The sequence below is a fragment of the Aythya fuligula genome, chromosome 26 (genome assembly GCF_009819795.1).
Source record: "Aythya fuligula isolate bAytFul2 chromosome 26, bAytFul2.pri, whole genome shotgun sequence".
Lineage (NCBI taxonomy): Eukaryota > Metazoa > Chordata > Aves > Anseriformes > Anatidae > Aythya > Aythya fuligula.
This window is the reverse complement of record NC_045584.1, coordinates 5,198,459-5,265,701: the sequence shown is the minus strand read 5'-3', so window position 1 is coordinate 5,265,701 and position 67,243 is coordinate 5,198,459. Positions and strand designations below refer to the sequence as shown.

Sequence of the window (67,243 nt, the reverse complement as noted above, 5' to 3'; positions counted from 1 at the left end):
TGGCTCCTTCCCTCCACAGCAGGAAATATTCCCTGCAGGGAGAGGAAAATCTGTGTCATCCCTTATGATCTCCATCAGGAAAAATGTCTCCAGATTTCACCCAAGGTGGTCTGAGCAGTGGGGAAACAGCTGGTTCATAATGTCACTGCTTCAGTGTCACAGCACTAGCAGTCTGTGGTCTGTGCAGCTCATGGCCCAGCTTTTAAGCTGTTGCATCTCCCTGTGGGCTTCCCCCTGATGGCTGTGGTCTGACCAAGGCTAGCAACCCCGACACAGCACTTAGCCCTTGCCCAGGCCAGGTCACGGTTGGTGTGGAGCAGAAGTTGAAGAGTGACAGGTAATGATAAAAACCCATGAAGAAGCAATAACAAAAGGGGTCATCAGCATGTGAGTCCCCCTTGTGTCTTCACAGAAGCAATGCTGAAGCTAAGGCAAAGGACTGCGAGAGGGTTCAAGTGGGACTAGGCTAGGAAGTATGGAGTGCTGCAGCTGGGCATCATTCTAATTGGGTGTTTTCCTCTTAGATTTCAATAAAACATCATTTGTTAAACTTTTACCAGGAATGTGTTGGGTTTTGTCCGTTCTACTCTGAATGCAAAGTCAAACATGCAAGTAAGGCTGAAATGTTCCATTTTTAAAAGACAAGAACATAGCATTTCCATTTTTCCTTTCAAAATAATTTTTGCTATGAAAATTATCACTTGATGTAATAAATTACAATAAGAATATAAAAGAAGCCTGTCAAGATGACAACAGAGTATTTCAAGTAACTTTTAAAAACTTTTTAAACATTCCATTTTGTTCTGAATTTCTAAATATGACATTTCACTTTACATTGGACTGAAAGCTGAGTTTCCAATCACAGAATTTCCTAGGAAACAGACATTTCAGTTTCCACGTAGGTGTAGTCTTAATGCACTAAGCATTTCAAACCCTAAACTTTGATTGGGTAGCATTCAAAAACAATTTCTGAAATCTATAAAACCTTTTGCATAGAGCATAAGATACACTTAGAGATGTTTTGTCAGTGTTGCTTTTAAAACTTTGAAAAGAGACGTGCAGTTTGGTGGCAGAAGCTCTTCAGGTCCCCAGCACAAGTCCCCGCTGACACTCCTCATCTGGGACTGCCATCCCTGTCTCTTGCTCCTTGTACAACTGGCAGTGAAATTCAGTTTTACAACTTTGGTTCAAAGTAATTAACCTCCAGTAAGGTTTAAATTCATCACCTCAGCTATTAAAGGTAGGTGCATTATTAAAGTGCATTGAAAAAAGGCAAAGGGAGTGGCTCTTCACTCTCTCTTTTCCAACAGCACCAGGAAATGGCACGATGGCGAGCTCAGCTGCAGGCTTAGTGGAGGGCTGCTGCAGATCACCGTGGACTAACTTGCCCTACATCAGGCCCCGAGCTCACTCCCAAGAATCAGCATCTAGACTTGAGGGTGAATTTCATTCTGAGACTGGCATGGAGGCCCCTTGCAGTAACGCAGAGATTTCTCCTGCAGGTCCTGGTGATCACCAGGCTGCCCACAAAGTGCTTTTGAGGGCTCCCAAGCACATGGTTCACTCTACCCTCAGCTGCAGGGTTGCATTGGGAGTTGGTGTGATAGATTTTTTTGAGGTTTTGAAACCAATAGTTGGAGGTTAGGGAATTACCTGAAATTGCTTGAAATAAGGATGTGCATGTGGAATGAATTTTACATGCCTTAATTGTTACGTCAGTAGCTAAATTGACATGTGGATAGCAGCAGCCTAGATTTACTGGGTTTGATATTACAGAAGCATTTCTCAATGTTTCCAAGAGAAAATGTCCTGGCAACTGAGAAAGTTCAAAGTCCCAGTTTTGGCAGTGTATTAGAAGTATGAGCTCTGTCCCAAGAAATAATCTTGGAGTCTCCCAGAGGACTGAGAATTTAACAAAAACTTTTTAATATCCAAACGTGATGACTGGCATTCTCTGTCTGCAAGTATATTTGAGAAGAGGAGGTAACTCATTTTTGAATCTCACTAAATACTTGGGCACAGATTACTATATTGAATTAATGAGTTTCCAGGTCAGAAATACTTCATCTGAGTTTTACTGGTGGTTGACATAAAAGGATTATTTTAATTTATATGAGTGCCTTCTTATTATTCTGTTAGCAGTACAACATGAAGTACTTTGGAAGATAATTTTTTATTTTCGAATGCCATTCATTAGTCAATGAAATTCAGCTTTTTCCATTACTAATTTCTTATCTAAAGTTGGAATAGTCCAAGCCGTCTCTTCTGTTATGGAAATCTTCCAAGTCTCCAGCATTTCTTCTTGCACACTTTGAACTTGATTTATATATTCCAAATGAGGGAAACAGAACTGGAATGAACACACTGTTTAAGGTGAGGAGGTATCATCACTTGTGTAATATATGGCACTATAATATTTTCATCATTGCATAAAATGTATATTTAAATATCATAATGTCCTAATGCTTTTCTGGTCAGAAGACTTTGCTGAGCAGATGCTTCTTAATGAACTCTTTATAGTGACACCAAGGCCTTTTAGTTGATTTACAACGCATGAAGACCAGGAATAGTTCAGACTGTTTCTTCTCAGATGTATTGCATTGCACTGACTTTAATCTCTCATCCTATTGCCCAGCTGATCATTTTTTCTGTCCTTCCAAAGTTCCTCAAAATTCTTCCATATCTAGACTTACTCAGAATTCTCTCACATCTAAATAATTTTCTGTAAGCCATAATTTTCTGACATCTACGGTGCACTCTTTTATAGATCATCACTAAATATATGCAGTAATCCTGGCTATAGCACAAATTGTTAGGATATAAAGCTGTTAAACTCTTTCCATGCTGAAAGTTTGCATCTTATTCCTACAGTTTGCTTTTTCTCTCTTGATAGACTTCTAATCAACTTTTTGCTGCTGAGTTTTCTAACCACACAACTTGGATAGCACCACTTCACTTTTATCAGAGCAGCTTTGAGCCTCCATCTCATGATCCGTGGCCCCTGGAATAAACCAGGGAGTCAGGATGGGCCTGTGCAGATAAAGTCTCTTTGTATCCCCATGCGAAGGACTCAGCTTGTTGCTGCCATGCTGTGTTCTGCAGGATTCCTCCAGCAGTTAGAAGTTTGTTTTGCAGGAGTGGGACGCAAAAGCCAGTGAGCAGACAGGAGCAGAGGCCATGCTGCATCCAGCTGGCTCTCGGGCTGAGGTTTGGCCCTTGTTGCTTCCAGCTGGGACTTGCCCAAGAACAAGAGCCGAGAGCCACACAAGCACTGTGTCCACAGCTCTGTTTGATCAAGGCTAAGCTCTCTGTACCTTTGGTGTGGCTTCAGGGGAGAGGCTAGAGGCTGAAAGGCTCGTCTGTATACCCTTCATCCACTTGTTCCAGCGGTTTTGTTCTCAGGGACAGCTGCACGGCAGCTTCAGAAGGACTGGTGGTGACACAAGGCTCAGCGTAGGAGCATTTTGTCTCTAGAAACCAAACATCTGATAAGAGTCGGGTTGTTAGCACAGCACCTGAACCACAAAGCAACAGGAGACTGACAGGAGACCGGACACGTGTGTAGGCCGGGGATCAGGAATGAGACCCAGCAGGGCTCCGCAGTCCTGGGTCTGCTCCCAGATTGGGGCAGGAGGTACAAGAGGCCATGCATGTACAGCACATTTCCCAGTGACCCCAGTGAAAGCCATGCAGAGCAGCAGCGGATGGGAGATTGCCATCATGCACAGATGGGAGCAGGATGCAGCAGGGACAGAGAAGCTTCAAGTGAGCAAGAACAGCAGGAAGAGGGAGTACAGAGGCTTCATCATTTGAGTAACATAGTCTTGCAATGACAAGATGTGGACAAAGCGGCCTCTGCCAAAATGCACCATGGCAGCTGGGCGGAGTGTCCAGGTCTGTGGGCAGCCCTGACAGTGACTCTCCCACCAGCAGGAGCCCCAGTCCACACCACGTCTGTTCCCACTCTGCACAACGCCCTCTGGTGTCCTGGGTACTATTTTTTTTTTTCTCCCTCATTAATATCAGAGAGATTTTCTTATCCTAAAAAGACCTACTGCTATATTGAAAAGTGAAAGCACGGCCTGAGTGAATCACCTCCTTGGACATGAGGATTGCCACCAGAGGACTGGCACAGCAGAAGGCTTCCAGTTTAGGTGGCATGAAAGATTTCAGCTTGCCCTAGTCTGAATAATTGAACTGACATGATTAGATCATCTTTTTGATGGTCTAATTGAATTATGTGTATTTCTAAAAGCTTTTCTCTGTGCTGCTGATGAATTTTGTCTTTGTGCTGAGACAAGCAGATGAGGGTGCTGATACAGGCAGTGCTGAAGCCTTTCTGTGTGCTTTCTGTAATGCGTCTAATCACAGCATAAGGTCAGTGAGGAGTCTTTACACCTGTTAGCACAGGTTCCTCTCAGTTTCTCCCTTACTGGGAACTTGCTCAGTACCTTTCCCTGGTAGGTTTCTGTGTATTTGTTGGCTGCTGTGGGATATTATTCATCAGGTCATTTCCTGAAGATACTGTACAACCAACAGGGAAGCCCCTTGGCTTTTCTGGACCTGAGCATGTTTCTGTCATCCCAAGGGGTTTGCACCTAAGCCTTTGTAAATTGTCAGCTGTACATTGACCCTCCAAGGATGGGTGCCTGACCTTTTCATCATCTCAAGTATGAACTGCAGAAGAGGTGAGAGCAGGGCCAGCTGGTGGAAGGTGTGTGCAAAACAAGCTTGTTGCATCACTGAGAGCACAGCCATCTGCAAAAGGAACCAGGGTGCCAGCTTCAGCTTCGTCCCAGGCAGAAACAAAAATGTCGCAACGATTGCGGCAGACAGGAAGTTTGTTTATCTGGGGGTGTCATAGCACAGAGAGGAAGGCTTGGGAAATCCTGCTGTAACCCATGTTTGTGCTTGGATGAACTTTGTGTCTTCAGTCACTCTCAAATTCAGATTTATAGCTGCAGGAAGCTGGCACATGAGAGAGCAGCTCCAAGGCTTCTTCTCCACTTGACTCACTGCCCATCCATCCCCACAGGCAGCAGTGCCTCTTGGCCACCCAGACCTCTGCTGAGAGCTGCTGCAAGCCACCTGCAGTGGGAGGGGTGGGAAAGGCGCAGCTGCCGCTGCTTTTCCACCTGCTCCTGCCTGGTCCTGTGCACACACCAGCTTTCATCTGCCCCGTTCTTGCTGTAGCTGTGCATTTGTTTGCCACACACCAAGCCAAACTGCTGCCAGGCCAAAATGCAAAAACTGCTCTTGTCGAAGCAAGTGTTGGGGAAACTTCACTGCTACCAACCCTTTCTCCTCTTGTACTTCCTGCAATCTGGCAGCTGGAGCCAGCCGAGGCAAGGACCTGGACAGCACCTGAACATCCTAGATGCAGGGTGCATCTGGGGCAGCAGTTCTGCACCCAGAGCTCTGCTACCTTTGAAGATGAAATTCCTCTGGTGTTTTTAAAATATCCCTCCCTCTCTCTTCTACTGACAAGGTAATCAAGGCAGGATGCATTTCCTAACATGTCCCTACAATGCAGAGCCAAGAAGTTTTCTTTCTAGGAACAAAGTTGGTATGTGGAACACTTAATTTAAGTGCAAAAAGTCCAGATGGATTTTGACAATGCCCTTGATAGCTCTTGCAGTTTGTCATGGTTGTAATCGCAAGACAAGAATTTGATACTAGATCAGCATGGAATTTAACAGCATAACAAATGACAAAACCCATCTTCAGAAAATGGCACCCGAGTGTACATGTAGTCATTTTCTTTCAGAAAAAAAAATAAAATAAAATAAAAAAGCCTGGGCAGAAAAGATGAACCCTATCAGCTTGTGTAACAGAAATCACAAAATTCTGATTAAATTTTCTTTTAAAACTGTACTGTGGTTTCACAATAGCAAAGACATGACGTCATTCCCAGGCACTCCATAATGATTAGCAACTTGATGTTAAGAAGCTAGTGTGATTCTAGAGACCTGAGGATCAACACCCTGAATAAATAAAAGCAGATAAATTTATGCTCTCTGAAAATAGTATGTTCCTTGTTTTACAATCACTTGCTTTCATGTGTGCAGAGGACACATTGTCTTTACAAGGCAGTTCAGGTTTTTGCAGACTAACTGGTACAGGCTAATCAAAAGGGCATCCCTGTGTACCCAGCAGGCTGGTCACGGTGTGACCTCCTGCTGTGGGCTTGGCCAGGAAAACATGCCAAACCCCTGCTCATGTCCAGGGATGGGTGTAATGCAGTGTGGCTGGTCTATCTTATCCTCTGGCAGTCCTTTGGCTGAACTCATGTCCCAGTGTGTCCAGGGTTTCACAAGCGTGGTCCCAGTATGCCGCTAAGCAGATGTTCACCTGACTCAGTTTTACCTAAAAATGGTCACTCACTGCATGAGTTCTTGTCTTTTCACATCCCTCAGGATCCCTCCAGACTGACTTTTATTCACTATTTCACTTATGTTAAGGATACCAACGCATTTTTCATGTCAAGCCTGTCCTGTGTTCGTCCTCCTGACACCAGTGCTCAGGCTTTAATGCCTGGTCTCCCTGCTCACATAACTCCCTCCTCTCATTCCTCTGCACATCTCTGCTTGCTGCCCCTGGGACTCCACAGCTCTATGGGGCTCCTGTGCTCTGCCTCCCACCACCTGCTTTTCCCTCTGGAGCTGTTCTCCTACCCACGTCCTTGGAACATTACAGAGAGCAGCCAGTTGCCCCCAGGCCACATCAGTGATTTGGGAGTTGCTACCATGTGGGACACCTTTCATCTCTCAAAGACTTTTGTCCTTGTAAAAAAGGCCGAGTGGAGGTGTTGGCACTAAGGCAGCAGAGTAGTCCTGTTTCATTTGCTGACTTGCCTCTCGCCCAGCATTCCCCTGGGCTCTGAGTTTTCTGTTAGGGATGCAGCATGACAAAGGTGACAATGCAGGCAGCTTGCAGGCACACTCCTCCTCCATCAGCACTTTTATCAGTGGAGGTCACCTCTGCTCAGGGCTCTTGAAATCAAACGTGGTCGGCTCCACTTCCTTGGAGAGCCCTGCAGTAAGGCTGGCAGCTATGCATACCTGGCCTTTTAGGCCACTGCTGGGCTGGGAGGAAAGTCTGCTGCAGAGCCTTGCGCTGCACCACGACTTGCCAGGACACAGGCATTGAAACCTCTTCACAGCACACAGGTCTGGAGCAGTTGCCCCAGTTGTTCCCATGCCAGATCCCACAGCTTTGGACACCTCTGCCCCATGGGGCAAGCTCGTTTCACCCTGCCATGACATTTACAAGAGTCTAATTATTATTCTCCTTGCACAGGGAGACTTAAATGTAAAGCATGGAATAGACTAATCTCCTGTGAGGCGTGCACTGTCAGGAGTGTCCAATGAATAATGTAAGGTGGCCTGGCCATACTACGCTCACACGGAACACCGAACTTTGCTCGCACCTTCTGAACTCCTCCTGTACACGAAGGATCGGTTGTTTTCCCGCAGGAGCTGACTGTTGGGAGCTGTGTGGCTCAGAGTGGAAGGAAGATGTCTTTTTTTTTCATAACTGTAGACAGCTCTTACAGCTCCTGGGAGGAGCAGATTCAGATGAAATAGGACAGAGCAGCATTCATTGACACAGTGACGTGCGCTCATCATACAGGGTCTGCGTCTCTGACAGCCCAAAGCCTGGTGTCCCTGCCCTGTTCTTTTGAGGAAGTGACTGAATATTAATTCACAAAGTACCGAGGACCAACAGACTCTCCTGGTTACTTTGCTGCTGCAGTGCTTGTTTTCTGGCCCCATCATGCAAACCTGAGGTGTGTGATGGGTGTATTAGGACTGTCTGTTCTGGCTCCCTGCATTCCCACAGGGAACCAACCAAGGAGCATCCAAAGCTACAAATAAATTTAGAGGCATGTTAAGAGAAAGCAAACTGGAAATAAACAATGTTATATCAAAACCAGTTCTTGCCTCTTGTAATGGGCAGCAGCAATGGTCTACAGGAGATGGAGCCTTGTGTTGCCTGTAGAAGAACCTTTTCTTTGGGGTGGTTCTTCCTAAACCAGACTAATTAGAAATCAATTTTGTCCAGATGGTGGAATTTCCCACCCCAGGGAAGTGTGCGGTTTCTCATGGTCATCTCCCCAGCACCAGAAATGGTGATGGAGCTGAATGCAAACCCACATTCATCTCATGTTGGGAGGTCAGGGAAAGCAGTGATGCTTCTGAGGACAGCACCAGCACTGGTCAGGACCAGGCCTGATGGCAAGCACTGGGCAGGATGGCTCCCTTCACTTGGGAGCAGCTCATGATCCACGGTGCATCTCTGAAAATGTGATGATATCTGCTAGGGAGTAACTGACAAGGAGACTGGGGATGTGCTGCTGCTCCTAGGCAGCACCCGTAGGAGAGGTGTTATGAGGCTGTTTCTTAAAAAAGCCCTGACCTTAACCTAAGCTAAATGAGGATGGGTTTTAACCAAGACAGAGAGGGGAAGAGCTGGCACCATCCCTGTGCTCCCGGAGCCCAAAGCAGTTCAGTGCTTGGTGGGGGCTTAGTCAGTGCTTGGTCAGGGGGAGGCATCACCCACACAGGGGCTCGGTGCCCAGCTGCTCCTCCGTGGCTGGGTGCCTGCTGTTATAAGGGCACCCTGACTCCAGGTTTGTGCTCAGAGTACATAGACATGAGGCAGATTTACATGTGCAAACAGGCTCCTGGCTGGGTGCAAGGATGAGAGCAGGACCCTGACATCACCAATCCTTTAGAAGCAGGGCTGCCAGTCCCCAGAGCAGCTGAGCTGGGTGGTTAAGCAGTTTGTATTTCTAGGGCTACCAATCCATCCTGAAAAGTTGCTGGCAGCATATCTGATGGGCAGCTCAGAAATCAGTGGTTCCGCCTGACTTCCCAGCACACTGAGGCATCAGCATCCCTGGGCTCCTGGGGACCATTACCTCTGGATTTATTCCCTAAATATTAATCATACTGCTCCCTGTTGGGCATGTTGCCTAAAATAATAGTGATAAAACTCCCAACATAATCTCAAAACTATCACTATTAAAAGGACTGGATTCCTGCACTGCCCATAGCGAGATGTGGTATTGAAGGGCCAGATCCTGCAAGATGCTGCATTCTCCGGCTGTGATCCAGCAGATAAATAAGCTGGTGTTTCATCTCAAGCCAATGAATCACCCCCATTAAAATCAATAGGACTAATCTCTTTAATTGGGTAGATATAGTGCCTACCTCTGCATTCTCATCACTGTCCTTCTGTGATTAAAAGATTGGTTGAACCTTTTTTAAAGTAATATCTCAGCCCCAACAGGATAAACAAAATTGAATAAAATCATCTTTTCTCCCACATATCTGACTTATTGGCAGGAGGCTGTGAGGCAGCCTCCAAGTTCCCACTGAAGAGGTGAGCAGGAGGAGCTCTCCTGGCAGCATGCAACCCTTGCAGCCCGTGACAAGTGCTGCCTCCAGCATGCCCTCGCCTGGTGCAAGGTTTGTAGACCCCACTGGGACTGAAGAAAATGGCCTCGCTGGAAAGGTTACCGCAGGGGAACAGAGCCGTAGGGTGATGGAGCAAGGGAAGGATGGCAGAGAGAGGAGGAGAAGAAAGGAAGTCTCCCTGACAGTTCTGTCCTTAAAAGAATTTGAAGATGTGGTGGTCAGAACAGAGCTAAGCTTTGGAAGGAGCAAAAAGTCATTTTTTTGCAAGGGATGGAAAAGCAGGGAAAGGCATCCCTTCCCATGGCCATGCCCTCAAAAGCCCCACAAGCAGCTGGAAACAAAAGCACAATGCAGGTTTTTCTTTCCAAAACAAACCAACGCTTTATTAACCTTCAGAGTCCTCCCATCAGCAGCCAGATCTCACCCAGCACACCCCAAGCCAGCTGCTGGGGGCATCAGAGAAGATGAACTCAAGCAGCTTTCTGTGCCCGCAGTGCCATGCTTCTGCCACCACGAGATCTGCACCTGGTCTTGCCATCAGCTGTTGACAGCAGCCATGATTGACACTTTTCATATTGGTCACATAAATCAGGCAATATACCTTCTCCTGCCTGGGCGCCTCCTTCTCAAGCCTTCAGACCCTCAGCGTTGCCGGCAGGAGTGCCTGTTACCTACGTTCCCACAGGCTCTGGCCAGGGGCTTCTACTCAGTATTTCATGTCTTTGCTGTTTCACAGGGAGGGCTGCGGGTCAGGTGCTGGGGGTTCACTGCCCAGCCCCAGTCCTGCACACTTGAGAGCTTTCCAAAAAGGGTTATTTTGCTAAGGCACAGAAAGCACACAACACTTCTCTCTTCTGCTTTATTCCCTAATGAAAATCATCTAGCTAAATTAAATTGGCCCTCACAATACACCCAGCCCTGAGGGCAATTAAAGAAACATAGTGAATCCTGCTTTGATTTTTTTTTTTTAAGCAATTATCTTGAAGCAAATACAAAGGTGAACTGTGCAGCTTTTAGGAATAACATGACTCAGGGCTTTTGATGGGGAAAGCAATATTGCTTTGTAAGCCTCTTAGAAGTACTTGCACATGCAATTGCCCACATGAAGAAGGGGTTGTGGCAAAAGATGAGAACTTGGGGTCTGGGGGAACATTATTCAGCTCTTCTGATGAAGAGATTTACAGTGGTCATATTTGCTGATCATTTGTATTTGCTGTACACATGCCAAGGGCATTGAAATGCTGCTGAGAGCTACGGTCAAAAGACAGTGGTTTGGCACACAAGTTTGTGCAGAGAGGAGGAGGAGGAGACTGCAGCTGTGGAGAGCATCAGCTGGGGGCCGTTGAAGCAGGAGGCAGCTGGAGGCTGGGTATAACTCACAGAGAGGCTCCAGGTCTGTAAACAAGGTGCTTGTGATTTTCCACCCTTTTTGTGGTGGGTGGTATGGAGATGGTGCTTTGTTCCTCATGATCCAGTGGTTACTGGAGGTCAGATGGTCTCTTATCTCAGGCTGGACACATGGGATGCTGATCCCAGTGAAGCTCAGGCTGTCTCTGCATTGGTACAGCACCAGGCACACAGAGGCAATAGCCTCCATGTAGCAATTGCATCTCTGCTGCTTGCATCCATGCTGAAGTCCCTGGACAATGAGCCTGGGAGGGTTTCCATGCTGTGCACAGAAAGGAAAACCCTTTACATGCAACCCCAAGCTTGGGAAAACCACCTTTGGCAAATGCCGCTTTTCCCTGGGGTGGGCACAGCAACAGGCTTTGGCTTGTGAATTAGAAGTGCCTACACAAAGTCATGGGAAGAGGAGCCAGGCGGAAATAAACCCCCCAAGTGAACAAAGCAGCTCTTCAGTGGGGTCAGATCCTAGGAGGTGCAAAAGCAGCATACAGAAAACTGTTTGGGTTTCCAGCTTTAACAGCTTGTTTTATCTCCATGGATAATTAGTGGAAACAAGACAAAAACACAGCTCCCCGGCTTTGCCCTGTGCCGAAATTGGAACTATCCCTGCAGATGCCTTCCGCATGTTTCCTCTAATTGAGCTGGCAGCCTCATTTGGGCTGGCTCCAGCCCATGGCAGAGGGAGCAGCTCCAGTGCAGCTTGGAGGATGCTGCCAAGGGGCTCTGTGCTGGCTGCTGCAGATGTGTGGGCACTGTCTGCCTCTGCCCCAGGCATCACTGCCACTCTCCCTGCAGCCCTCTGGCTTGGTCACCAGCCCCACTGTGCACTCCCCTGCCCCAGCACCTCCTACTGCCCAGTGCCTTGTCCCAGCTGCTGCCCACAGCTGGGCTCGGCCAGGAGCTCGCCTTGCTCTCACAGAACACGAGATGCTTCACCTTTGTGCTTTTCCATCAAGCCTGGCCACAGCAGCAGAGCAGAGATGTCCAGAGATAACAGCACATCCCTGAGGTACTGGCTGCTCCCACAACACCCTCCCAGCTGTGAACCCCATGTCCTGAGACAGGTGACTCCCAAACAGACATGAATCCCAACTCCATGAAGAGCAGCAGATGGTCACACTGTCTTTGAAAGACAACCCCTCACAGGTGAACAGAGCTAGTGCTTCTTATACTCAAGAGCAGATCGATCCCACCACATTTGGCTTTCTGAATAGAAAAGCATGGACAGGGGTGCCGCACACGTGGCAGCAAACAGACCCATTCATGAAATAAACAGGAGCAGCAGGTACACCCATGGCAGCCACTACCTGGTCACAAGCACCTGCCAGCCGCAGGGTGAGCCTGAGCCACGAGAAGCCATTCTCCTGGCACCCAGGTGCACTGGAGCCCATGGGAAGCAGAGCTATTTTGGGGTGCAGAGCAGCAGGGCCAGGCCCCTGGCAGGGAGGTACCCAGGTCCCTCTCACTCAGGAGACCAGGGGCAAACTGCATGCCCCACGCTGCAGAGGCTATGGAAGAGCCTCCCAGCCTCCCAGCTTCCAGGCAGGGGCTCCAGCTGCAGCGTACTGTCTCATAGCCAGAGCATGACCTTTCCAGCAGCAATTAGCTGGGAGAGGAGGATGCAGTTAATGAGTGTACAAAAGGGCTTATCGCACCCAGCATGCATAGATGCTGACTATAAAATTCTTGGCAAAGACTTGAGGCTCAGTATTGATCTCAGGAAGGCCAGGTGTTCACTTGCATAAAAATCACAGGGAGAAATTCTTGTTGCTCCCGCCGCTGATTGGGGCTGGGTCTATGAAGCTGAAATCTCCCCTTGCCCAGGGTGGCAAAGGGCTGCTTTCTCACTGGGTAACATTTGTTGCACCCGAGAGGAGTGGCACTGAGCAATTGGCATCCCCTTGGTGGCCTTGCAAAGCCGGTAAGACCGGTGCTTGTAGGAGATGGCAGTGGAGGGAGCTGGGCACCTCTGGAAAAGGAAAGGCTGCAGGCAATTGCCAGGGGCTGCAGTGCAAGACTGGGGAATGGGAGCAGTGCCTGGCTCTGGGCTGGTGCTAGGAGGGTCTGGGGGGGTCCCAGGCAGCAGCTGCTGCAGGGTCTGGGGGAGCTCCCCATGGGCTCAGCTGATTGCTTTTCTAATTCCACCCACTGACAGCCAGGCATAGTTGGTGCTGCTGGAGCCAGTGAATGTGGGATTGACAGCAGATAATGAGCCCTGAGCATTTCTGCTGCCTGTACCTGCAGGAGGCTAGGACAAAATTCTGAGTCAGACAAAAACAGCATTTAGCAAATGTATCTGGCCCAGGCAGAATAATCAGCCACTGCTAACAATTATTTATCTCACCGCCTTGGTGACGTCTCCCACTGTAATGTCCTCGCTGCCTGGGGCAGGCTGTGCAGAAAGGAGCATCGTGCACACCTGAGGCACAGTGGGCAACGTTCTCCTTGCTGGAGAGATGCCTTGAAGAGATGTTGCTGAAACATAGCAGAGGTGCAGCTCTGCCACTGAGCACCTTGGCTAGGCTGTGAGGCCAGAATTGGTGTTTCCCTCCCTGCTTGGCCCCAGTAGCATGCCTGCCACCTTGCAATCCCCACCATAATCATTTTAAACAAACCTTTAATTTGTGATTCTGTCCAGGCTGATAATCCCCATGCTGGCACACCCAGAGGAAATGAGTCTTGTACCATGGTAGGCTGTAATAATGTATTGTAATATTTCTTCCCTCGGGAAATCCTGCCAAGGGCATCGGAGATGTCTTGTGAAGAAGGATGGATGAGGCCCCGTGATCCACCTGTGAAGCACAGCAGATTTCTTCTGATTTTGTAGACAAGGTTAGAAGCACACAAATGTTCCTGAGAGCTCAGGAAGGTCACAGACCAGGGGATAAAACCCAGAAGTCCTGGTCCCAATCTCCAGTGTTTACTTAATACAGTGGACACACAGGTTCAGTGAACTGCTACTGAGGATTTGCCCCCATGCTTGGAGAATGACAAGATGGAAGATGACAGAGGCGGTTGGATAGAGCAACTACTGTGCAGTAGCTTAAGCACCAAAAGAAGAAGGAGAGAGGTTTACAGCAGCATGGCTTAGTTCACATTTGCTTGTCAGCTTGGAGTGTGCACATGTTCAGATATCAGAGCTCAGCTAACTGATAACTGCTCGTTTATTAATCTCTGGTAACTCTATCTGCCCTCTCAGCCCTGAGTACAGAGCAGAGGCGATGTCCTCAGGAGCTGGAGATCAATTTAAATTTTAAAGTCTTGGTCCCTGACTCACCCCATAGTGTCAGAGCTCCTTATAATAAATGTTCAGTGGATTTTCTATCATGTAACTGATCCCAGTTCACTCTCTAGCAGCCCTGGCTGTCACATATTCCTGTGCTGGAGAAAAAGCTTTTAATATCCATGCAGTAAGCATTGCAGAGGGCACGTACACACCTGGAGGAAACCGAGATTTGGACTCTGGAAAGCTCTGCACCCACTTAATGCCAATGCTGATGTCCTCTGGGTACCAGCACTCACAGAGAATTGCCCAGTGTTGTGGTTTAACCCGACCGGCAGCTAAACACCACACAGCTGTTCACTCACCCTCCCCCCTCCCTCTCTGGAATGGGGGAGAGAAATGGGAAAGTGAAGCCTGTGAGTTGAGACAAAGACAGTTTATTAAGACAGAAAAATAATAATAACAATAATAATAATAACAATAATGATGATAATAGTACTACTAATAATAATGTGTACGAAACAAGTGATGAGCAATGCAATTGCTCACCACTCACTGACCAATGCCCAGCCTAACCCCGAGCAGCCTGGCCCCCCCACCCCAGCTAGCCACCCCTATCTATTGTTTAGCATGACATCAGATGGTATGGAATACCCCTTTGGCCAGTTTGGGTCGGCTTTCCTAGGTCTGTCCCCTCCTAGCTCTTGTTGCACCCCCAGCCTGCCCACTGGCAGGACAGAGCGAGAAGCTGAAATGTCCTTGGCTTGGTGTAAGCACTGCTCTGCAACAATTAAAACATCAGAGTGTTATCTGCACTCTTCTCATTCTAATCCAAAACAGAGCACCCTACCAGCTACTAGGAGGAAAATTAACTCTGTCCTAACTGAAACCAGGATACCTGGAAAAGAACACAACCATGGGACCCCTGAATCTTGCTTTTGCTCATCTGTATTTGCACACTGTGCAGAGCTGCCTGGGGATCAGCATGTCCTGCGAAGGGCATATCATCTACCGGGGCTAAAGTGTTGGAGGAACAGAGTTGGAAGGTGGGAATCAAACCAAGATGATTAACTCCCTGCTTAATGGCCCCAACCCAAAACCTGACTACTGCCAGCTTGGTGAGGTTTCATTGCAGGGTCTCTGTTGATGCCTGGCCAGGACCAGACCACCCAGTGCCACCCTGGGGGGTCCCTGCTGGGAATTAAAAGCCCTGTGGAGGGACGGTGGCCACAGCCCAGCACTGCTGACCCAAGAGGCTGCTCTGCATTAACCCCAGAGCATTGCTGACCAGAGATGCTTTAGTTCTTGCGTTACAAGTTCTGCTTCTCAATAAAAGCAAAAAAAAATTTATGAGTGCACAGCCAGCAACGTGAAACTGTCTCAACTCTGGCTGGTTACAAGCGGTTGGTGACTGAACCCTTGGGAATGGTGGGGAGTCACTGCTCCGGAGGAGCTGCTGCCTGCTGAAAGCAGAGGGAGGGTCCTCACCTGGGGAGGGTCCCCAACACACACAAATGTCCCACCCCACAGCCATGGAGACGGACAGCGGCTGTGAAGCAGCTGCCATCATCACCCCTCTCCCTTGCCCTGCAACAGCTCGTACCACAGGGCACAGGCAGCCTCCTGCTTCAGCCCATCAAGAGTCTGCTGTGGCTGGGAGATAAATGCCAGGAGCTGCAGAGATGGGGGGGTGCACTGAGGGTGCTGGGGGGACGGGGGGTGTGTGGCTGGCACCAAAATGTCTTGTTGATACCAAACTGCTGGGACAGCTAAGGAAAAAACAGAGGCACACTCATTGCTTGAGATGTTTTCACCTTTATTAGGCCACCATGCAGTTACAGACCTGCCACCCACTCTGCTCCCCAGCCTGCCCTGACCCCCCCTGCCTTGTGGGGAGCACTTCTGGTGCCTGGCCAAGGGCAACGCCACCCAGATGCTTTTCCTCCAGGTAGAGTGACCCATCCGCTGCCCTTGGGTCTGGGTCTGGCTGCCTGACAGTCAACGTATTTGCAAAAAGTGCCTCTGTCTCAAGTCTTTAGGGATCCTCTGCTTCCTGAACAGCTTTGTAAAGTCAGTGGCAAGTAAAACGCAGAGGCCTGAGCTGCCGGGGAGCACAGGGCCTCTTGAGGAACCTCTGGAGCAAGTTCTTCCTGTGCTTCCCAGCAGAGAGCTCCAGGCTGGATCCCACCTTCAGGAAGTGAATCACCAGCCTCCTCACTGTTTTCTCAGCTTCTTTGCTCTCCAGCACACCCCACATGGCACGTCTCCAGGGTGGAGGGAGGGCCTGGCTGCCGGCTGCCTCCAACATCCCTGGGACCGGTGGCACTGGGACTCATCCGCTTGTGGTCCCTCAGGCCTCCACCTGTGTGAGAGCACCCATCTCCAGCAGCCCCAGGTACCCGGGGGTGTCTGCAGTGCCCTGGCTCCTGCTGGGACCTGGGGGGTATTTCAGCAGCAGGAGCTCAAGGGGGACCTGCATGGAAAAACAAGGCCTCTTCCCAGGTGACCTGAGGGCTCTGCCCCAGGGTGACAAAGCCGTACAGTGTGATGACCTTGGGGAGATGGGGTAGGGACAGAGCTGCCCAGGCAAGAAGGTTTGGGATAGCCTACGTGCTGGTGGCGAGCTCGGTGTTGGAGCAGGATGGGATGGAGCCAGGCACACCGCGTGTCCACCAGCACCAGCCCCGAGCTGCTGCCCTGTGCTGTCCTCAGCAGCGGCCCCACACACCAGTGTTTCTCCAGGATGTCCAGAGAGGGGATGGTAAACCGTGGGATGTAGGTTAGGGGTCACCACGTGCTGGAAGATGTGCCTGGAGCTCTTGTCCTGGAGTGAGCAAGGACAGAGCATCGCCTCCCAATGCAGCATGGTGGGGCTGGCAGCTGCTGGAGCACTGCCTCATATTTATGCTCTGCAGGCAGCCCTGATTGCTCTGCGTGCCGTGATGCTGGGTGACACCAGCTGACACATCCCTGCACCTGCTGTCATCAGAGTGGAGGCCATTTGTCAACCACTCAGGCACAGGAAGGCAACTGGAGGGGTCACGCAAGGAAAGGCTGGCCTTGCTCCCTTCCTTTCAGCTTTATTGACTCAAACAAACCCCAGACTCAGCTTCACTGCACTGCAGGAGTGATGGGAGGGTGCACACAGGGAGGAAGATGAGGGTCCCCCTCCCTTAGGCCCATCAGGGGGTTCAGAGGGTCTGAATTTTGGCATCTCAGCCCTCTGCCTTAGCTATTTGCACCAGCACAGAGAGATGGGAGACATCCCACCCCAGAGCCTTGGCTCTGCAAGCTACAACCCGCACTGGGAGATGAGCATCCCAAATTGTAGAGGAAACTGAGAGCTATCATCCCCCTTGAATGAGGTGCCAGGCTGAGTGCTGACACCAAGGAACCCCCAGAGAAGGGCACATGGGGCTGCCTCACTTGTGAGTGGGGCAAGCAGCTCGTCAGCACAATGGGGAGCAGCTGGGCCATGAACTACAAGTAGCTGGGGGCTGCAGGCTGGGCTAAGCCAGGCTTGGGCAGCATCAGGTGGCAGCAGTCCTAGTCATACAGCAGCTCAGTGCGTGCAGAGCTCCTCCAGGTACATGGGGTGGGTTCTTCTGGGGCCGGGGTGAACCTGGAGTGCAGGATGGCTGACCTTTCTCTCTCGGTGTAGGGGCAGATGGTTGTCCGCAACAAGCCCTACTCCCTGCCTAGCAGGATCCTGTGCCAGGTATTTCAGCTAGGCTTTATCAGGAACCTGGTAGGTGATGCTTCTCTGCCGGAGGGGCTTGAGGGCAAGGGGATGGGGTGGTAAAACCTTAGGATTGGCAGTGGCTTGGCTTCTCTGCTCTATCATCCTTTCTGCTCCTTAAGTCTGTCCCCCCTGCTCTGCAGTTAGTGTGTGCTCATCCTCTGCTTTTCTCCCATTCCCATTTTATTCTCTGTCTGATTTGGTCTTATCTTAGTCCTCTTCTGCTAATGGTTACTGCAGCGTTTGTGTTTCTCTTCTCTGTACCAGAAGAGATGGGAAGTTTCTGGGGACAAGGTACAACCTCACTGGTCCCTGTTTACCTGACTGAAGTTGGTCCTACTCATGCTGGGAGAGAGCAGAGTTCAAGGGTTAAGGGTTTCACTGAGAGCTTGAAGTAACTGGAAGGTCTCATGCTACCAAATGTAATTCTCTCTTGCTTGCAGCTGAAGATCCTTCAGAAAGTATCAGCCTGGGTTGGGCTTGTGGTCCCTGTAGAGAAAATTATCAGCAAAGTCTGCCCCACACAGTCTCCCACCAGACTTGGACGACTCGCCAAGAAGCGCTATGGGAGGCTGACGCGTCTCCTTCTCTCCGTCGTCCCCACCAGGATCCGGAACATCCTGGGCCAACTGCCAGTGGACTGGGGCCAGAGCAACATGCCCAAGGGTAAGAGCTGGGGACTTCTGGAGTACCCAAAGGGTTTGCAGCCCAGAAGCACAGAGCATGACATCCAAACACATTGGATCTGAAGCTCCTGTGCTGGGTAGAAAGCTGGGAAATGCACAGCTGTGTGTTTATTCTGTATGCACTCTGCCTCCTGTGGATCCCTGCAGAGATCCGAGAAGCTCTGATCAACCCTTCCAGTAAAGCAAACAAGAGGAAACGGGATGATGTTGCTCTGGAGGAGCAGGTGTCCTGGGTGGTGGTGCTGGAGGGGGACCTGCTAGAGGATGACCCTGAAGATGCCACATACGAGGTATGGTGTTCTGGTGCCTGAGCAGATCCTTTCCCCCAGGGAAAACGAGTCAGGATTGTTTGCCCTCTGTCCTCCCAGTGGAGCTTCACTGTGTAGGGCTGCAGAGGAGCCTGCACAGAGAGACACAAAGAGGTTTCCTTTGTCATATGCCCTTTGGGGGCTGCAGGCTGTCCAAGGAGAACTTGAGTATTGCATCTTCAGTGTCTGAAAGTGTGGGTGCCCTGCTTGCCCCATAACACCAGAATTCCCCTTCAGTTAGTGTCCCTGCAAAGCAGCACCATGGCCACCCATGGCTGCTTGGCTGCAGGGCTGATGCCTCCCTCAGGGGCTGCCTTTTCCCTCCCCAGCCCTCGGATTTGGAAACAGACAGTGAGGAGTACAAGTCTCAGAATGACACTGAAGCAGACCTGGAGTTTGAAGAGCAAGATGGGATTGTTGTGTTGAAGGAGTCATCAGCTCTCCAGGTGAGTGAGTAGGCCTGCTGCATACAGCTGCCAACTTCATCCTGGGTAGACTTTCAGATACTGAGCTGGAAGGACATGCTTCGGTCCTTCTTCCCTTGGCTATAGAAGGAGAGGTTTCTGGGGTGAGTTCACAAGATCATTCATGGGTTTTCTGTGCTGCTTGTCTATGGAGCTGCAGTCTGACCCAGTCCCTGTCTCTGCAGGTGGAAGATGCCCAGCCCACTGGGGATGGAGATATCCCAGAGCTGCTGGCTGCGAGCATGCAGCAGGGACTGAGGGACTTGTCTGTGTCCAGCAGTGGGGAAGATGCTTCTGACACTGACAGTGGTGATGGTGATGCCCAGAAGCTACCAGCTGGTGAGAGCAGTGGGGATGGTAGTGGCCAGGAGCAGGAGGCGGATCATGAGAGCAGCAGTTTGTTGCAGCATGAGGTGAGGACTCTTCTCGCATGAGTAATAGCCCCACCTGCCCTCCTTTATTAGGTGAGGTATCATAAACAGTCTGTACTCAGAGGGGTTTCAGCTTGGGAAGATGCCCTCAGGCTCTGAGCTTTTTGGGACAGCTCTCTCTTCCCTTCTCTGCCATGTGAACCAGGCAAGGATTGTAGGGCTGCGGCTGTCTTCCCCAGCAAGGACACATCAGTCCCAGACATGCTGCTGAGGTGATGCTGGCTGTACACAGAGCCCTGGGCATCTTCATCCCCTGGGTGTTAGGGCTACCAAAATCCAGTTGAGCACCTTGCCCTGGTACCTAGGGCGGCTCCCTCTGACCCAAAGCTTCATGACACCATGACCTAGAGAGCTTGCCCTGAAAACTGGGGAGGGTTTGTGGGAGAGTCTTCATCACCAGTAACTTTGCATGGGATCCTTCTGCTCTAGACCCATCTGTCCTCAAGGCACCAACCAATACCCTCCCACCTCCTATGAAGCTGATGCTCAGCTTGCAGAGGAATGGAGGGTGAGGAAGTGTGGGGTATGTTTTGTGCTCAGTTTCTCAACCCCCTGTGACTGGCTGCCGTGCTCAAGGACAAATCTCATCTTTTCTAGGGTAAGCAGGAACCCTGACCTGTGGGCCCAGACCTCTGCTGTGGCTGTGAAGTGTCTGTTTTTCTCTGGCTGCTGTGTTCTAGTGTAAGCTGTCTAGTTAATGACATTGATATTTTTGAACTTCATAATAAAATTACCCTATTTTTCATGTGAATTGGGATGCAGTTGGCTGTCAGTAGCTGGACCTGGCAGGCTCTCTGTGCCAGGTGGCATTAGCACACTGCTGCTGGGAGTACGGGGTTGCCATTGGGATCTGTGCCCCAATCCCACCTGTGGAAAGGCTCTCCGTGGCCTCAGGGGGTTATGGCTTTGGCAATGCTGTGATGGGAAGGGGTACAGGTAGTGGAGCAGTGTTCCAATACAGCAGTGCCTGAGTGTGGCCATGCTGACTGGTCCCCAGCTGTCCCTGTACTGGCTGTCCCCTGATGTGCAGGATGGGCACCTCCACATACACATCACCAGAAATACAAGAGGCAGCAAGCCTGTCTTTGGGATAAACCAAACAGCTTCACAGGGAATCCACATTGCTTGCTGAGTCATTGAGGGTCTTCAGTCTGCTGGGATATTTCTGCCTGGGGCCCTCCCTGAATGAATCCTACAGAAGACCTCGGTTCAGGGCAAGAGTTGAGCAAGAAGTGAGTCAGGATCTGGAAGGGGAGGCTGGGATCAGGATTATCATGAACACAACCTGGAGTGACTTTAGGTTGGCCAACACATCTGTTACATGGAACAAGTGATAGTAGCTGAAACTGAAAAGAGCAATAAATCTTCCAAATGTCAGTAAAATAAAAAGGACACAGCCCAAGGTGCTGAGCTTCTGCTCAGGGCCTGCCTGGAGGTTGTCTGATGGCACAACTGCCTCTAGCTGTGTTTGCATGTGCATCAGCTCAGACTAACAGTGTTCCAGCTGATAAAAATAACTGGCTGCCTGAAATGGGGTGTGCTGCTGAAGGAGCTGAGCCCTCCAGCAGGTCCAGCCTGGATGAACCCTGCCAGCTGTGCTTGATCCCTGCTATGGGCAAAGCTTCTGAGAAGTATCAATCCTTGCCAGGGAGGGAGGTGCTGAGACACCCCCAGGTTTTGATTCTTTGTGTCCTATTTCATATGCATTGCAAAAAAAAAAAAAAAAAAAAAAAAAAGTGGGAGTTCAAAATCCCACAGTTAAAGGCAGGATGGTGATGGGGATGGAGATATTCCTGCTCCCAGCCCTGCTGTGATCAGGGGTACTGATGTCTTCCTAATCACAGGTTGTTTCAGCTGTCAGAAGCAGCTCCGGTTTGTGCTGTGCTCTCTGCAGCTTTTCCCCTTGGGCTAAAGTTGTCATGCTCCGGCCAGCAGCAAATGCTTTAAAGGATGAAATGCTTCAGCTTGAAATTGGTTGGTACACCTGAGCTTGAGCTGCAGCCCGTGGAGCCCTCCCTGGGGCTCTGAAGCTGACCTTCCACACATGGCTCTGGCCTGAGACCTGCTGCAGCTCCATGTGGCTCTGCTTCAGTGGGGCATGGCTTGAGCTGGGCAGAGTGGATTTCCTCATGGGTTGGACCAGTTATTTGTGCACCCCCAGTGTGCAGAACAGTCCCGAGTATCAAAGCTCAGGTAGTGATGAGCTGTTCCTCATCTTTCTCTATGGTAGTGTCTCTTTAAGTGCAGGTATTCCTCTCACCTTGTGTTATCTGCAGCCACAGCAGCAGGGGTTTCATTACTGCTGAATAATATCAAGGTTTTACTTAAGGTTGATAAAAGAGCTGATATTGCAACTCACGGATATTATGTTGGGCTCTGCATTAAGTCAATTGCTCATTGTTTGTTTTTTAATAGCCCTATTCTCTGCAGCCAGAGTTTTCAAAGCAGAGAATGGTAAAACATCATTTAGTGGTACACAGCTAGGTAAGGGCATTTTCTGAAATCTGTGTGGGATTTTCCTGCTGGCTCCTGAGCTTCAGTAATGCTGGATGTGGAGATAAAGAGGGGGCTTTGTTCCTTGTCTGAGTGCCAGGCTGCAGAGCCACTATGCCTCAAAATGTAGTGAGGAAGGGACTATCACTAAACCTGGCTCTGAGCTCAGTTCTGGGCATACCTGTCTGCAATGAGGGATGTGCCCAAATCCTACATGAGTCCTGAGCCCTGATTTAGGGAGAAGAGCCTTCCTCAGATGAATGTGAAGGCAGCAAATGGCTCAGAGGAGTGAGAATGAGCTGCAGAGATGCTTTATCCCAAGTGTTCGCCTTGGATCCAACCCAGGTATGTGCTGCGATTCTGTGGTCACCTGGGGAGGGGCAGAACGGGGGCTACTGCTGCTGGAGGGGACGGAGGAGTTGGTTCACAGGACTGTGGATGAACTTCAATGAATACCTGCTTGTGCCTGGGGCTGGCTTGGCTGCAGCAGGGCAAGGCTCATACCTCACGCAAAGGTGGATTTGTGGCTAGAAGGATGCTGAGGGCGGCTCGGTGATGCCGCGGTGTCTCACCTGCAGGGTGTTACAGGACCTGATGACTCCTGGAGATTTGGCCCCTCACTGTGCTACAGCAGGGTGGAGATGTGGGGACAAAGAGTAGGACATGAGGATGGGGGCATCTCCCTCTATTGAAAGGCATAGCTCTTTGCTAAACACCTCCAAGTATCTTTCCCTTTCCTCTCCTTTGTACCTGTTCTTGATCTGTGGTCTGGGAGCATCCTTCTGAGCAGGAAAAGGGGGGACCCCTTGGGCTGTGCCCCTCCTGTCCTGCTCAGCCTCCAGCAGCTCAGAGGAGATACAAGCCCCCTGCCCCCCAGGTAGGTGCTCTCTCAGTGCTGTCATCTGCACGAGGCTCCTGCCCATGCCTCCCAGATGATAAATTCCATTTTATTGTGCAATATTGAGCTCCAGGTGGTGCCAAGGGGCTGCACCAAAGACCTGGTTGGTTCTGCTCCACAGCACAGGCAGCTGCTCTCCGAGTGCTGTGGCTGCAATGAACGCAGTGGTTTTACAGCCAGTGCTGCAGCTGCACCTCAGCGCAGTCAGAGACCCTTCCAGGGAGCTGCCAGCACCAGCTTTCCACATGGGCTGACTTCACATCCCTCTACAGCAAGGAGTTTATCTGGATGCAAGAGCCTGAGGTTGCTTTGAGCAACTAAAAGAGTGTTTCAGCCCTGAGCTGGACACATAGAGATGGGGATAGCCAATGGTATGAGTGGTCCAACCTCTTGCTGCAGCCAAAACTGAGCTCCTTTCATGGGTGCTCCGTGCTGCCCACCTGCCCCCGGGGCGCAGGTTGGTACGGGAGTGCTCCAGGCTGTGAGCAGTGCTGCTGGAAGCAGACCCCTTACCTGAGGGGATTGCTTTTTCCAGGCCAAATACTTCTGGCTCATGTGTGCTCTGAAGACTTCCAGGGGCCAGGAGCCAATATCTGTGCTGCCAGTCTGGTTGTCGTCTCCTGTACCAGGGTCACAGCTGGGTGGCACTGGGAAAGCAGCACTCTGCTGGAGGCTGAGGCTGCTCTCCAGCAGGAGGCCGGTGTCAAGAAGAGCTGAGGTCTGCAGACTTATTATGTGTCACACTGAGCAAAGCAACTGAACAGTCATGAGATGCCGTGGGCTAGCCCACTCCCTCTCTAATGGTGATGTCCAGCTGAGGTGGGGAATAAGTGGTGCCTCCCACATGTGTGCCTTCCCAGCCAAACCCCCCAGTGAAAGCTCTGGAAAACAAAGATGGAGGGTGAGCATGCTGTGAGTGTTAACATGCACATACATTAGGGAGGTGACTCATAAGAGTAATTTTCAGGTCCTATTAACTTCATCCATGCACTCTCCAAAACGTGCTCTATTTATTCATATTCCTTTTAAGATGCTGCAAGTATTAGCTTAGACAAGTGGGAGGTGGTGGGGAATGCTGAGAGCCAAGGCATGCTCCCACTCCAGCTCTGGTCTGGCAGTGCCCCTCACTGTGGGTCACCCAAGGAGGTGAGCAGCCTTCTGGGACCTTTATGGCTCTTTCAGCCTTCTTAGCAGCTCCTGGGTTTATTTCAAAAAAATATTTTTTTTTAGGAGGAGTCTGGAGCAAAGGGAACTTCATGCCCAGAACATCTTGGGGCAGCTGAGGAACTGTCCTGGATTGCATCTTCTACTGTGCACTCCAGCCAGCTCCGATCTCGGCTCCAGGGATGGTAACATGGAGGGGGGAGTTGAAAGACCACCTAGATCATCACCAGCGGAGAGTTCTACCCCTTGGGCCGTGTCTGGTTCACCTCGAGGTTTTAATGCAGCTTTGCTGAAACAAACCCAGACCTCCCACAGCTCCAGGGCCAGACGTGCTTCCTCTTGCTGCTCCTTGACTGTAGCTCACCTGTGGATCACAGGCCAGGAGCTCTGATCTCCCGTGGGCTCTCATCCCGGGGCTGAACGCCATGAGGTGCATGCGGGAGCTGCTGGCACTGGAGGCAGCCTCCCTGCATTTTCTTGCATGCGAGCAACCCAAAGGCAGATGTCTTCCCAACAGCCATGCATCGTTCATGCAAGACTGCTCCCCATCTGATAAATCGTATTAGAGAGACAAGACACAATGGGGCCTTTAATTATAGAAACAATTACCCAGGATTAATGATGGCAGAAGTGTGATGAATTATCGTTACTCCTAAGTTTAATGCAGCTTTGGTAGCTTTTGTCAGATGTGGAGAGTAATGAGACAACACTTCCTTGGGACTTTGCTTTAACTAGTTTCATCCTTCTCTTCCTCTTGCTTGTGCTGATGAGACACGCTTGGGGGCTTTCAAAAAAAAATGAAGGGGCTTGGCTGGATGAAATTTTCTGAGGCTTGTTATGGAAGAGGCAGGGCATGAGGAGGAACAAGGGGAGCCTGCAGGTGGGATGAGCCCTGTGAGGCAGAGCAGGGATCACTGCATCAGCATTGCAGCCGTCGGCCAACAGCCCTCAGTGCATCCTGGTGAGCTGGGGGGGCTGCCCTGCCTGACTCAGGATACAAGGCATTAACAGCAAAAACAGCTTGGGAAAATGCAATAGCCAGCACAGCTGCCCTGTGCCCAGAACCCTAATTCTGCCCCGTGAAGGACCTATGGTCCTTTGGGAGCAACTGCCCCACTCCTGCCAATGCCTGAAGTGTGCAAGGCCAGTGGGCAGGCTGCCTTTGCATCCGTGCCCAGTTGTGGGCATTCAGCTTGTTTACTTGTTGACATCCTCCTGGTACGGCACTTTTGGCCAGGAGACGCAGGGTGCCAGATGTCCCCAGCTCCCTGTGCCAGACAGAGCCCTTGTTTCCAAACAGTTTTTCCTTCCGTGGAGGACGTGGGTGGATTTGTTGCCTGCGAGATGCTAATAACGCTGGCCCGGTGCCCAGTGCAGTCTCACCTCCAGTGCTGATGCTCTCCAAAACGTCTCCACAGCCCCAGCGGGTGCCCTCCAGCCTGCCAGGTGCTATGCCTGGCCTAGGGTGATGGCCACACGCACTCACCTGTGCACCTGTGTGCCCTTAGCAGCCCAGCCCATTCCCACTGTACCCAGCTGCAAAAGGGACTTCACGCATGGAGCCTTGAAGCATCGCTTAGCTTTGGGGCAGCCACACAGCTCCAGCTCCCAGTCCCCATGCAGGCAGAAGGGGTGAGGTTGGGGCTGCATGGACACCTGTCCTTCATAAAAACAATGCATGTGCATGGGCTGTGACGGACTGTCAACAACTGGATTCCCTGGGGAAGAAACTGCACTCTTAAAGCTGGTGCTAGCCAATGCTCCTGAAGACCAGCTTGAGGTCAAGGGATGATCCTCCTGGTAAATTTTAAGCCGTTCCCTGTTTAAAACCCATTTCCTAACTGTGACAGCTTCTCTGTCCCGCAGAAGCCAAGCTCTTAGACAGCCATGAGAACAGCACTAAGCTAGAAAGTAATTACATGTTCCTCAAAGAAAAGTTGAAGTTTCCCAAGTCTTCCTGGTTACTAAAGAAGTCGTCATCTGTCTATAATCCCAAATTAGACCTTGAAAACCCTCCTGGCTTATGAATCAGATCTACCATCATTGCACACCAGTGTAATTTGCCTTGTCTTTCAATATAATGGCTCCCATCCCACTCAGAGGACGTGGAGTGAAGGCAGGGAGCTGAAAAAAAGCAGGACCCCAGGTTCCCAGTTATGTGTGGTGGCAATGTGCCATCCTTAGTGCACTTGGGGCAGCCTTTCCTTGGGGATTTTGGTGCTCAGAGTTAGCATCTGCCCACAAAGTGGGAAATCTGGTGGTGGCTGGGGATGCATTCCCATGTGAGCTACATCAAAGTGCAGCTTTTCTCCTGAGATGGTATCTTGTGAAGTGACAGATGGGTCAGAAATGCTGCAAAGTTGACAGAGTGATTAGAAATAGATGAGAGGACTTCTCCTGGCTGGTGGCCCTGGCAGCTGCCTCGGTTCCAAGGCAGGGACGTGAGCATCCAAGGAGCTCCGCAAGTGCACTGAACGGGCACAGCGTTGGGTTCCTCTTGCCACTGCGTGGTGTGACCCAAAAACCCCAGGGCCACTGGAGGCCACGGCCACAGCTGGAGCTGATGAATTAAGGGCAGAGAACTTGGTTTGCCTGCATGAAGCATGGGGGCAGCTGTGGGACCACAGGGGCAAGGGGCACCAGGGACAGTTTCTGTCTCACAGGTGCACATGGCACATTTGCCATGCAGGCACTGCAGTGCCTGGAATCCTAATCGCCTGCAAAGCGGCTCTAATGACATTTGAAAACAAGCCTGGAGCTGCCGGGAGGGATTCGATGTTGTGCTCAGATAAACACAGGCAGGGTTCTTGCGGACGTGGGAGTGCCTTCCTCACACTGCAGCTGCAGGAAGGGGAATGTGGGCTGCATCGCATCGGGATGCATCCCAACGGAGATGGGGCGGGAGGCGGCAGGGTGGCTGCCCCCAGCTCTCCAGCAGCAGGGAGTGATGGGATGCGTGGGTACAGACCCCGCGTGGGCTTGGTCAGGGCTGGAGCAGGGACATTGGACCCACTGAGTGGTGCCTCCGCTGAACCAGGGAGAGAGGGGGTGAAGCAGGCGGTGTCCTGCAGGAAGCTGCTGCACCAGCGCAGTTCATCACATCGCCCTGCACCAGGAGAGCCAGGCTGCGCACGATGATGCCCAGGCCTCAGCTGGTTTTGTGCTGCCAGGTTCCCATGAGGACAGTGCCGGCCCCTTTGCCCCATCCCACAGGGTTTGCACCAGGCAGGGAAGTGACACCAGAGGGGGAATAGGAAGAGAAATTGTGTGTGAGAAGCACCGGCTTTCTCCATGAGCACACTTGTTCTTGCTCCTGAATCCACAGGCACATGTGGCACTGCCCAGCCCCAGGGCAGAGATTTGGAGCCATCTCATTCACCCCTTGGCATTCCCAGAGGAGCTGCTGCTCCTCCTGAGCCCCAGTTCCCCTGGGGCAGATGTAGGGCTTGTGAGTGTTATTGCTGCTGTTACCGAGCCATGATTGGTGCTTTGGGAAGGGACGTTCACTCTGGTGCAGAATAACTGCAGCGCCAAGCACCCACTGGGGAACTGCTGAGGACACAGCTGCTGGAGCAAGATGCAATTTGGGTTTGTTGACAGGGTAAGGTGTGTTTGGGGAAGAGGCTGCGGTGGCTGGCTGTGCTCAGAGCTGGATTTCAGAGGCTGATGTTTCTTGCATGGGGGCAGCTCCTGGGGATTCTCCACCCCAGGCAGACCCAAGCCCCACAGTGTCACTGCCCCAACCCCACCACTCCAGGCTGCTCAGAGACCCATCGTCAGTCAGAGCTGAGGTTACAGCAGGAAGAAGGAACTGGGGCACATCTGCTGGCAGCAATTTCTCCTATTAATTTGTCCTGGTGCCTGGAGCACCTCCCTGCATTTGCACAACAAGCAGACACTCCTCAGCTGCAGGGATGAGCAATGAGCTAGGCAGCACCGGTCTCCCCGCAGCAGTGTAAATCAGCAGTTTAGGTGCTGGCAACAATGGGGCCGAGGTCCTGTGCGGGCTCCTGCACTCACAAAGCAAGCGGCTGCAGAAGCAATGTCCCTGCAATGGGGCCAGAGCACCGGATGGCAGCGAGGGCAAGGCCCCAAGGTGCGTTGTCCCTCCCAGGGCAAGGCAATGGGCACACTGGCTGGGACATTACTGTGGGGGACATTGAGCACACAGAGCTCCTGACAAAGGCAGCTGGCACCAGTGCTCAGCGGCTCTGCAAGAACTGGGACAGGGCCCTAAATAAAGGGAATAGGGGAAATCCTCCTTTTGTCACCTTAGGCTGGCTGGCTGCTGGGAGGGACATCTGAGTGCTTGATGTCCAGGGGCCCTAACATGGCCGGCGGAGAGCCAGGCACCAGATCGCTCTGTCCCTTTTCGCTGTCACACAAAGCCACAACAGTTGGAGGGGAAAAGGTCCCTTCTCCTTCCCATGGGGATTAAGACCATTTGCCTGACCATGCTGCTGCTGGGGACGGCTCAGAACAGCAGGTGTTTGCAAAGAAACTTTTATTTTAGTTACCAAATACATAATAAAAGTAACGAGGATTAGTCATCAGCTCTTGCTGTGTTTGCAGAGCAGGTACATTTTCCCAGTGCTTTGTAGGTAAATAGAAGGTGAGATGTCTTCCCTCAGGGGTTCATGCTCTGAAGCAGATCAAAGGCACAGCAACAACAGGGTCAGGGCAGAGTTGCACGGAGTCAGGCTCTGTACGGGGAACGCCACCAGCTCCATGCAGCAGAGGTCATGAACACTGCTTGAAGTGTGCGATGGGGTGGCAGTTGGTGGTGGTGGCATTGTCCCTGTCCTGCACTCCCCAAATCCAGGAACATGGGCACCATGCAGTGGGGGGAAGCTGCATGTTGGGGTGCAACCCCCAGCCCTGCACCAATGGGTACAGGTGCTTCTGTGCTTGGGGTGTGGGCTGGAGCAACCCTGTGGCATCTCGCAGCTGGGTGCTGCAGGGTCTCATCCTGCTCATCCACCCCGGCCCACATTGAGGGGATACTCGTCGATGCTCCTCCCATCCTCCCAGCCCGAGGAGGGGACAAACACGTGCTGGTGTCCCCAGGGCACCCAGGGCCTTGCTGCCTCCGGCCATGCGGTGTCACTCTCCACTCATGATTGTTTCCCTGCAAAGCAGGCGACCAGCAATCCGGGGGCTGGAGATTAACCCCCTTCTCTGCCCCCCAACAGCAACTGGGCTCCCAGGGAAAGGCACTGGGGCACGAATGGGGCAGGGTTCAACCAGGCATTGCCCACCCTGGCTGGACAAATCATCCTGGGGATGCTGCTGTCCCCGGTCCCCATGGCCAGGGCTTTGGCTGCCGATGCTCTGTCCTGGTGCAGGGGCCGTGCCCTGGGGGTGCTCCCTCTCATGGCTCCAGCCTTCCCTCCCCCAGCGCCAAAAGAGATCCCAATGAACTCTCCCCCGCTACACCCTGAGTTCTGCAGGGTCCAACACCATCTGCCGGACTGGCCATGGGGATCACAGCTCTTTCTGTGAGTTCCTCAAGGTTTCATTAGGCACAATTAATGACTGCCAAGAGCCCACAGACAGTACGTGGCTCCCACTGCATCCCTAGTGGGAGGGGGAAAAAATCCCTGGCTGTCACCAGAGCTGGCAGTGCTGCTTGCTGCATCTGGGCTAGCAGGGGACCAGCACACCCAATGGGGCTGGGGCTGCCAAGGAGCAGCAGTGGGCAGGGAGGGGCCCTGGCTCCATTGGGAAAGCTGCTCCGCTCCTCAGCCAGAGAGCTAAGTGCAGCAAAAAGCAGCTAACCTTTTTTTTTTTTTTTTTTTTTCTTTTTCTGTAGCACTTTTCAGCCAAAAACTCTTCAGGATTTTGAGTGTGTGCTAGAGCAGCTGTGATTTTTTTTTTTCTCTCTCTCTCTTTTTATTGTTTGTTTTTAATTTTAATCATTTTGCTGAGTCTGTGTGAAAATGACCCAGAAAGCACTATAACTTGTCAAGCTGCTCCCAGTGCTGGCTCAGAACAGCACCTCCGAAAAGAGACCCTCTCTGAGTCCTGCTCATCCCCTGCATTGCCCTGGGGCCTCCCCACTGGCCTGGCTGGTGCTGACACCTGTGGGCCCCTCTGCTCTTGGGGTCACACGTGCCATGCGTCCCCCCCACCCCGCAGCAGTAGGGCAGCCACCTCCAACAGCCAAAACCAGCTCAGTGCTTGTTCCCCACCACACGGATGCTGCAATTCCCCCCATCCCTTGATTAAGAGCAAGGCAGGCCCACAGAGCGAGGGCAGGGGGAAGATGGTTTAATTGACTCTGTGTTTTTGAAACAGTGGCTTAATGAGTAGATTCAAATTAGCCAGAATCACCTTTTCAGCCTGGGGAATTGAAATGAAATTCAGGTTGCTCCAGAGCCACTCACACCCTCCACACCAGCTTCTTACATATGCATCTCCAAATAAAACAGCTGCATTTCTCATGCTTAGATTTTTCATCTTTTATTAGGCACATCAATTGTTATCATTTAAAACAGCAACAAGATGCCTTTGCACCTGAGTAAATATGCTGGTTTTAACTGCAGATTCAGGGATGAGGCTGGGGATGAAACTTAAATGGGAAAGTCTGAGATGCCTGTGTCTGCAATGAAATTATAAATCCACATCCCAGAGCAAATGAGCAGTAGGAGGCAGACAGTAATCTCTATCAGCAGAAGTGCTGGGCTGTAGCAGGAAGGGTGGAAGTTGCAAGTGGCTCTGATAAAACACCCAAGCTAGGAGAGCTGTTGGCATTTCTCCTGGCAGCATCTCTCACAAAAGGAGCAAATTCAGGCAAGAACATCTGATAAGGGAGCCCACGACACTAAATCAGCCTCGGTTTGAGAGCTGTGCCTTGCACCTTAAACCTAGTGTCTGTCCCTCAGTTTCCCCATCCATAAAATGGAGGATGTGCTGCCAAACTCTGCTTGAAAAACACGGTCAGATGCAGAAAATGTAACTGAAGAGCTCAGGTGATGCTTGTCCACTGTCACGCAACAGATCAAGGGCACTGGGCTCTGCACTTCAGCAGTCACACTCCCTAAGCACCAGGGCCGGAAAGGAGCAGCCTCAACCAAGCATCCAAGCTGGATATGGAGCAACCGCGATTCTGCGCTGGAAGGAAACCAGCCCTGAGGAGGCAATTGGCCTCTGTCATCCCCAAAGCCTAATTAACCAAACCATCCCCACTTGTGGGAGGCTTTAGTGGGATCAGAGAGGAGCATCCAGGGAGGTTGGGGGAGGAATGTGCTGTCCCCACATGGGATGTGGGTGCTGGCAGGGTGCAGAGCTGAGCATCTTCCCAGCTCTACCAGGGCTGCCCGTGAGCTCAGCACTGCTGCGCGGGATGGCAGAGCCCAATGCAGGGCTGTGAACGTGGGGGTACTGTGCTCCTTCCTGGAGCCATCTACCTCCTGTTCACCCCAGTTTTCCTCTTGGATAGGGGAAAAATGACCTCTCTGGTTCGCGATCACTCGTGTGGATGAAGCCTCCAGTGGGGAGAGGGAGACAGCGAGGTGGGTGCCCAGGCGAGGTGACGAAGGGCAAGGGGAGGGCGTAAAGTCGGGGGGGATGGGGGGGCACTGGGGGGCTGCTGGGGAAGGGGGGGGGAACCCGCACCCCTCCTTGCCTTGCCAAAGGGGCGTGCACCCCGCTCTCGCCCCTGCGTTTTCGCAGCACAACCGGGGGCCGCGCATCCCCCCCTCCCCGCTGCCATCCCGTTATCCCCCCTTTTCATCCCTTATCCCCCCCCCCTTCCCCGCACTCCCGGGGCTTCCCGGCCCGGCGGGGGGCTCGGGGGGCGGCTCCACGCCGCGGGCAGGGGTGGAGGGGTGGGGGGAGAGGCGCCGAGCGCCGCCCTCCGGGGACGCGCCGGGGCCGGGCCGGGGTCCGGCCGGAGCCTCCGCTGCCTTCAGCGCCGCGCCGCCCCCGGGGCTGCGGCTCTGCCCGCGCCGCCGCTCCCGCGCCATGGGCAGCCGGGGAAGCAGAGCCGAGCGGTGAGTGCGGGTACCGGGGGGCTCGGGGGGGGGCGAGCCGAGCCGTGCCGTGCCGGGGCAGGCAGAGCCCCGCGGGGAGCCGCACGTGGGTATCGGGGGCGGCCGCGCATCCACCGGGGTCCTCCCGGCCGGTGTCCGCCTCTGTCCCCAACCCCACCCCGGATCCTTTCGGGGCTGCGAGGCCCCCCCGTAGGTGGCGGGGGGAGAGGGCTCGGCACGGAGGGGGGCGGCGGGGCGGGGGGATCGCTTGTGTGCGGTGGTTTGAATGCCCTCGGATGCGCGGAGAGCTGCAGGTGCCTCTGGCAGCCTCCAGCCGGAACGTGCCTCCCTCCAGCCTCTGCCCTCGGCCCCTGCGCTCCTGACGCTCCGGTCCCTGCAGCCTCCCCGCTGCCAGGGCTGGCAGGAGCCTCTCGCAGCCCCCCGCAGCCTTTCCCTGGCAGACCTCAGCAGACCTCCCGGCCTAAGGAAGGGTCGTCCCCACCTTCCGCTGCTCCTGTTTCCCCCCCAGGTCCTCCTTGCCACCCCAGGGCCCTGCCCGTCCCCGCTCTCAGCATCCTCGATTTTAGGGCTAGGTGTATTCTCCTGTCAAAAATCCCAGGCTTGATTTAAACGCGAGTGTTACAGGGGTTGTGTTTCTCAGGGAAATGGAGCAGGCAGCAGTCACAGCATACGCGGCTCCTATCATGTTCCAGAATAGCAGCCTGCCTCTTCCTGCTCCAGACCCAGAGTACTCTTGTGCCAGTTTCCTAATCCATTTACAAAGTGGATTGAGCTAAAACCTGACAAAAGGTGCTCTAATTCCCACAGCGTTCGCGCAAGGGAGCTATTGCAGAAGAGCAGCTGCTCCTTAAATTGATGCCCAGCCTGAACCAGAGATGGGTTTGGGGGAAGGAAAAGAGCAAACGGGAGGAGAGAGGATAACAGAAGCAGGCAGAGCCACAGCAAAATATACCCAGAGCATATCAGCGCGTGGATCCACACATGATACTTTGGAGCAAAGAGGGGTTGGGGATGGGCTGGGGATGCTCAGGGGCCTGACAACGACCAGGCCCTCCCAGGAGCTCCCATGTGCTGCTCGGCTTCGTGCCCAGTTCCCAGCTGGGGACATGCTGCCTGCGGGTGTGAGGAGCAAACCGCCCCAGCGGGCGCTGTCTTCCCCAGCTCCAGGGGCCATGCCACGAGGAAGGCTGTATTCAGAGAGGGAAAGTTCCTCCAAATGTCTCTTGTGATCAAATCACCAGGAATTTTTTAAAAAGTCAACTGTAAAAGCAGAGCTGCCCAGCAGCTTCCAGCAAGCTGAAGGGCCACTCACCGCAGTGTATCTGTGTGTGTCTTCCATGCCGGGGCAGATCCTGCTGCTATCCTTGAAAATGCAGAAGTGCAGGCGGTGAACCCTGCGACAACCCGTGCACAAAGTGCTGCACCACCCAGCTCTGCCCCGGCTGAGCCCATTTGACCACTGTGACCAGCGGGAGGTGATGCCAGCAGGGGGGGGGGTTGTGCCTTACAGCCCTATCAGCCACGGGGGGCTCAGGGCTCTGCACCCCAAAGGTCTGCTTCAGCATCCCTTGCACTGCCAGATGGAGAAAAAGGATGCTCAGGTGTATGGCAAGAGACATGGAGCATATGCTTTAAACAGAAGAAAACTCAAAGACCTGATAGGGAGCTGCTAGTTTGACAGCCTGTGATTGATCTGGTTTAATTTGAACTAATTTATTTATCATTGACATTTTTTTGGTGCTTATTAAAGCAGGAGAGTGGAGGCACAGCTGCTTGCTGGAGGGATGGCAGAGGTGGCTCCCGATCCCCTGGGTTTCGTGTGGGTTTCAGAGATTGTAAAACTCTGGTTTGCATGGCATATCCTTGGCACAGCTGAGCTGAGGGGCGATGCTCTCCGGCACGAGAGGAGCAACTTGAGCGTAGGGAGCAGTCATGTTTCCACCAGCTCAGGGAAACAGGAGGCGAAGCAGCTTCAAGCAAGAGTTGTTTTTCAGCTTAAACATCAGCAGATTTTGCTTTTATTCTGGGAGTAGTGAGCTGGAGGAAGAGAGAAAAGCACTGAGTTATCTTTCGCCCTCAGGGGCTGTTCCATGTTGATAGCCCAGAGTGAAAGGTAGGTTCATGTGCCAGGGTGAGCAAGGGACCTGTGGCAGCAGGGTCCAGCCATGTCCCCAGCATGGCCATGGGCATGGGAGTCCTGCACCACTGCTGCTATCTTGTCCTTTCCCGCAGGGCATGCATCTGCTGATGCCCTGCTGGAGCTAGCGGGGCTGTGGGCTTCCTTCTGCTTTATGTATGGAGCTCAGCAATGTCTACTTCTGTTAGCAGCGTCAAGCTTTGCATTACATGCTAACGCATCTATTGTTCCAGGGTCCTAGCCTCATCATTGTGCTCTCCCCTCCAAACAGCATTTCAGGCCTGAATTAAGCATTTAATTTGGAGCCTGATTATATGGAAGGACAAGAGTGCCTGGGTGTCTTTGCACTTGGCGTTTAGAGGCTTGAAAATGCTGCCGTTGGAGGCGATGGAGCCTTTTCAATTTCTGGTTGTTGACTGGCTGTGTTTTGCCCCTGCACCTCCACTCAGCGGGACAGGACGTGGGCCTGCATCCTGGCACCGGAGAAGCTGGGCTCCTCTGGCAAACACAACCTGCGTCGCTGCTGCATTTGCATCCCTGGGATGGGAGCAAACCGTTGCCATAGCCCTGGAAATAATGCCGGGAATGTGAAGCACGTGGATGGATGTGTTTTGTGTGGGCAGCGGTAATTCCCACGCCGTCAGCTTGCCACGGCGTGGGTAGCCCAGGCAGGCACCATCACTAGCAGCATCTCCCCAAGCTCCAAATCCTGCCTTGCTGAGTGAAGGGGCAGTGGGGCTGAGCAAGGCCATCTTTGAGCTTGTTCCACACTGTATTCACTCCCCCTGTATGGGTGGTATGCAAGAAAAATACATATAATGTGCTCCGTACCTCAGTTTCCCTGTCCATACGTGGATGTACTCTGGAGGTCTAGCTTTGTGATTTCATACGCTCTCACAGCCCACGTCCTGCTGTACGTCTGTGTCTGTCTTCAGCTGCAAAGTGATGATTTAATACTCCAAGAAGGGCGCAGGGGGCAAGCAGCATCTTTGCCATCCCTGAGCAGGGGCTGCGGTGCGGAGGTGAAAGGCACTGCTGGAAGATCTGCACTAGCCCCAATGCACAGGTGCTGTTTGAGCCCGAGGTGCTGCTTTGTGAGTCCTGGAAAAACACCAAAATGAACAGGCGAGGGCAGAAATGTTCTGAGCAGAGATTTGAGTAGAGATGAAGTAAAGCAATAAAACCCACGAGAGCATTTGGAAAAGATGATGAGAGCTGCCGTCTTGCCAGCTGTGGTAGGAGCATCGACTGGGCTCTGGGCGTTATCGGGAGGCTATTTTCAAAGTATTTATGTAGGGTTTACCTGCAGCGAGAGCTGGCTCCTGGGGCTGCGAGCACAGCCCCAGGAAAGCTGCGGCGCCTCGGGCACACCGGCTGCCAGCTGGTGAGAGAAGCAGCGGCCCCGCAGCACCTCCGGAGGGACAGAGCCAACACTTGGCTCATGCAGGCGGCCAGTTTCAGCACAGGCTGTGGTGCATGGGAGGATGCAGGGCTGGGGATGTGATACAGGGATGTGGTGAGGGGATGCAGGAACACGGCTTGTCTGTTGGTAGCGGGCACTGGGTAGCCACCAGCAATGGCATGTGCTGGTTCCTCCTGTTTTGGGTTCTTTTGCTTAGGGCCCTCTGGGCTGGCCTTGGGAAACCCAGACTTGCAGCATGCCACAGGATTTTAGAAGTGGATTTTGGGCAGACCAGGACATGGGGCCAGGGATGGTGTGGGCATTGGAGCAGGTTTCTGCAACCTGTTGGGGAAATGGACCCTCCGTCAGAGCTCAGAGTCATCCCTGGCTGCTCCCAGCCCTGGCCAGGGACTGATTTTTCCCTCTTGTTAACTGAAAATGGGAAAATGACAAAAAGGAGCATGCTCACACCAGTGCAGTGGAGCAGTCAGGATGCGAGTGATGGGAAGGGCTCAGCCGGCAAAACCCTGCAGGTGGGACCCCTCGACGTGGTGCCAGGAGCAGGCTCTCCCCATGATGCTGGGTTTTCATCCCTTCTCTTTTCTGAACTGGCTCTGCCAGGGTTCTTGTGTCCTGCCAGCCTTCATCCCCTGGAGTTTTTCATGCCCCCATGAGCTTGGCTGTGATGTGCAGCCCCTGTACCTGTCAACCCTATCCTTCTGTGCCATGTCCTCAGCATCCACAAATGCAGGCGCACTGGGACTCATCTGCTGCATCCGAACTGTGGTAAGAGTCTTTGCACCTGGAGTTCTTTCCATCCTATGTTGTTGGTTTTTTGTTTTGTTTTGTTTTGTTTTCTAAAGCCACAGCTATTCTCTTTTGCTTAGGTCTTAACAGTTCAGACATGCAATGCCGGAGCTCCTTGTTCAGCTCCCAGCATGTCAGCCAAAATAGCAGCGGCCACATACCATTGGGGAGAGGGACAAGTGTTGCTGAGAATTAAAATGACAGATCCCAGTATCAAGGTCTTGGAGGGTTTGTGCTTTATTAAGCAACAGTGAGTTCATGGGAAAGGACTTTCACCCGGAGCACTGGTTGTGTCTACAAGAAAAGAAAATGGGGGCTATATTTAGGCTCAGCCATTTGACACAGAGGCGCTGCGGGAAGGTGAGCTGGGCATCCTTGTACCCCCCAGCATCCTTGTACACCCTGCAGCCTCCTTGTCCCTTTGGCACAATGGGCTCACAGCCCTGAGGGTGAGCTGATGCTTACACCCAGCCATGCCCAGCTTAGAAACATCCCCTGAAAGAAGGAAATCCTGGTGCTCCCGTGGAAGGATGCTGGGCACATTGGGCAGGTAGTGGTGGGCTGTGGGCAGCGTGTCCCCACTCCACGGCTTCAGTTCCTTGCTGGCTGTGACTCTGCATGGTCATGGTGCTTTGGTCCCTGCCCGTGGTCCCTCAAGTGTTTCCCTTCCAGGTTTGATTTTTCCCTAAGATGAGGTTTCACAATGATGGGGTTTATTTTAATAGATTGCTGGTTTTTATCTCTGCCTTAGGGTCTCCCTCTGCATGCCACCCCCTTCTATTAAAAATTCATTGTTTCTCTCAGATACCATTGCTAGAGGGAGATACGGAGGAATGAAGAAGGTTCATGAAAAGGAGGGAAAATAATTAATAGGAAGGGAATGTAAGAACACTTGAAACAAATATTGTCCCCATCCCTCTGCCCAAGCACTGAGCCTGTCACCAAAATGTAGACACCCCTTAACAACCCGCAGGACTGGGGCGAGGGCAAGGGGAACGTCGTGCTGAGGTGCTGGACATGATGTTTGGCAAAGGGACAGACCCACAAATTCCTGTGGTGCATGGGGACATTGCTGCTCAGCTTCTTTCTCCCTGTGGCCATGTGTGTCTCCACAACTTGCTGTCCTGTTTGCATCCCTGCACCTGCGGGGCCAGATCCAGAAGCCTGGACAGCTGGCTCTGATGCCCTCTTTCACCCACCAGTCACCTGCTCTGCCTTTCTCCCTGTTCTGGCCACCTGGATGCCAACCCTTCAACAGAGCCAGAATGAACAATATTTTGTATTTTTCCACTTAAATCGCGTTGGAAGGAAAGTCCATCTGGTTCCCTCCATGCTGCCAGAGGGAAGAGGCTGGCCTCGGGTCAGCTTTTCAAGGGGCATCTCCTTATGGGCAGCCTTGTCAGGGTTGCACAGCCAAGACCTCCACCTCTTCTCCTTTCCATCACAGCAGTGTGGAGAGGTACAGCAGGACCCCAGTAATTGAGCTCTAATTAGGGCAGCAAAACGAGCAGGACCCTGCAATTGTAAACCACAGATGAAGTGACATAAATGAGATCTAAATTGTGACCTTTTTCCAGAAGCAGGAGTATTAACTGAGTGTGACAAATGGAGGGGAGGAGAAAAAAAAAGACAGAACCATCCTGTCTTCGTTAATCCCAGCTCCTGTACACACAGCGCTGTGGGGACGTCGCCTCGGGTCTGCTTGTGGGGTAGTGCAGCAGGGGTGTGCTCAGGGCCAGGGGAGTGCATGCTGCTGGGGCTGGCTATGTCTTGGCCTCACACAAACATCTGGCAATCTCTGGAAACCCAGGGCCAGGTTGTTTGTTGCAGTGGTCATGATGGAGTTGTGATCTGACAGGAGTTTGCATTTGTCTCCTTGCTGGCTTGTGGCTTGCTGTGGCCCGTGAGTTAAGGACGTGACGGAGCCATCCCCATTGTGCTGGATGCTGGGCTTTGCTCCTGCAGCATCACCACCAGAGCTGGCTCCAGCACGACGATGTCCCCCTGTCCCAAAACTCAGAACCACACTGCTCTCCCTCCACTTCCCACCTCTTCAGTTCTCTCCTTCCTATCACCCCAAGCCCACAAGCAAATGCTGGGTGCCAGCCAGGCTACTTCTTTGGATGGACAGAGCAGAGGTTTTTTTCCATCCTCCCCACAGTGGTTTTCCAAATTATCCCATTTTACTTTTGCAGCGGGCTCCTCTTTTGGGGGCACGTCACTAAGACAATTTCACTGATGCTTTCAAATGAGCAGCCCACAACATCACCCCCATGTTGAGTCATTTTTGTTGTTCACATCTCTTGAAGTAAAGGTCAGCCAGAAGCCTGGCCAGCTGGGAACTCTGACATTAATTACACTAATGAGGAAAGTCTCTGGCTTACTGCAATGTGCTTTGTGGTCCTGGCTGCAGTGCTGTGGGGCAGCGGTGCCTGGTGAGTGGGGTCGTGCCTGGAGGAGGAGAACAAGGCTCCTGCAGCACCCTGAGGGCTCCGGGCCTGCTGCCTGGTGGTGTTTGCTGCAGGCTCTGTCTGTGTGCTCCCGCATATTTCTGTATGTTCCCGTGTGCTTCTGTGCGCCCCTGTGCATTCCTGCCCCAGGCTGGGCAGCAGGACGAGACCCAGGGTGGATGGCAATGAGAGGCCAGGAGCTGCGGGCACATGGGAACCAGAGGACACTTTTAGGCCACTTCAGCAGCGCATTCATGGGTCCCATTTCACAGGGATTAAAATGGATTGGCAGACAAAAAACTGAAGTAACCTGAACCGGAGGTTGCTAAGTGACGTAAGAGTTACCAAAAATAAATGCCAAGAACATCAGTTGAGACCCTAATCTCTCAGATGTGTGGGAACGAGAGGCTCGCGTAACGAAGGCGGGGGGTTATTAAGCCAAGCCCAGTTGCTTTTTCTAATGCGAGTGTAGGGGCCATGTCTGCACCGGTGCAGGGCTGGAGGCAAAGCCGTGCAGCCTGCAAGGAGAGCAGAGGCGGCTGGGGAGAGCCAGCTGCTGAGCAGGGTTTGGTCGCTGCCGGGTTCACTGCAATTTGGTTTCAGCAGGATTGCAATAAATACAGGGGCACATCCAACTTGCTGGAACTCTTATCAGGATTTGCCTTATCCACCCCAGTTGCCAGAGGCCTGGCTTTCAGGAGCAGCGAGCCGAGCTGCTCTGTCACCGTGCTTCACTTCTGCGCGGAAATGCCTCACACGTTGTGACAATGCAAAAGGCAGGCAGCTTCCCTCCCAATTATCACATTACTTTGGCATTACAGGAACCCCACCTGCTCCACAGCTGCTAGCAACGTGTAGCAGAAACAGCTCTCCGTGCATCCATACTTCGTGAGGTTATAATCCCTCAAATCACATACACTGGACTAATTCGCTCAACAAAATCCTTGCTGAGTTGCATCATCACGGTGTTGGTGCTGCAAATGTCCACCTGCTGGCACTGAGGGCAGGGCAGGGTCTTCCTAGGTCATTTGGAGAGCTCTTGCCTTTATTTTAGGCACTGGCTGCTGCCCACCTGATGCCCCTGGGCATTCACTTGCTGCAGGTTGAATGTGAACATGCCCCTGCTCTGGGCTTCAGCGAAGGTGTGGGAGTACTGCCAGCCCCTGCACCCCCCTGCTGATGCCGGGGCACATCTCAGAGCAGGGGGTGCTCCTTGCTGTCATTGCTAATGGGGGATTTTTTTAGTGCTGCTCCTTTCTTGCTAGCTGCTCTGGAGGCATGCATCCCCACTGGGGCCTTGTGCAAAGCACAGGTTTAATTTTATGCAGGTGTGTTCATGCTGCTGACTGCCAAAAGGAAATGTGGGGGAGGATGAGGGGAGCTGCAAGCATGTAACTGGGATAGCGTTGTCTTATGGCAGCTGGAAACATGGGCACTCATCCTCCGGGGGGACAGCCAGGCAGAGCAGGGGTGAGCCAGGACCATCCCTGAGCAGCATCTCACACCACGGCACTCACCAGCTCACAGCTGGCTCCAGGAGGTGGCTGTGTCTTCTGCTCAGTGGTAGCAATACTTTCCTGCAGAGATTTTTGGTTTTCTAGCATGTTATGTGCTCGATCTTTCGGGGATCCCAAAAGAGGTGTTTTGTATGTCTATGAACAGTGCCCAGGTGGAGCTGGGGCTTGCAGGAGGCACTAGGGAGGTGCAGAGGACAGCCCTGCCTCGCAAGCACCAGCAGCTGTCCTGGGCTCATCTCCTGGTGTCATCAGGGATGTCCCCAGGAGCACTTGTGGGTTCAAGCTGTGTGTGACTGGGTCTGGCCACCCCCTTGTTTCTTTGCTATCCTGGGTTCTTGTGGGAGGGTGAAGTGGCAGCTGGGCTGGAAAGGCAGCATCCCTGCAGGTGCAGTCAAATCAGACCTGAAGTCTGGGACGATTTGTTAACCAGAAGAAGCTATATTTCCCCCAAAAGGGAGACCTTAAATCCCCTCTTACTTTGATAGAGGCAAACTAAACTTGATGCAGGCAAAGCTGTAGCAAGGCATTTGTTTGGAGGTCAGTGTCCTATGCCAGCTGTTGGGGCTGGAAACACTTCTCTGTACCCCAAGAGGCAGGGACCCAGGACGGGGGTTTTTGCTTGTAAGTTTGGCTCAAATCTCCCTCAAAAGAGGATTCCTGAGCAGCTGCTGGCAGCACTGCTGCAGAAATGCCATAGCCTGAGGTCACCGCGCACAGGGAGCATTGTGCATCCTCCCTGCTGCACTCCAGAGCTGGCCACTCGGAAACTGTCCTGTTTGTAAAAGGGTGATTTATATGTGATTATATAAATACATTTAATTAGGGGAGGTGCAATGACCAGATCATACGTTGGGGTGGAGCAAGGCTAAGGCTGCTTCTCCTGTCTGGGACATGCATGTGCTCTGTATCCATGGCCTTTGGGGCATTTATTTGTGGTTCTGGCTGCTGCGGGGAGGGGATTTATGCTCTTCTCCTTGTGCTGTTTTACCCAGAGGAGTGGAGGCTGGCTGTGCCCGATGCTTTGCCATGTAAACCTCCCCGGCCTCGCACACTGCAGCACAGACAGATGTTGGCACAGCCCCGGACCTGCAGAACGGTGAGTGAGGGGCATGGGGGGGTTCAGCTTGGGGGGGCTGTGCCCTCGGTGCTTGTGGCTGTCATGCTTCAGGGCATTAACTCCCTGCTCCTCTCCTCAGCTCTAAGCGCTCGGTGCCACCACATTTGAGGCCTCGATGTTTGCTCCATGTAATGGCAGAGAAAGCTCTGCCCATTGCTGCTGCCCCAAAATGAGCAAGAAGTGACTGGAGGGAAGGCGTAGCGCTGGGCTTGGGGCTTGCAGGGATGATGAGTGCTGGCAAGGGCTCTGGATAGCTGCACAGGCAGGGTCCCCAGTGCCACTCATGGCTTGAAGAAAGGCATTTTTGGAGTTGTGGCTGGAGCTTGGATGTCTGGATGGGCTTCATGGAGAGGGGGACAAGGGCTCGAGAGCTCACCAGCTCAGTCCCCACAGTCCTGGGTTGGGAGGTACAGGCAGAGCTCTGGGGACTGGATTCCCCCAGCCTTCCCACCACAGAGAGCTCTGGCATTCAGGAGCCTCTTTGGGGCTGCAGATGGGAACAGATGCTTTCACAGTCCCACAACTGCAGCTAATGCCCTGAAGCTGCAGATCTGGGGACCAATGCCAGCTTCTTGTGCTCCAGATGTCCCCGCTTGCTGCAGCTTCCAGCCAGGAGGAGCCGTCGGGGTGGCGCAGCTGGAGACCCCAGGCTGAGCAGCTCTTGAGTGCAGGGTCATATCCTGTGCTTTCCCCCAGAAACGCAAATTTATACCACTTCCTTCCCTAGTATGCCTCATCCATCCAGAGGCGGATGGTGGCAGGTGCCTGCCAGAGGCTTTGCTGCCCAGATTAGGGTGGATTTGGGAGCTGCTTTCCACAAGGCTCTGGCAGGGCTGGGACAAGGTCCCCTGTACCCCTCCCCAGCCAAGAACCTATTAAAGTGAAGCTGGTTTGATCTTCCCCCTGCCTGGCAGGATGAGGGTATAGATCGCAATGTCAAGCGTTATTTCACCCTGCAACGGCATTTTGCTTTCTTTGCTCGCTGCTCCCATGATTGTAATTGGGATGGCAATAACATTTCAAATGCAGCAGCTGTAGACAGGTCTTAAAAAAAGGCATTCAGCCCTGGACTGACACTGAGCAGAGCTGAAAGGCGGAGGGAAGGCAGTCTGTGGCTGCTGCTCCCTGTGCCCCTTGCCGGGGATTTCTGCCCTGAGCGGGGTTTTCCAGGAGGTCAGAAGCTGTGGATCGGCAGCTGCCACCCTTCCATGCCCGCCCGCTTGTTTTTCCATGGAGAGCAGAGCGATCCTGCTGGGCTCAGGCTGTTTTCCACCCATGGCTGCCATTCCATCCTGTCCTCAGAGCGGACATCTGTCTGTCAGGCTGCTCTGTCCGTCTGTTCATCTTGCACATGAATCCAGCCATCCAGTCCAATTAGAGCCTCAGCAATGATGCGGCTCGCTCCCGACACACAGTGCCCATGGGGGGCTATGGGGTGGGGGATAGCCAGCCCCATCAACCCTGCCCAGGGCTCACAGCATCCCAGGGACTCTGTGTCAGGACCCTTCCCTCGGGTGCCAGTTTCCTCAGGGAGGCTTGGGCAGAGCCTGTGGGTAGCAGCACACACTCGGGCTGCCACAATACCCTCAGGAGTGGGGCCAGGCTGGACCCTGCACCCAGCTAGGGTGAATGTGGGGGGGTCCGAACACTCCCGAGCAGTGCCATTTATCAGCACTCTGAAAGGTGGATAATTACAGCGTATGCTATTCCTATGTGGTTATTAATCATCCTGCCCCTGTATTTCATTTATCATGGAGCTGCCTGCCTTAGAGGGAAGGTCCCCTCCCTGGGAGGGTGTGTGGCGAGGTAGCACGTCAGTTTGGGTGCTTGGGTGCTGTGTCTGCAGGAGGTGGGTGCTCCCTACCTGGTGGTAGTGGGGTGTCCCCGTCACTGGCCTCAGTGCAGCCTCGGGATGCCCTGCTTGGCCAGGGTCTGGCAAGTTCCCTCTGTCCCTTCCATGGGGCTCCAGCTGAGCGTGCCACACTGGCTGCGGTGGGCATGTGGTGTAGTTTTGGGGGAATAACCATGGAAAGCCCCAGGTACACAAGCTGTCCGTCTGTGCTTCCTATCACCTGAGATGGTAAAAGGCTTCTGCAAATGCCAACTTCTCATTACACAGCAAAAATGTGCTGGACATCCTCCAAAAATAACCCTGGGGTCGCTTCCAGGGCCACCACTGTCACTGTCTGCAGCCGGAGACACCCACCTTGGGATAGAAATGAAGATGCTGGGAGCATACCAACCACCTCCGCTGGGCCCCGCGCTGCTGCGTGGCTGCTGCGCTCCGTTCTCCACTACCCGCAGCAGTGACCTTTTGGAAACGTTGTACGTTGTGGTCGTCTCTGAATGTCTTCTCTCTGGGGAGCATCTTGTGGAGATAGAGATTCAGACATGATGTCTATCAAGAAGAAGAGCAGATTGTGGCCAATCTGTGGCTGCCTGCAGAGTATTGCTTAAGCCACATGCTTGACGATCATAAGGTTGTCTCTAAAAATAAGCGATGGCTTCTTTCGGGTTGTCTCCTTGGCATCACAGCTCATTTGGGAATCCTCGGTTCTGGGTCCTCGCAGCAGTTATGAGGGCTGGGAGTTTCCATGTGGGAGGGAAGCAGCAAGTCCTGTGGCTGTGGAGGACTTGGGTGGGAGCACAGGGGGAAGGCAGCTCCAGGAAGAGGTCAGCCATGGGTTTGCTGGGCAGAAAGGGTAAATCCTGGCCCTGCTGGAGGCTTGGGCAGCCTGGCTGCTCCAGCATTGCCTTGGCCAGCCCTGAGACTTGAGGCCATTGAGCAGGGGGGGAGCCATAAGATGCAGCAGCTGCCAGTCACCAAAATCACTCCCATCTAAATAAGGGTCTTGTGGTTTTCCAATGGCCCCTTTAAGCTGTGCTTTGGGGTATTTTCTGCAGTGACTCACAAGGAGCAGGTCTTCTCTCAGACATCTCTCCTCCCATGCTTTCTCGCCCTATTTCTGCATGTTGTCAAAAAGATCTGATGTCTGAACAGCCTCTGGTGGATCCCAATCCCATGAGCTGGGCACCACCAAGCTCTTCCCATTGTCCCCAGCCCAGCTCCAGGATGTTTACTGGCTCCTTCAGCTGCAGCTGCTCAGGACGGGGCTGGCACAGGCAGGATGGGGCCCTGGTGCCCACCACAAGTGATGAAGCAGCTGGCTTTGTGCTGGGCAGGTGAGCAGCGCCTGGAAATGAAGTGACCTAGAAAAACTGCCCGTGTGCGCCAGAGCACAGAGCCGGGAGAGTTGGTTTCCCAGCCAGACTCTGATGGGATTAGGAATAACTCCATTAGGTAATTCTCCATTGGGTCTGGTGATTGATTTTCTTGCTTTCTATACCCAGCTCTCTCCTCCTGTCTGTTTCAGCTGGATTATTCTCATTCTTGCTTTGCTAATTGCCTGATCACTAGAGCCTCATCAGAACAATGTGCAGGGAGACCACTGGCCTCCCATGACCCCCAAGTTTTCTGGCTCTTCATATCTCAGCTCTGATTTCCCCTCCTGCGCTCCCCAGCATCAGCTGCACAGTTTCTGCAGCTCAGATTGGACAGAGGGCCCCTCTGGGAGCAAGGGGACTGGTGGAAGGATGGGGGATGGTCAGAGCATAAGGCTTGAGGTCCATGAGGAGGGACTGAAGCTGGCAGCAGGGAGAGTCTGCAGGCACCATGCTGAAGCTGCGGGACAGCAGGAGGCTCACTCTGGGGCTCCAGGCTCCCATCACATCACAGCTTTTCCCCTGCACGTGCACAGATTCTCCAGCCTCCAGCACCAGGAAATCACGCGGGGCCTCCTGGGCATGTGCTTAAGGACACAGCACAGTCCCAACACTGTCATTCTTCTCTGCAGCATCAGTGTTTTGGGGGACAAGCCTGCCCAATGTGCCCACTGGCCCCAGCACTCCCACATGCACCCATCCCGCACGGAGATTCTGCAGTGACCGCACTGTGGGTGCTGCTAGACATAGGACTGGTGACTCCCCTGGGTGCTGCTGGGTGCTGCTGCCCTCCCAGAGCCCAGCGGAGAATATCGCATGCCTGGCCTCAAGCAGCAGTTTCTGAGGGCAGCCCCAGGAGGACCATTTTGAATTCTGAAAGTAGGTGCGAGAGTAAAACAAGACGTTGCTTTGGCTGAAGTGTTTGTACTTGTGTGATATCAAAGCAGGGGAACCTAGAAATGTCAAGCCCTGCTTCTTTTCTGGTCTTTATTCAGAGAAGGAGAGACCTGGGTGCTGAGGAGCAAGTGCTCTCGATGGCTAGTAGTAGCCTTGCTACCTCCCCAGCCTCTGCCCAGCCTCTCCGTCCCTGCCCTGCAGCTGTGCCTGCACTGTGCTGAGCCTGGGCTTCCCTGGCTCCATTCCCCAGTCTGGTGAGCAGCAGGTGTGTTATTTTTAAAAACAAATTAAATGCAAAGAGGAGCCTCTATCTAGGCCTTTGAGTTGAGTCTTAATTGGCCTCACCCCCCAGAGGCCAGGCAAGCCCCAGAGAACGCAGCAGTATCGCAGTAACAAGCTATTAATAAATGATAGTGACTTTTCCTGCAGGTTGTGTCTGGGTGCATCCTTCCCACACAGCCCAGCAAGGGCAGGGAGTGAGCACCTGTGCAGGTACAAGGGTTGGGGAGGAGCAGAGCCACTTGGACCGAAAGGATGAAGTCAAGGCGTGAGCGCATGGTCATGGCACCAGCTCCGCATGCCTCCCAAAAGCTGCAGGAATGCATGGCTGGGATATGGGGACAGCAGCAGAGACAGGTTGCTCTGCAATCCCACCCCACAAGGGAACCCTGCTCGGCATCACCTAGCCCCGCATTAATCCCCTCCTAGCCACCTGCGGCTGTGAGGATGATGGTGATGCTTTCCCTACTGGCTTGGAGAGACAGGGAAGTGTGACAAAATTAAGACATGCAAAAAGAAGTCTTTAAAAGATAATCTCCTGTGGCTCCTAAATTGCACTGAGTAATGGGTTTATTGCTGGCGAATTGCTCAGATTGTATAATAGGATCAGAGCTGGAAATTATCCACGGAGATAGCATCCTTCCCCATGCTGTGGGCATAAGGAGGGTTGGGAAGCCCCCTGCGCACCCTGAGGCTGGATCATGTAGCAGCCCAGAACCAGCCTACAGCACTTCAACCGAGCAGCCCTGCTGTTTAATTAGGTTAATGACAGTGCTTGGTTCAGGAGAGATGGCTGATGAGCTTTGCATCAATGCTGGGATGTGTCTCTGGCAGATTTGGGGCAAAGGAGGGAAAAGAGAGCAGGGAAGGGAAAAGCAGTGAAAAGGGAAATGGGTGATGAGGTCCTAATCCCTCTGAAAGGAGGGCAGCAGCGGCTGAGCTGCAGCCGGTGCATCGCAAGCAGCAGGTCAGCGGTAATCCGTCATCTGCCAAGATTCAGCCCGCAGCATGCAGCCTCCCCCAGCCCACTCTGGAGAACAGAGCAGGGGGACAGGGACAGGAGGACCAGCTCCTGCATGAGGCTCCAAGCATCCTCCATCCAGTGGGACTGAGGCCAAATGGCCATGGCAGGGCAGGACCCCAGGCAAGAACCCTCCGCTGCCACCACAGGGAGCAAGGAGGACGTGGTGTCCCACCTTTGCTTCATGCCCGTGTTTGCATAAGGCATAGTCCCCAGGCCACAAGCAGAGGTCCATGGGGTTTCCTGTGGGACTGGGACCTTGTCAGGGCCATGGACCATGGTTTGGGGTGCTCCAATGGAGGCATTTTTTAGTTGTAGCCCACAGACTGATGATCTTGATAGGACTTGCATCACGTCTCTCTTTCCCTTCCAGGTGCATGGGAGAATGGTAGAGAGCCCGTAAGACCATGCTCTACACCATGACATGTTGGCTCCTGGTCCTGATCCTCCACCTGGTCCTCCAAAGCTCCCCACGGGTGGCAGCCTGCCCTGCCCGCTGCGAGTGCGCCCCGCAGATCAAGTCAGTGGTGTGTCACCGCAAGCGGCTCACCGCCATCCCCGAGGGCATCCCTACTGAGACCAAGATCCTGGAGCTCAACAAGAACCGCATCCGCTGTCTGAACCCAGGGGACCTCTCCCCATACCCCTTGCTGGAGGAGCTGGACTTCAGCGAGAACATCATCACCAATGTGGAGCCAGGCGCCTTCAGCAACCTGTTCAACCTGCAGACCTTGCGGCTGCGGGGGAACCAGCTCAAGCTCATTCCCCCAGGAGTCTTCACCAAGCTGACCAACCTCACCCTGCTGGACATCAGCGAGAACAAGCTTGTCATCCTGCTGGACTACATGTTCCAGGACTTGCGAAACCTGAAGAGCCTGGAAGTGGGTGATAACGACTTGGTGTACATCTCCCAGCGAGCCTTCTCAGGGCTGCTTGGCCTGGAGCAGCTGACCATCGAGAAGTGCAACCTGACCTCCATCTCAGCCGAGTCGCTCTCCTACCTCCAGAACCTGGAGGTGCTGCGGCTCCGGCACCTCAGCATCTCCACACTGGAGGACCAAAACTTCAAGAAGCTCTACAACCTCCTGCAGCTGGAGATCGATAACTGGCCACTGCTGGAAGATGTCTCCCCCACCAGCTTCCAGGGCCTGAACCTCACCTCACTCTCCATCACCTACACCAACATCACAGCCGTGCCCACTGCTGCCTTGAGGAACCTGGTGTACCTCCGGTACCTGAACCTGTCCTACAACCCCATTAGCACTGTGCTGAAGGGTTCCTTTAAAGACCTCATCCGGCTCCAGGAGCTCCACATTGTGGGTGCTCTCTTGGTGTCTGTGGAGCCGCAGGCCTTCTCTGGCCTGCGACAAATCCGGCTGCTCAACCTTTCCAGCAACTTTCTCTCCACGCTGGAGGAGAGCACCTTCCACTCCGTCAACACACTGGAGACACTGCGGGTGGACAGGAACCCCCTGGCCTGCGACTGCCGCCTCCTCTGGATCCTGCAGCGACGGAAGACGCTCAACTTCGACGGGCAGCAGCCCATGTGCTCCACACCACCTGAAATCCAGGGCAACGCCCTGCGTGACTTCCCCGACTCTGTGCTCTTTGAGTACTTCACCTGCCAGAAGCCCAAGATCAGGGATCGAAAGCTGCAGCATGTCACAGCCCGCGAAGGCCAGTCTGTGTCCTTCCTGTGCCGGGCGGACGGGGAGCCGGACCCCTCCATTGTCTGGGTGTCCCCCCAGCACCGCATGATCACCACGCGCAGCACAGGGCGGGCAACCGTGCTGCCAGGGGGCACCCTGGAGATCCGCTTTGCCCAGGTGCAGGACAGCGGTACCTACATCTGCATTGCCAGCAACGCAGGGGGCAACGACACCTACTTTGCCACCCTGACGGTCAAGGGGCACCCAGCCGATGGCTCCCCGTACGCCAACCGGACTTTGTACCTCAGCGAATTCAACGACACCTACCACAACGACACCCAGGTCTTCTTGAAGTTTACGCTGGATCTCAAGACCATCCTGGTCTCCACAGCCATGGGCTGCATCACTTTCCTTGGCGTGGTCCTCTTCTGCTTCCTGCTCCTCTTTGTGTGGAGCCGGGGCCGGGGGCAGCACAAGAACAACTTCTCAGTGGAGTACTCCTTTCGGAAGGTGGATGGTCCCACAACCACCACGGGCCAAGGAGGAGCCAGGAAGTTCAACATGAAGATGATCTGAGCCTCTTTGGAGGAGAAATGTTGTCTGCTGCCCAGTCCTGGGCATGGGTACAGCACGATGGAGCCGGGGGTGCGGGGGCACCGGTGATGTCCTTGCTGCTTGGGGGTATCAGCAGGGCCAGCACCACATGTACCCAGAGTCTGGGATCAAGGACCCACATGGTCCCAGCCCCACAGTGACCCCACAGGGTACAAGTTGCCCAGGGGCCATCCCAGCTCCCAATGTAGCTGATGTTTTTGCTACCAACTATGCATTTCTTGATGGAATCAGCAGCATTTCGGCCTGGGAAAAAAAAAAAAGAAAAAAAAAAAGCTTCCTTTTTTTTTCCCTTTTCCCTTTTTATTTTTTTTTAAGACTCTCTGGAAAACTTTCTTGGTGTTGTTTATGGTTGTTCTCTCTTTTTTGTTTTGTTTTTTTTTTTTCCTCCAACAATTTTTTAAAATGAATTTCCAAAAGAAAAGTCTTCCGGTGCGACGCAGGACTGGGGTGCCATACCAGGGTGTTCCTGGCCCCCCCCCTCAGCCCCCCCGCTGGCACAGCCAGACCCCAGGACATGGCCATGCCACAGGACCTTCACCTGGGCAGCTTCAGCAAGGGGCAGCTGCAAAAATGGGTGCTGGGTATGCTCCTGCACAAGCAATAATGATCACCCATCCCTCCTACCCCACGCCAGGCAGTGGCGGGTGTGAGCAGGAAACAAATGGGGAAAAAAATAATGAGGCCACAGGCATTCAAATTACAATGAGCAGTCGCACAGCAAGGCCAGGCCCCACTTTGTATGCATCCAAGCCGCTCTCCAGCCATGGCCTTGATGGGGATGTGAGGCTGGGACCGAGCTCTGGCAACCTGGCGGGGAGCAGGGATGGTGACACCAGGCAGCAGGATGGGGGTGAGGGCTGGGGTCCTGCTCCAGGGCTCCCAGGGCTGGGGTACAAGGTGGTGCCCACATTTCTGCTCCTGATCCAGGGTTGTCCCATTGGCAGCTGCAGGGCTGATGGTGGAATGTCCTCATACAGGTACAAAAGGCAGCTTTGGGTGCAGGCAGGGCATCTTCTTTAGCTTGCAAAGTTGAATTCTACAGGACAGGAGCTCTGCGCCCTGCTTGCTGCCACAGGGACAGTCCCAGCTTCATGTCCCTTGCCCCACTGGCTCTTCCACCTCTGCTGTACCTCAGGATGTATTTTTTTGGGTGCAAGAAGGAGCAGCTGGAGAGAGAGCCTGGATGGGACCCTGTAGAGCCCACCACCACTCCCCCAGCTCATCTCCATGCTTGGGGCGCAGGTTGCAGCTTTCAGGTGGTTTTATCTTTTTCACCTATTTTCAAGTACCTTTTAAGTAGAGTAGCAGAAGCCCCAGCTCCTTGGGGGGGCTGCAGGAAGGGCTGTGCCCCCTTCCTCCTCCCTGTGTTCAAAAAGGGGCCATCCCTGTCCCCATTCCTGCATGTCCCCTCTCTCTGGGCAGCCAGCAGTGTGCCCAGGCAGGGCTTATGGCACCCCCAGGCCTTTTGGGGATGAATTTTGGGCACAAGCTCCCACAGGGCCAGGGACTGGAGGGGACAGGGCTATGGCCCCACAGCTTCAGTCTGTCATCCCCGCACCCAATCTCAACTGCACCCCATCCTGCTGGGATGTGCCATGGGCACAGCACGCATTTGGCCTCCTCGGCCCCCAGATTGTCCCCAGAGGGAAGGGGGTGGCGGAGCCAATGACCACAGCATCCAAACAGCACCCAACCACGTTCAAACCAGACCCAGGCTGCTCCCGTGCCTTCCCCTGCCCACACTGGGGGGATCACAGGGTTGGGGAGACACCCATCACTCCCCATCATCCTCACCACAGGTCGCATGGCCAGGTGCCCCCACGCTCCCCGCACTGTGCATGCTGTGTCGTGTCAGGGGTCCCACCCACGTCACCTGCTCTGTCTGATTTGTTTATTTATGTATTTATTTATTTATTTTACCTTGGGGGTGTGTGGGAGGGGTCAGGCACAAAGGCTTGCAAAATCTCCAAAAACCTCCCACCGTTTGCAAAGGAAGGTTCTGGCAGTGCAGACCTGCACAGTTTTCTATGTCATGAGCACGTGAAATTTATTTGCAGGGGAAAAAAAGGAAAAGAAAAACACAAAACTAGGATTTTGTGATTTTTGTTTGTTTGTTTGTTTGCTTTGTTTTTTGCCTTTTCTTCCCCATGTGCCTCCAGTAAGACAGCTACCTGCACAGTTGGTCCCTTCTGTACCGTGTGCAGGATCCATGCCACAGCCTCCAGCAAGGCAGAAGGGCTCGGGCAGACCCCAAGCACCTGGAGCTCAATTGGGGACACCTGTCTGCTCAGACTGGGCACTCGCTAAGGGATGGAGGTCAGGGCAAAGCTGCAAACATGGAGCCAAAGGGATTAGGGCAGTGGGTGAGGACCCTGGTGGGGTCAGGAGTGGGGGGGGTTGGGCTTTCCTGTTGATCACCTGTGAGCACCACTGCCAGCCCTGTAAAACCCCTAATAAACGATGCTAAAACAACTTTCAGAGGGTACTAAAGTTCATATTAATAACTAATAAATGATTAATGTGCATGTGTTAACAAGCTGCCACTGCTATTAATCTGTTATTAATTATTAATTGAGTGTTTATAAGTATGCCCTGAAGCCGATGGGTGCAAAGCCTTGCACCCACCCTCCTGCTTGCATAGAACTGGGGGGGGGGGGGGGCGGTTTAAAGGGCTCCACAGACACACGTGTACGCTCATGCGTACACACACACACACACACACACACACGTCTCACAGCTCCACTCCCTCTGCTGCACAGTCCCCTGCTCAGCTTGCAGCCCCAAGCACCACTGGCATCCCCAGGGGCAGCGTGGAAATATCAGCATACCCTAACAGCATAGCTTTGAATTTTCAACAAATGCCTCTGACGAGGCTGAAATCCAAGCACCAGGGTATGCACCACAGTTCGCTGGCTGGGGAAACCAAGACACAGGTGGGTGCTGTGGCAGGGCTAAGGAGCTGGAGCCAGCAGCACTGGGGGGAATTGGGAAAATTTCTGCTTCTAAGGAGTATGTGGGGTTCCCTTCCCCATCCCATCGGCCCCGGGGGACATGCTGGCATCTCTGCCCTTGCCCAGGTATAGACCTGTCCTTGTGTTCCCAGCAGTGGAATGTGAAGGCACTACTAAACATCCAGAAACACCCCATTACCCTGCTCCCAGGCTCGGTGGCTGTCCTTCCTTTGGTCACCCCACAGCCCTGGCTCCCCTCAGTGTGGGACTGGGATGGTCACTGGGATAGGCACTGGGTGCCTGTGGGGTGGTGAAGCAAAACAATGCCTCCATCTGCTGGAAGAGCCAGCCCTGGATGGCTCCTTCCCCCCGTACCCCAAATCCCTGCACCCTGTGAGGATTTAGGGATGCTCCCAGGGTGCAACCAGCAACAAAGCAGCAGTGGTCCCAGTTGGAAAATGCCCCTTGGCCTCTGCAGCTGGGCAGGGCAGGAGCACACTGGGGTGTAAAAGAGGAAATTGGGGGTTTTCTTTTACTTCCTGCATGGAAAAAAAAAAAATAATAATAAATGCATGTTTCCAGAGAGTACGGCAGGCTCACTGTCAGAGTTGCTGTGCTGAAGAGTCTGGGTGCTCAGGGGACCTAGAGCTGAGCCCCATGGTTCCTGCAGCAGCTGTAGGGGTGATGGAGTCTCCATGACCAAGGCTGCTGAGAAACCAGCTCTGACCCCAGACAAGAGAAACCCAACCAGAGATGGGCCTGAAAAATCCCTGCAGCAGCCAGGTATTAAGGATAACAACCAAAAAAAATACCAAAAAAATAAAGGCAATTAGGAATAAAGAAGCAATTTTCCAGCAGGTGCATTTAAAGATCTTATTCCCGCTGGGATGAGAAACCAATTTCCTTATAAATTAGAAAGGCTTCAGCTAAGTAGGAGTTCCCTGCCTCAGCTCCCCAGGCCCCCCAGCTGCAGAGTGTGGGGGCACAAAGGGCTTTGTGGCAGTGACCTCTGCCAGCCCTGCTGGCACAAAAAGCTGCTGAGTGCTCGGCAACTTTGGCAGAAGGTGGTCAGCAAATTTTGTCAGCCAACAGTGCCTAAACCCCTCCTGCTGCCCTGAAAATCAGCTTCCTGAGGTGCTCCATGAGGAAATCTCTCCCCATCTCAGGCAGTGCCCTGCAATTGCTATTTTCTAGCAATTGCTAGAATTGAGCGATTTGGGGAGAAAATATCTTTGTGTGACTTTTTTTCTGTTTAGCGGGGAGATACACCCACCACGTTTAGCAGCTGCTGGTGTGTTTTACCATCTTTAATTTGCCGTTTGTGGTTGGAATCGACATGTTGGCACAGAGCTGACAATTGGAGACTTAATTTTGCAATGTGGTTTAATGCTAGACCCATTTACAGCCCAATTTCCCTTTCACCCAAAATACCAGTGACCATCCCCTTGCTTTCCCAGTAACAGTTTGGAGGTGTTTACCTGAAGTCACAGGTCCAAACATCCAAAGTCTCTTCTTGCCCACTGCAGGGTTTTACTGACTGATGCCTTTTCCCTAGCTTTGTAGGGGAACATTCATGTCACTAATGCTGTGCTTTTTATTCCTAATGGTCCCTGGTTTATCTTGAATGTAACATTATTTATTAAGGAGAAAAATTGATGTTCCTAGTAGATTTACAGTTGTTTAGAATGGTTTGTTGTACAGTCATTAACATAAATGATTTACCAAGATGAGGGAAAGGTGCTGACCCCATTGCCAAACACCATCAATAAGCCCAGAATACTGATGAATCTTAAATGCTCACCATTTCTATTCTTATTTTTACAACACTATAGCCCTGGGTGGAGCAGGGGAGCGTACAAAGCCAAGCTTCCTGCTCTGCAGTGCAAGCAGGAGCTGAGCCCACTGCATCCAGCAGGGAGAGCATTGCAACCAGCACTTGCTGTCACCTCCCAAATTCTTGCACATCCTCCTGAATCAGGATTAAAATACAGCTCAGCCCCAGCACATGCTTTATCAGTTCTAATATATGGCCTGTGCTTGGTGAGCACTACAGGCAAACAGACACAAACCCGGCGGGTTTCTTGGTGCTGCCTAGGAAATGCGAATTGTAAAATGCACCACAAAAAGCCCCATCAGTGGGCTATCTGTGCCTCAGGCACCAGCTAAGCACCAGTTAAGCCCCAAAACCAGCCTGTCCCACCACCATTCCTGTGGACATCTGTCTTGTCCCAGCTCAAGCTTCAAAAATACAGATGATGTTGCCTTTTCTGTGTATAAAGCCACATCTCCTGAAGCCTGCTCATCCTCCAGCCTTGGGGCTCTCAGGCAAAATTCCCATGGTTTGCCTAAAGCTGGGAGACAATTCAAGACAGCCCACATTTCATTTTTTAGAGTGTTAAAAGAGCAACCTTGTCCTAGGGGTGACAGATACCAGAGGGGGAATTTCCTGATTTGTAACAGCTCCAGGAAGTCCCAGACAAAAAGAATAAATAAATAAATAAATATTTCCACCACTCTGGTACATCTAGTGTAAAGCCATTGGAGAGAAGGGACTTTAAAAGGGTTTTGGAAGGTTTTACAGCAGAAATCCATCCCTGCAGCACTGCTGCCATCCAGAAAGCACCCAGGAAGAGGAGTGTGAAGTGTGCGCAAGCAGCAGGGGTGAAGCAAACACATTGCAACAACGTGCAGCAGGTCACAGCACTCCCAGCTGACAGTGGTGCAATCAGTGCTACCAGAGCACCCCAGGGTGACACAAGGATGGCTCAGAAGTGACACTGAGCCTTGGACTTACTTTAAGCTTGCTAGACACTGAGGAATGTGTTTTGAAAGTACATCTTCCTGCAAGTAGAGACCATGGCCAGCACTGGGGATCCCAGAATGGGGTGCCAGTACATCTGCTGAACACAAGGAGGCCCCAGCAGTGCCGGGAGACGGAGATGGAGCCCACCAGACCCCCACCGCTGCCGAGAAAATATCAGAGGTAACAACAAACTACTCTGCAAACATGTCCCAGAATTACACTTCCCAGCTGCACCCAGCAAGAATGCCCCAGCCTGAGGTTTTGCACCACTGCAAGACCCATGGGTGCAGCAGGGTAGTAATGCATTAGGGGGGGGGGGGGGGGCGAGATCTGTGCCAAAGCTTGAAGCTGTACAGGGATGCCGCCAGCAGAAAATGGTGGGTTTCAAGAAAGCCAACACGGTTTCAGTACCGCTCATAACAGCAGGGTCAGAGGCTAGGATGGAGAAGTGAAACCCCATGGCTGGCTCCTTCCCACTGCTCTACGTCCCTGCTCAGTGCTCGCAGGCTCACTGCACATCCCTCCTCATGCACAGACCTCTGGATCCCCTGAGCCCTGTCTCTGCTCAGGCAGGTGGGGCAACAAAAGCTTTTCCTGCCCTCACCCCACACCTTTCCATCATCATTGCATCCACCTCATGGCCACCAACAAGGGACACCAGGGCAGATATGAAATGATGGCTGTAGCCATGCACCAGCACACGCAAAAACCCACGCAGCCTCCGCCCCACAGGAGCACCCCCAGTGCAGGGGCTGGAGTCACTGGGAGACCAAACTCCCCGCCTTTTACCCCCAAACCTCACAGCCACGTCCACCCCAGCTGCTGCTTCTCCTTTTTCTTTCTTCTTCCCCAGAGCTAGTAGTGAGAGGAGCGGAAGTCCCTGGGGGGTGGAGGGGGGGCAAGCGCTGACTCCCAGCTCTGTGCAGGGCCGTGGCGCAGGCGGGGGGCCAAGTGCACACCCGCTGTGCCAGCCTGGACCTGGGGGGCCCCGCACCGCCCACCACCATGCCAGACACCTCAGGGGAACACCTGCCTCAGACCCCCGCCTCAGCCCTTATCTACAGCAACGTGGGTGAGTGATAACCAGGCAACCCCCCAGGACAGAACTATGCTGTTCCACCCCCTACCCCCCCACACCCCCAACAGCCATTCCCCCCTCTGTGCATGGCTTTGAGGTTGGAGAGGTGCAGTGGTGTGAATAACAGCTCCCTGTTCCTCCCTCCCCAGGAGAGCTGCGCGCCCACCTCATCCCCACCAAGGCCAGCCGAGGGGATGGAGCCAGGAGAGTCCCCCCCCAGCCCAGCCATGACCCCCTGCCTCCTCCCTTGCCAAAAAAGCAGCTGCAACGAGCAGAGTCCCTCCCGGAGCAGGGTCCTTCACGGCCCCGCCACGGTGACACCACACCATGGTTTGGCAGCAACCTGCTGCCACACAGGGAGGGGGGTCCCAGCTCCGGGCCCCCCCGGGCACCCAAGAAGCCCCTGGCCAAGTCCCAGAGCCTGGGGGAGCCCTGGAGCATCCCGGGAGAAGCCCTGACACCCAGCCCAGAGGAGCTGACCTTTGGGACAGGAGATGCAGAGCTGGGCCGGCTGCTGCGGGGCCTGAATGGATGGGACGGGCTGTGCACAGCCCTAGTGGGTTGCCAGGTGGCCAGCTTGACCCGACTGGTGGCCCAAGCCCAGGAGGGGCTGGTGGGACCCCCGGAGTGGCTGGGGGTAGAGCTGGCAGGGAAGGGCTGGGCAGCACTCAGCATCCTGGAGCGGGAGCCGTGCTGCCAGAGTGGCGATGCCTGGTATTTCCGCGTGGGATTTGCTTTTAGGCAAGACCAGCTGGTGCTTGCAGCCAAGGTAAGCGGGGAGTTTGGGCAGCAGGAGGGGGCTGCAGGCAAGTGTGACCCTGGGGTGGCTCACATTAGCTGGGAGGTTCCCCTTTGGTGACAACTTATTCATTTGCTAAATGAGCTGGTGCTGCTGACGCTGCTGCTGAGGGCTCCCGTGGGTTCAAGGTACCAAAGGTCCAAGGTACAAGGAGGAAGGGATCACTGGGGCAAGTGCCCTGGCATGAGGCCTTGAGGGGTCAGTGGGCAGGGAATGGGGCTGGCTCCCTGGTAGTGCAGGATGAGACCCAACAAAGCAGCCTTGCAGCTCAGACAGGACTGACACCCCCCTCTGTATGCCCCATTCTTGCTTCAAGCTGTTTGGTAGGCACCAGAGGGTGCAGGTGAGCCCAGCACCATGCATGGGTAAGACTGGGACTTGTGGCCCCAACCCAAGTGGTGGCCTGGCCCAGGACCCAAGCTCTGTCCTGGCACAGCTGTCTCTGCTCTTTCGCTCCTCACAGGTCCTCAAGCCAGGCTGCTGCAGTCTGGGCATGGAGAGCTTCCTCGGTGCACACTGCAGCATCCAGCGCCTGATCGGACGTTTCACCGAACACATCCCTGGGGAGCTGTTGCTCCCGGGCCACCCCAGTAAGCAGGGGCTGTCCCCTTCTGGAGAGGAGCCAGCCACTCCTGCCATCCCCCGAGTCTTGCAGGTCCTCCTATCCCCAGACGTGCCCTACCAGACCCTGGCAGGGTTTGTGGAGGGCTCCTGGGCACTGCACAGGAGCAGCCCCGGGCACTATGAGCGCCTGGCATGCCTCCTCCTCTTGCAGGTGTGCATGGGGCTGGAGCACCTCAGGGCACAGAATCTGGGGCAGGGTGACATCTGCCCCGAGAACCTGCTGTTGGTGCAGTGCCCGCGTCCCCTTGGGAGCCAGCAGGACAAGGAGGCCTCCATGGGGCTGTCCCTTCCAAGGTTGATCATCAGCAACTTGTTCAAGCTTAAAGACAAGAGAAGACCTTGTTCCACCAGCCAAGAGCAGAACTGGACAGAGGGTTCTGCTGCTCCCCTCACCCCAATGGCAGATGAGCTGAATATAGGCATGCTGATCTATAAGATCTTGCATGTGGATATCTCTTTGGAAAATGCCTTGGACCTGAGAAGAAATCAGCTTCCTGAAATCCCCTCCCTGTCTATCTACTCCACAGGACTCAAGCGTTTAGCCTTGCTGCTTCTCCACCAAGACCCCTTCAAAAGGGTCTCCATCGAGCAGGCCAGGGGCATCCTGCAGGTCCTGCTCTGGGGGCCTCGCCAGGAGCTCTTTGCCAAGAGCAAGAAAACGCTGGTTCTGCTCCGGAACTGGGTGGAGATGAAGAGGGCACTGCTGCTGCTGAAGTTTGCTGAGAAGGGGGCTGGGGCCGGGGGGAGCCTTGGCCTGGAGGAGTGGCTGTGCTGCCAGTACTTTGCAGAGGTCACGGAGCATATGCTCTACCAGGTTACCCAGGTTCTCTACATGCCCTAAAGACAAGCGTGCCCAAAAGGCTCCCATAGGAGCCCATAGAGGTCTGGACAAATCCACCAGCTCTCAGCTCCTAACCAAGGCTGATCCTGGCTGCAAAAACTGTTTCCAAATCTGAAACTGATCCTGCACACCACATGAACAATGGTCCCAAGTAAGCAGGGACCAAACTCCCACCATGGTACCTTGGCTCCCAGGATGCAGGATGTACTTTTACTCCTTTCACTGATTTTTGTTCAATGGTTTGAGTCCAGGTTATTGGAGCATCGCAGAAAGACAGCTGGATGGAAGCCACAGGACAAAGCACCAGCTCAGCTCAGTGGTTGATTATCCTGAGTAAGGTTAATGGAGCTTAGATTTTTCACACACACACGCAGGGAAAAAAAAAAAAAAAAAAAAAAAAAAAAAAAAAAAAAAAAAAAACTCCTGTACTGCTACTGCTACTGTTTTAAATAACAATACAAAGCCATACATTACTGCTTGCTTTAAGATACCATTACGGGAGAAGAAACATAATGCATCACACAGCCTTGCCCTTTTTAGGAATAGATTGTATCATAGTCACAAATACCAATGTCGTCTCAAAGGGGGAAATAAAGCAACCACAGCTTCAATAAAACCCAGAGCTGAGCCTATTAAATACTGGCCTTTTATGTGCTTTCTTACACCCTGACAATCCATCCAGAGAGGATCACAAAGCTGAACTTCACCACTCCACAGATGACTTAGAGCAGCAGACAGTGGGTGGGTTTGTGGCTACTGCACACAGGGGCCAGACTGGATCGTCAGTCTGGCTGCACCAAGGCAGGGCCATTGCATCTATGGAGAAGTGTGAGATGCCCATGGGTCTGTCTCAGCCTCTGTTTAGGGTCTGTTAAGAGCCAGGAACCAGCACCTGGATGCCCCGTATGGTGATCACTGTGCTGTGATCCGTGCCATGAAATCTCAAGGTGTATGGGATGGGGCAAAGCCTGTGTGGGTAAGGCAGAAACTTGAGCCCAGGGTCGTAGACAATCTCCAAACATCTGGCTGCAACAGGGTGCTGGCAAAGTGGAGTTAGCATGCTGGGGACACGAGCCCATCGCACACAGCCCCAGACCCCTTGGCACCCCCTTGGCTGAGCCCTGAGCCAAGTGTGCCCCCCATGGTCCCACTCCTGGAATGGGACTTGCGTGTGAGCAAGATCTGACTCACGTGGTGACTAAACTGAGTGCAGCTTGCAATAAATACATTTCCCCTGTAAAGAGACCCATAACCAGATGCACATGCCTGTCCCACGGCACATGGGGGGACACATCTTAAGGACACATCATGCAGGCAGTGGCTGCTCAGCACTGTGCAGGATCAGCACCTTCCAAACCACGTGAGCATGGCTGTCTGCATAGTTGGTCGAGTGTCACACGAGACCCCACTTGGGTAGTTGATATAATTATTAACTAAGTAATTATTAATCCACTCACAGCTATCACCCGACGGCATACAGAACAGCTGCTGTGGGCTGTGCACACAGTGAGATGGGCCCTGGGGGCTTCCCCACAGAGGCAGGTCTGGTGTCCCATCGATGGAGATAGTGACACACTGGGCAGTCACTAGAGCCAGTGGCACAGCTGAGTCTGGGAAGGATCCTTCTTGGCAGTCCCCAGACTTGAAAAAAACTTGGTAAACAGGAGCTGTGAGCCTGGAGACAGAACCACAGAGAAAAATGCTCCCAGCCAGTGGGTTTCTGCCTCCTGCCCTGCCCCAACAACGTGCTGCTTTCCCAGGGCGCTGCTTTCTTCCAGTCTGGCATGGCAGAAACATGCTCCATCCCCAGCCTCACAGCCCAGGGCTGCATCCCACATCAGCCTCATTGCTTGGACTGCAGCAGGGCTGGCACCCAGCTGAGCTCACAGCCCCTTTGTGTGAGGCTCTGCACACGGTGGGGACCATCCCTGCCTCGAGCATCTCCCAAACAGAGCTACAAGGGAGGTAGGACCAAGGGCGACCAGGTCCTACAGACCACAGACAGGAAGGATCAGGGTTGAAAAATCTCCCTGGCCACACAAATCTGCTCGGTACCCAAGCACGGCTGGTTCACAAAACCAGAGTCTCCCAGTAGGAGCTTTGGGGCCAGAACCGCGCAGGAGGCATTGCCCTGCATCCCCACTGCTGCTCCTGTAGTATCATGCATGGCTACAAGATGGCAGTAAAAGCCCTGGCAGTAGCAGCAGCTCAGCAGCAGGGCCTGCTTGGGCACCTCACCCTGGGGGGAAAATAATAATAGCAATAATAAGAAAATATATACACACACACACACATATATACTCCTGCAGGCCTAACCCAGCCCCTGGTGTCCCAGGGGCCAGGATGGCCAGATCCTGTGTCACTGCCACAACAGCAGCTCCAAGCACCACCTGCACCCCCAGCTCTGGTTTCCAGCTGATAATCACTATTGGTGACCATCACCCCTTCTGCTGGGGCAGCTTGGAGCACTGCAGCCAGCAAAGCCTGCATGGGTCCACAGCTTTGGAGGCAGAACTGTGCGGGCTCCACACTTGCTCATCCCCCCAGAAGGCAGGCAGGAGCATCACTGCCACAACAGGTGAGACAAAAAGTTTCTTACGAGAATCCTCTTAGGAACTTGAGGCTTTTGCCGGCTTATTGGGAAAAGGCAGGAACACCCTCTCCCACCCACCTCATGCCCCCCTCCTCCTAGCCAGCTTCTGGCAAGTTCACAGCTTTCCAAAAATAAAAAATAAAAAATGCACATGACAATAAGACCATAAACAAGTGACAGTAGGAAGGGGTCTGCTTGCATTCAGCTAGCTACACAGCAGCCAGGAGCCCGGGTCTATCAGGAACCGCTGTCATGCAGGTATACCAGGACCCAAGGAGCAGAGAGTGACAGTGCTGGGAGTGTGAAGGGTCCAGATGTTAGCAAAAGGCTTGGTAAGTGCCTGAAGCCAATTAATCAGACCATCACTTATCAGGTTCTCTGGGATCACAGCACCACACCCGCAGGCCCCTTTGTGCTGCAGCAGGGGCAGTTACCACCATGGGACTCGTTCACCACTGCTTGGAGAGAATTGTAGCAGTAGCAGCAGATTGACATACTCACGCAATGCCTGTATTCCCCGGCCCAGAACAGCTGCCTAAGGATCACCCCCACAAAGCAGCCCCCCAGGGTGCATTTACACATTTCAGAACATAGGTGAGTTGGATCCTAAAGCCAAGCTCTGGGGACACAGACCTGGTAGCAGAGCACAGGCTGGAACAAATGAGGATCATGTGCTTGAGCTTACACTGACTCAACAGCATGAACAATGGGGTGCTTGAAACCTGGTAAAATAACCTTGGGGCCAGCACTCAATCGACCCCAGGGATTCAGTGCTATAAGCTTTATAGACAAAGTTTGATGGGACTTAATAGCACTAAACAAGCATATGCAGCTGCAAATGTAAACTAAAAAAAAACTGAAACATGCTTTAAAGCACAGCCCTCTGGAGACCTACCACTGTAGGTGACAGCTACACTGCAACCTCTGGTAAATCTAGCACTGCATACACCCACATTTTTCCCTTCTGTTCAGTATCACAGACATTGTCCAGGTGGCTGTGGCCCCCCCCAACATGTACTGCTCAACTCCCTTCTCCTTGTACTTCAACCCCAATGTTTCACCTGATTTACAGGCCCCTTCTGGAGGCTGCCTTAGCTTCAGTGACAACATTTAGCTATGCAAGTGCCACAAGCCTTTCTAGATCACAGCCAATAAGGCAGTGAGTGCCAGCACAGGACCCCACCACTACCACTAACAGATTTCAGATGCTAAAACTGCATTATTTGGTTCTCAAAGCTGCTTGAACCTCATAGCATGCATACATTGTGCTTCTTAGCATTTCAACTGCTCATTTTGCTCATTTCACTCTAACCAACACAAACCCTGAATTATCTATCCTATGAAACATCGATACAGCAGGGATTTACATATATTTATATATATAAAGCACCTATTATGGTATTGATAAACACTCTTTGGAACCACTCTGATGGCAGGGGTAAGAACAAGAGTTGGCCTCTTAGTACCTCACAACTTCTGTTTCCAACCAATTAAAAAAAAAAAAAAAAAAAAAAGCCAGAAGACTTTGCTGCCAGCCTGGCTGGTGTTTAATACTGCTACTCCATCATTGTTCACAATGACCAGTAGAAATGGATAACCTACTAGTTCTTTCACTAAAAGCAGGCTCTTCCAGGACTGCAAGTCCTGACAGATCATAGCCTTGAGCTCCAATCAAGCGACAAGTAACCCAAGCCCTTCCATACCTGCAACTTTAATGGCTGGGAGAGTTCCAGAGCCAACTCTTCAGAGTGCAAGTCTTAAACATCTTAAACCAGCAATAAAAAGTAAAATATAAACTTTTATTTAGAATTAAAGCAAATACTTCAGTATCACAAACACAATATTAAACTTCAAGAAATATACTGCTAATTTGGAGGGAGCATTTATTTGCACAACCACAACATGCGCACAAATCCAGAAAAAGATGTGGAGTCTGAAATTTTCAACATCTCACCACCAGAGCAGTTGGTCACAACATCTCATACAAAGTTATATGTACTGTAATAGATGTTGACAAAATTTCTACAGAATCATCTTTATAGACAACAAGAAAGCTCTAAAAGGCAAACATTGCAATCTATTCTTCTTCTGATGAGTCTCTCTCAAACGTGTAGGCCATGAAGCAAGCATCTGGTCTCTTGGGGACAAGGGGATGCCCTGGTCTCACAATCTCAAAGCCCAAAAAGCTGAAAGTACGGAGCAATGCAGCTAGAGAAAAAAAAAAAAAAAAGAAAACATTTAATTCTCTTGGTATCAAGCAACAGTTAAAAGTTTCCACCAAAACCAACTTCAAATATTGCATTAACATCTCTAGTGACAGTGCTAACACCTACCTCTATCATCTCTGTTCTTGTGGAAACAAATGAACACATGATCAACTCGAAGCTGTTCTTCAGCAAACTCCAGAAGAACTGCAAAACTACAAAACAAATGCAAGACATTCAATGCACATGAGCAAGCACTTCATCAGAGGTGGGTAGCAAGGGCCCATGAACCCATCTGCACACATTACAAGCACAAGTAGTAGGCATGGGTTGCAGACTCACACCAGTGAGAAACCCCCAAGCCATAGCTATAACTTGAGACACAAATTTAAATCTTAATTACACCAAAAAATGTGTTTTTTTTGTTGCAGCTGAAGGGAGAACTGTAGTGACGGACTTAGAACCAGAATGCTATTTTCAGTGGATAAAAGCAGCCACTGCTACCAGGAATGCAGTTTGAAATCATATCTTTGTCCTTGATTTTATTTTGCCTAACAGAACAAGCAGATGACGCTCTCAGATCAGGATCTCTTAGTCGTAGTCTCTTACAAGAGAGCATCAAGCACCACGAGCAGACTGAAGAGAATATCAACAGTACAATGCCAGATCTTCAAGACAAATCAAACTCAAGTTACATTTTATTCTACCCACCTGTCCTTGCTCCCTTCAGGCAGAGCACCACTGGGAATTTCTATATAGAGGTTGTTGTTGTTCAGCACTGCTCTCCAACTAATGTGTTTGGCATCTGTAAGCCTTGACTGGACATTCAGAATTCTTGTCCTGTTATTAGATGTTAGTTCTTCTGTTACATTCAGCCGATTATCCTGTAGCAGTAATACACGCAACATTACTTCCAGTTCATTTTGGAGAAGAGTTAACTCCGACTAAGAGTGCTGGGACAAGAAAAGCTTCCCACCTACCAGAGCAAGCTTAACATTACTCACCGAATAAAATAAATTAGCTGAAAGATTGTGATCCCTCTGACTATTCCCTCGCCCACCTGGGATCTTCAGGGGTGGGTGAGGGACATCAGGAGCACCACCGAGGCCCCGGACCCAGGTTACTACAGCAATTGAAGGGAACCCTGGAACTAGAAAAGAATCACAGTTAAAGGTAAACAGTGTTTAGGTAAGGTAAGCAGCAGTGTTAGAGCCCTGAGAATTCTAGGTTTTACACTGATTAGATGGCACAGGTTTGTAGACTGAGGGAACTCCTCCCACTGCAACCTAGCCAAGTAGCAAGACAAAAGAACATACAGGCCAAGCACGAGAACATCACGTAAAGCCCAGATCCACAGGCACCAGAAAGCTACTACTGTACTATACTGAATGAAATACTAGCCTGGAGATGAAAATACTCTTAACTTGGTATGAGGTAAATTTCTGTATTGTGGCAGATGTATGTTTGATCTGATCTCAAGAAAGGAACCATTTCACTACCATACAAAATCCCATTTTCTTCCCCACCCTGGAAATCGTTTTTCCTTGTGATATACAGCCTTAATTACATTAGATCTTTGCATCAGCTCTCTTAAGCTGGAGGTCAGAAAATTACATTAAACAGCCTCACAGAGGACACTATCTCAAATGCTACTATCAGGCAAAGCTCAGAAGCAAGCTCTTGAGTTTCAACTTAAAGACCACATCTGATGATTTGGAAATCTACAAGTCTTCCTACCGACTGACTTCTGGCGCAATTATACATTGCTTAGCAACATTCAGTGTTTAAGGTGAAGAATGTTATCTTCAGATATGAAACATTTCTTCTATGTGTGCTGTTTCATCCCATCTCTAAGCCTGCCTGGCTGTGAATAAGCCTTCTACTGTAGGAACAGCAATCGCTGTGCCGCCTGGCCCCTCCCTCTGCACCATCCTTCACCCTGCAGGCTCACTCTTGAGTTGCGTCATCTCAGCAGATGCAGCAATCGAGGCCCTTAGGGAAATTTTCACAATCGTCCTGTCTGTGAGTGCCAGCAGCCATTTGCAAATCGGAATAAACATGTACAAAATAATCCACCATTTTGCACAGTTCATACGAGTTTAATTTTTAATGAGCTTAGAATCTGTGATGAATAATCTGTATTAGAAAGGGAATGAATGGTCATGTAAGTCAAATATTAAATGCCAGAAAGCATTAGTAAGCACAGCAGCTATAAAGTTATTAAACTAAAAATTATAATGTGCTCAATCTCAATTAAATGTGTTCAATCCATTATTTTAGGCTCTCTGAAACGATTTTAATACTAGCATTACTTATTTTATTTCAAAATGATTGCAGATCTACGTATTCCTAATTAGCCTTACAAATAAGCCTTTGAACATCTTGTTCAGTGCTGTGCGGTAGCAATCCTTTATAATTTCACCTTTCACCCAATGAAAAGCACTATATAATAAAGGCTGTCTGTAGTTCAGAAGTGAGAATGTATTTTAGTGATGTTTGGGTAATCTTACTCCCCTTGCAAAAAAAAAGAAAAAAACATAGTTCTTTAACCTGCAGTTAAGTATAAAATCGGCTTCTGCAGCATTCTAGGGCTGGTCTCACAATGCACACACCAGGTCTGTTCATCGCTCTCTTTATTCAGGGCAGACCAACATCCTAAGCTTCCATCACTGTAGCCCGGTCACCCCACTCCAGATCTTTTCTCCCCAGCATCTGTTAGGATTGCTTAATTCTTCTGTTGGCTTTTAAATTAAGAGCTCTCGTAACAGTCTGACGTTCTACTCTGGGCTTAGCACCTCGATTACTTCTCAATAATATCTACGCTTACATAAGGGGCTAACAGCTTCCAGCCCTTTCCCCTCTCTGCCTAATTCTGCCTCTTCTCCCCCTGAGGGCCGTGCCTTTTGTCTTCAGGAGCCTTTTCCCCCCTTATCCCGCCGGGGAGGGGGGGGGCACGGCGGAGCAGCCCCTCGAGGGGCCGGGGCCTGCCGCTAACGTGGCACCGGGAGGGGGCTCGGGGGGCGCCTGCCCGGGCCCGGCTGTACGTGTGGGGGGCCTAGGACGTGTCCCCTGGCACGGCTAGGGGCGTAACCGACCTCACGGCGTCGCCTTAAACGTCTGAAGATTAAAAAAAAAAAAACAAAATTTTTTTCTTTTTTTTTTTTTTTTTCCCCCCCCGCCCCCCCCCCCCCCCCTTCTTTTGCGGGGGAGGAGGCCAGGCCGCAGAGCCCGCCCCCACCACGGAGCAGCCCTGCCCCCGGTCCGGGGGAGGGGGGGGGGAGAAGGAGGAAGAAAACCAGAGCCCCGGGGGGGGGGAAAAGGAGGAGGCGGCGGCGAACGCCCTGCGGTGCGAAGGCTGAGCGAGGCCCCAGCCCCTCACCTGCTCTGTCCGGTACTGAGGCTCAGCACGGCGGGCATAATGGTGCTTTTATTCCCCTCCTTCTCTCTAGCGAAGCAGTGACTGTTGAGTATCCGCTGCAGGGAGGATTTCACCATCCGGCCGCTCTGGTCCGAACCCCGAAACCCTCCGCTGCCTCCCGCCGGCCGCTCTCCAGGCGCTGCTAGACAAAATGGCCCCCCGGCCGCGGTGGGTCCTTATATACCCTCTGTACGGCCGCGCCCCCACATGGTACCGCCCCCCCAGATCAGGCCACGCCCCCAACCGGAGAGAGCTCCCGTGCGGGAACAGCCCAACTGTCACTCAGAAAGCCTTGTTTCCCATTGGATGAAGGGAGTGCGAGGGCGGGACATCGAGCTCTTCCGCTATTGGCCGGCAGCGTGAGGAGTTCAGCGCTTGTTAGAAAGGCGACGAGACTGGGAGTCACGGAGAGCTGCGATTGGCTGGGCCCCCGCGGGTGGGCGGGATCTGGCGGGGCGGGGCGGGGCGGGCTGGGCGGCTTCGGCCCCGTGCCGCAGCCCTCGCCGATCGCAGGGCCGCCGGTTCGAGTCCCGCGTCCGGCGCCTCCGCCTGGCTGAGGTAAACTGCGGGGAAAGGGAGGGGCCGGGCGC

General features: G+C 52.6%; 2 protein-coding genes across 4 annotated transcripts; one reads left to right on the top strand and one right to left on the bottom strand.

The window, feature by feature from the left end:
- The first annotated feature begins 31,685 nt into the window (after positions 1-31,685).
- LINGO3 (leucine rich repeat and Ig domain containing 3) lies at positions 31,686-49,695 on the top strand. Of its 3 annotated transcripts, none has more exons than XM_032203751.1 (3): positions 31,686-31,749; positions 41,535-41,638; positions 47,452-49,695. In XM_032203751.1, the coding sequence occupies exon 3, from the start codon at positions 47,486-47,488 to the stop codon at positions 49,301-49,303; it is 1,818 nt and encodes a 605-aa protein (XP_032059642.1). In that variant the 5' UTR covers positions 31,686-31,749; positions 41,535-41,638; positions 47,452-47,485; the 3' UTR covers positions 49,304-49,695. The 3 variants fall into 3 exon arrangements, with proteins under 3 accessions (XP_032059642.1, XP_032059645.1, XP_032059643.1); XM_032203752.1 differs by lacking the exon at positions 31,686-31,749 and adding an exon at positions 32,203-32,229; XM_032203754.1 differs by lacking the exon at positions 41,535-41,638 and having other exon boundaries at positions 31,701-31,749.
- Positions 49,696-62,809: 13,114 nt separating this feature from the next.
- On the bottom strand, positions 62,810-66,799 carry OAZ1 (ornithine decarboxylase antizyme 1). The gene is given in 6 exon segments (XM_032203785.1): positions 62,810-63,239; positions 63,365-63,450; positions 63,947-64,119; positions 64,240-64,326; positions 64,328-64,385; positions 66,615-66,799. Coding segments are annotated over 6 exon segments (651 nt in total). The 5' UTR covers positions 66,731-66,799; the 3' UTR covers positions 62,810-63,108.
- Between the last annotated feature and the right edge of the window lie 444 nt (positions 66,800-67,243).

What these genes read in the sequence shown, in the direction of transcription:
- LINGO3 (XM_032203751.1), top strand. Translation starts at nt 47,486, where the DNA reads ATGCTCTACACCATGACATGTTGGCTCCTGGTCCTGATCCTCCACCTG.